Source organism: Magnolia sinica, chromosome 8, assembly GCF_029962835.1.
Source record: "Magnolia sinica isolate HGM2019 chromosome 8, MsV1, whole genome shotgun sequence".
NCBI lineage: Eukaryota > Viridiplantae > Streptophyta > Magnoliopsida > Magnoliales > Magnoliaceae > Magnolia > Magnolia sinica.
Window position 1 is genome coordinate 73,062,271 of NC_080580.1, and position 72,089 is coordinate 73,134,359.

Sequence of the window (72,089 nt, forward strand, 5' to 3'; positions counted from 1 at the left end):
AGTTGGAAACCCATCAATCTGCATCTGCCCCTTGGCAGGATTCTACCATATGTTAAGCATAGGCAAGGCCCACATCCACTCCTTAAGTAGGCTTCCACTAGTATAGTGGGGCTTTTAATAATAGTTCTACCAGATATAGTATCCAGGGAGGTTCCCAAAAAATTCAGCACGTATCATGCATGCAAATGATGGATACACAAGCATATCAATTAGTTGTGAATGACATTTCATATTTGAATCATTATAGTTTTCATGCTAACTGATAACATTATCACAACCATCAATTTATAATTATATCTATTCAGCAAATCAGATCATTAGTTGCAATTATACAAAATAAATAAATAAATAAATAATCAGATCATAAATTCACCAACACAGTAAATCATATCATTGGCTATACTAGCATATTTAATAATACAGCATTAAAATTATACGTTCAAACAAATCCAATAAGAGATCATAATAACAAGCTTATAGCATACGTACAACACATCATCAATGAATCTATTTTAACCTAATGAAGGGTAAACACATCGGGATCACTTACTTTGATGTGATAGAGATAATTCCGTAAATAAATTATTTGACTTTAACTGGAATTTCCTAAAATCATATAAATGAAATTATTTTTTAATCTCACTAATTTACATAGTGAGGACTACCTTTGATCAATCTAAATCCATTTAAATAACAAAACATCTCATTTAAATGAATTCATAACTTTTGAAACAATATTGTAAAAATTAAGGTTTGTTAAAATTTGGCATTTTGAATTTCTGCAAATTCAAGTTGTTTTCAGTAGCAGTACTATAATATTATAGAATGTCACACAAACCTTTAGAAAAAATTGATTTTTCTAAAGGTTTGTGTGACATTCTATAATATTCTGAAATTTTATGCCGGAACCCCCTTGACTTTGCGAAAAATTTTATTTTAACCCTAAAATTCTGAAGTTTTACACAGTTTATGATGATTTATACGAAATTTTAGGGATTCATCTAGTTTGATAATTTAAAGTTCAAATCACATTTAATAAATGGATCAATGACAATCATTTATCGTCACTTGATTGATTTCAAAGGACAGCTGATGATCATTTTAATCCGACTATCCATATATTAATTTATTACAATTCCTAATGATCATATTGATTGATCAATGCGGCTTACTAGATGGTCAAAATGATCAATCTGAATGTAGTCATCATCTGATGTTTGGATTTTGATAGTCGGTTTAGATCGAGTTAAATCTCAACCATCTAATAGTTCCACACAATAAATCAACACATGATTCATTGTTTATTATTACCTCGGATCGATGTAGCCCACATAATGGTCCGATCAGTTTGAAATTTTGGATTTTAATTAAATTGCTTCTTAGAAATCTGATGAAATGTGAGGTTTTAATCACATGTTTCATATTAGGTTATATAATTCTCTATGTTAAGTTGTAGCTTGTGTAGAGAATTACTCTTCTAGTATTAATTCAATTTCCTAAATTAAAGAAGAACCTCGGCAAATCTATGATCGATACAGTTCATTGAGATGTCAAATAGGTCTAATTCTTAAAATCATTATGTAATTGAGTCTTAGAAAACCCGTAAATTATACAGGTCATATCGATCGTTATCCATTATGGAAAAATCCCACCTTCTGAACATCACCCCTAAAGTCATGCGCATCAATGTACCTTTGCACATATATGAGTTAGACGTACATAATGGATGCTTGATTGATCCAATCCGTCCAATGTATATATCAATACCGAATTAAACTACTGCATAAAGAAAACAAAGAGAAGATCATTATACTAACCTAAAAAGGCAAATTCCAAAAGCTTCTCTCCCACCTTCTCTCACATTTTTTTCTACGATTTTCTTTTTTTGGTTGTTTGAGTTTTAATAGGATTTTCGCTCTCGCACCCTCTCTCGTTAAGAGAGGGTTTGTTGAGAGATTATAAGATACGAGGGAGAGTTGGGATAATGAGATATGAGATGAGATCGGCGGATCTCTCTCTCACTCAAATTTCATATATATATATATATATATATATAATGGGCATTATAACAGTTGTATTCATGTACAACATGATTTGGTCCACCCAATGCTTTGATAATCAGGAGTGGATTACGTGTGGCCTAGCCAACCCAAGACAGTGTAAGCCCTTACTGTGTTGCCCACCCTGATGTATGTATTCTATATTTACACTGTACATCCGTTTTTCCATATCATTTTAGGGTATAACCCCAAAAATGAAATTGGTCCAAATCTCATGTGGACCATACCATGGAAAACTGTGGTTACTAACCACTAAAAGCTAATTGTGGGCCTCAACAATTTTGGATCAAGTTGATGTTTTCGTTTGTTTTTCACTTTCATTCAGGTTTGTGTGACATTATGATCAGGTTGGATGGCAAATAAACATTACTTTGGATCAAGTTGATGTTTGTTTGTTTTTTGCCTTCATTCAGATTTGTGTGACGTTATGATCAGGTTGGATGGCAAATAAACGTTACCAAAAACACTACGATGGATCTTAGGAATTAGTGGTGGAGAGTTCAATCACCACTCTTTCCTAGAGTATGGTCCACCTGAGATTTTGATCTACTGTATTTCGGATTCTCCATTAAATGATCCGGCAAAGCTGAGAGACAGCATGGATATAGAATACTTACATCAAGGCAGGCCCAACGGAACTAAAACTTAGGGCGTATATAGAACAAATTAGATGGCTAAAACACACTTTAAGGCCAATCCGCTACAACAGTTGTAGATTACGCTTAAACTGTAAAACTTGTAGATATGCATGCATCGTACGCACAGCTAAAATTTAATCTGTCTACCCCTAAGCCATGGATTGAAACCTAAATAGCTTTAGATATTTTCGCCCTTATGACTGGTCTTCACAACATTAGTTTTTTTTTTTTTTTTTTTGGGTTCTTCATAACATTAGTTAAGAGAGGATAAATTCATCACAAAAATGTAACTGCTTTGCAGGGAATGGTTGAGATTTTCCCACACAAGGGATGGCTTAGGTTAAATCCGCTTTCCCTCACTTCTAATTTTAATAGGCAGACATTATAGAATTCTCTTATTTCTATGCATGTACATGTAAAACACCCAAGTCCACCATGTTGTATATGTAAATTTCACTCCATCCATTATCCATCAGGGGAGAACCATTGTTTGAACCATACGAGATATTAACTGATTAAAAACTCACGTGGGCCACACCAACAGGAACAATGTAAAATTATAGCTAGATCCGGCAAGTTCACATGGTGGTGCCCATCTGAGATTTTTATGAGTTAAATTTTGTATCTTCTCTTTGTCTAAGTGATTCGGAACTGATTAATAAGTTTGATGAAAGATACACCGTATGGTGGCCCCATACAACCTATGGTCGGCATCTCATTTCCACTAGTCCATGTGGTATGTAGCCCATTTGAATTGTGGATCTAGCTTAACTTTAGAACTGAAGGATGCAGTGGATCTCACTTTGACAACATGGTAGACCCCCGCACAGATCGGCATGGGTGTCTAAGGTGGTGCTATGACAAGTGTTGCAGAGGATTCCGCTCATTTGTCCCACTCTCATTTTTTCTCTCTCCTCATCTTCTTTTCCTCTTCTCTTTATTTCTCCTTCATGAGCATGCATAGGGAACGCCAAGGAGAGATTAGACTTGAGAAATTGGAAGTTAAAAAAGGAGTGCGGAGCCTGCAGAGAGATGCTGTCCATATATATATATATATATATATATATATATATATATATATATATATATATATATATATATATAGTCACAAGTTAGATCTATATATATATATATAGTCACAAGTTAGATCTATATATTAACATAGAGTGACATGGAACTAGTGAAATTTGGGATGTCTGAAGGCTTATTGCTTGAAAAATCTTAGTGAAGGATTATCAAGTAACCCCTTAAATTACCAAAATATCCCTATCATTAGTTCAAATGCCTTCCTATATTTTTTTTTAAATACTAAAATTTGGGAGCATTCAGAAAATTAGTTTAGCAGCTAAAAATTGTCGCCTGCAATGTTTGAGATATATATTTTAGGTGGTGGCTCATTGTCTTCTATACACCGACGATTTGATAAAGCCCATTGCGTCCTGGCCAGTGCCTGGAAGCATTAAATGCTTAACACGTCGCAGCAGAGGCTCCGTAGGGCCGAGCATGATGGATGGGTTTTACCCACTCCATCCATCCATTTTTTCAGAACATCTTAAGTTATTGAATCTAAAATTTAAGACAGGTCCAATGCTCGAGTGGACCGCACCACAGCTAGCAGAGGTGATAATAAAACTTTGAAACCTTAAGACCACCATGATGTTTATTTGCTATCTAACCTGTTCATAAAGTCATACAGATCAGGATGAATAGAAAACACAAATACCAGATCAATCCAAAAGTTCCGCCACTCACATTAAGTTTTTAATGGTGGGAGTTCAATCACCACTGTGTGGTCCACTTGAATTTTGGATCTGCTTCATTTTTTAGTTCATATCTTAAAATAATCTTGAAAAAAATGAATGGATGGTATAGATAAAACACATACATCACGGTAGGCCCCACAAAGCCCTGCCTAAACGGAATATCTTGGAGGTAGAGGCAGGACGCAATCCGCTACCGGATTTGATTGGCCTAATTATTGGGATGCGATCGGTATCCAGAGAAATGGAATAGGTGTATGTGGAACGATGACTGCCTACTGACACTGCCAGTAGCGAGGTGGCTAGCGTACGGTGCTATGCTCTGTGGGCCATCACGATATATATATATATATATATATAGGGAAAAGGTACCATGCGCTCGACCGCACGATAAGCTCCGGTGAGGTCGAGCTGTGTGGGCCCCACCATGATGCGTGTCGACCATCAACACCGTGCATTTGATGGGTCCCCTTTAAATTATAGGACATCCCAAAAATCAGCCGTATACAGAACTCAGATGGGCCATACCATCTAAAATCATGTGAAGACACCGTTAAAACATATAAAAGCACTTAGTGGGGCCCACCTGAAATTTACATGTGTCTGAAACTTGGTCTGAACCCTCATCCAAGTGGGACACACATAATGGATGGGTTGGATTTGCAAACCACATCTCGGTGGGCCCAAAAAATTATTATGAATGTTTTAATGGTGCATGGCCCCTCTCCACTTCTGTATGTAGTGTGGCCCACACAAGTCACAGATTGACTTGATTTTTGAGACCTAGGCCCACGATGGAATGGTGCATCTGACTGATGGGGTAAATGTTCGAAACACATCACGGTGGGGCCCACACTGCTCGACCTCACGGGACGGACTCATGTGGTGGAGCGCATAGTAACTCTTCCCATATATATATATAGGCATGCTTACCTCTGCACCTATGCACGTGTGCACCTTTGTACACGTGTCATGGGTGTCGAATCCGAACGGTCCATAAGATGCGGAATCTCATGAAACCCTAAGGTGAATTTTTACCCTGATCTAAGATTCTGGTCGGCCATAGCAAAGAGAAATTCAAATCAAGGAAAGAAATTGTTTGCATTTTTCATGGCCCACCAAAGTTTTGGTTCAAAGTAAAAATTGGTACTAGGGGTTTAATGAGGTTCTGCTTCATGTGGACAGTTCAAATTTTCAAGATTTATCAGATATGATGAGTTCTCAAAAAAGTTCGTATATAGTCTGGTTCGTAAGTGAGCGTTCCGATATATATATATATATATATATATATATATATATATATATATATATACACACACACACACACACACACACACACACACACACACACACACACACACACACACACGGAAACGCTCACCTACGAACCAATTCGTACGTACTAGGTACGAACTTTTTTGAGAACCCATCATACGTGATGTGGATCCAAAATCTGAACCGTTCATGTGAAGCAAGACCTCGTGAAACCCCCCGGGCCCAAGTTTTACTTTGATCTAAAACTTTGATGTGCCATGAATGATGAAAACAGTTTCCTCCCATGATTTGCATTTCTCTTTGCTATGGCTCAACAGAATTTTAGATCGGGGTGAAAATTATTCATATGGGGTTTCACGGGATTCCGCATCACATGGACCGTTCAGATTAGACAACTATGGCACGTGTGCAAAGGTGCGCACGTGCATAGATGTGCAGGGGAGCATGACTCTATATATATATATATATATATATATATATATATATATATATATATATACATATATATATATATATATATATATATATATATTATCCACACCAACCATCTAGTTTTTCATATTATTTTAAGCACGAGCCCAAAAATGAAACAGATCCAAATCTCAAATGAACCACCCTACAAGAAAACAGTGATGATTGAACAATCGCCATTAAAAACTAAGGTCTACCGCAATGTTTATTTGACATTGATCCAAAGTCTACCGTAATGTTTATTTGCCATTCATCCTGTTGATTAGGTCACACGGACTTGAACAAAAGAGAAAACACAAATATCACTTCATCCAAAACTTTGGTGAGTGGTGTGGTCCGTATGAAATTTTGATCCGCCTCATTTTTGGGCTCACACCATCAAATGATCTGGAAAAAAAAATGGATGGACGGCATGGATAAAACACATGCATGACCGTCCAGTAGATAATGACAGCGTGGGTAGGCAGTCAGTAGGCAATCCGCATTCGTGTGTGAAAGCGTTTTTAACTAAAGGATATCTCAGTTTTTCTCGTACCTTCTCTTCGATGGTCCCATTTTCAACGTTAGGGCAACTTTGGGAGATTGGATGGACACAATACATGGACCAAGGTGGGCCATACGCAACTAATTAGTAAAAATTCTCATCTACTACCACCGCTCTAGAGGATCTGACCCCAACTATTCTTCCGGACCACTTATTATTGCGTGACCCACCTAATGAAAAGCCAGATCTTGCACACATGTCATATTTGGCACTTTCTCTTACGTGTGGATGTGCAGGAATATGCAAGATTGTAGGCATAGCAAAAAAAATCTAAGTAGCAGACAAGTAACAGAGGGTGGGAGACAGCGCAGCCCATGAGAAGTACTACAGGTGAGGCTTCCTACCCCACACGTCGCATGCATCTGAAGTCCAGAGTCCAAAAACCTCAAACCACAAATCGTGGGACCCTTTTGAGAAGGATTACTGGTAAACGTTCCAAAAGTGACAAAAGAAATGTCTACCAATCAGATTTCAGCAATTTCTAATCAATCTAGAGTGGGTCCCACCATTTGGACGGTTTGGAGTTCAGCTGCATGCCAACTGTACAGTATGGCCTCATGTCTATCGAGGCACTCACAGCTGCGCTGTAGTGTCAACGCATGAACCCGAGGTCTCTTCGTCGGGCTATGTTGTATACGTAGCAGAGTTTGACAACAGATAACTGACCACGTGATACATTCATACATCTCAATCTAAACTCTGTATCCTTCATGATAGAAATTTCACACTAAATGAACTATCCTAACTCCTGGTTTAGTGACGATGAATGGACGGTTCAAATGAAGCAAAGATTAGTGTTCAAATTCAACAAGAGAAGTCTATAAACCGTAGTTTATAATTGTTCAACCACTCTGATTTTGGGTGTTCCACGTGGGCTGGAGAACGATTTTGACGGTTAGGATTTAGGAATGATCACAGAGTGGGAAATGTAAAGTGGCTATGTGCATGCGTATGTACCGAATTCCAGCCAAAGGAATGCCAATTCTACTTTAGCTAACACGAGATGTACCATCGTGGCACGTGTGTGAATCTGAAACATTGAATGTGGACAGTTGGTCAGTTTAACCATCGATTTCTCATATGAGTGTCCCCCACGTAATGAGCAAATCAGCCTGATCGATTTTGGCCAGGATATCAACGGTGGGATAGACTTAAGGGCCAGCCCACTAGATAAGCATCTAAGCTTGCAACAGCCAGGGTGGGATGTCATGCGCTTGTTGGGCTCCCAGCACAGTCGAGCCCATTTTCATTAGTTCTTGGGCCACAAAGAGAATAAGCCCAATCCCAAAAAGCAAGCCACTGGTATGTGGCTTATCAACGGTCCATCCGTTACACCAACTGATTTTAGGGCATGAGCCTAAAAATGAGCCAGATCCAAGTTCAAGTCGACCACACCATGAGAAACGGTGGGAATTGAATGCCTGCCGTTAAAAACTTATTAGGGCCCCAGAAGTTTTGGATCAAGCTGATATTTTTGTGTTCTCCTTATCTATGTCTATGTGACCTTATGAACACGTTAGATGACAAATAAACATCAATGTGGGCCTTCGGAAGGAAACAGCTCTCCAAGATGAACCTTTTAAGACCACTGTTTCCTGTGATGTGGGCCACTTGAGTTTTGGATCTGCCTCATTTTTACTCATGCCCTAAAATGTCCCAATAAAAAGGATGGACGGCATGTATATATCGTGATGGGGCCCACATTTAATCAGCTCTTTTCGGACCAGTTTGGGAGACAGAAATATCCCCTTGCTTTCGAACAAGGGAAAAGAGTAATAATTAGTTATTTCCTGTATTTACAGATGGAATGAAAAATCAAACAGCCCCTAAATGTTGTTCAGTCGATGAAAACAGGCATAAAGATTACATCTTATTTTGATTTAGTTGATGGCTTTAATCAAATTCGTTTGAACAAAGTGGTAAATGTCGTTCAGTCGATGAAAACAGGGCGTTTGATTGACGACTCCATCCAATTAGTTCAACCAAAGGAGTTGGAATCCATCACATGGTCCGGTCCATACAAGAGAGTCCATACTTGTTGAAAATGACTTTGGTTTGGATACCATCATTTCACACTAATAAACTTAAATTCATAAGTTTTAGTTTTAATTCTCATTTATTAGTTTTAACCCATATTCCCAAACATGAGTTGGGTATTGTATGGGATAATGTCATATAATGGAGAGGCGTGTGATGGGTCCACCTTCAATGCATCATCTTATCGACCATTTTGCAGAAGTTCTCATCGAACTGATTGGGTTAATTTTTAGTTATATTTTTAGGCATTGTAGCTTGTTAGGCCATGCATTACGACATTCAATTACCACATGGTGTTTATCCTCGAGTGTTAGTGAAATTCCTCTCTAAAGCTATTGAGAAGTGTGTGTGGATCAATAAAAATAATAAAGCATGGAAAGGAAATCAGGTACGATCATAGAACACTGCAATTTATACTCCTCTGAACAAGCTGCAAACTTATAACATACCTAAAACAGCCACTGACCAAGGTTTAAAGCATCATCTGAAAGCGATACCAATCACTCAATGTGTATCTGTTTCAGTGCCCCACAATACAGATGGTCGCACTAATGACCTCCCGATTCACATATTATATTCCAATATTTGAGGGAGAGGTGTTTTAAAATGTCTATTTACACATTTTAAAACATCTTATGGACTTTGAGACTGCTTTTTTATTAAAAATAAAACCAAAAAAAAAAAAAAAAAAGGATGTCATCCGATACATTTTAGGTATCGGGCATGGGTAAAATATGATTTTAACCCTTGCTGGTAACATAAATAATAATAATAATAATAATAAGCACATTGAAGGATACCAAAAAGAATAAGGACAACTTAACCAACCATAATTTATCCAAATAGAATCCCAACCTAAAAAGGAGTGTAAAATCCAAAACGCTATTAAAAAAAAAAAATACCATCTCTCATGCTCGTCACACTCTCTTCCAAATGTCATTGTCGTTCTCTTTTACTTTGGTCGGATCATTGTCCTTCACATTTCCTTTCAGTAGTGTTATCAAGTGTGTCACATGCACGATGACAAATCAGTAGACATCAATCATCAAACGTAGGTGTTTTTTATCTTCTTTCAATGGCCCACCAAAATGGCTAATGATAGTTTAGAGAAAGCAACCTACCACCAAAACAACTAATTTTCAAGAAAGGCGTAGTGATAACTACCATAGCAAATTGCCACTATAGAGCTAGTTATTTGTAAAACAGAATACCACAAAATTATAGTCCATTCCTTTTCCAACAAATATAATGGAGAAAGATAGTTCCAAAACTACTAATCAAGAAGTTAAAATGATTTCGAATTTAAAAAAGAAGGTTCTTTTTTCAAGATTTTTCAGATTTCCAGATTTCCTCTAACCTTATAGATTGCCGACTTCTCCCTGATTTGGGGTCCAATATCCCATCTTAGTTGCAGGTGATTTGATACACTGGGCCACATATATAATCATGGTAAAAACATTGTAATGGGCAGGAAACAGAATCAAACACGAATACCCATCACATGTGCGGGCTGACAATGTACCAACAATGCATGATGTCCTTTTGCTACCCCACATGACCAATCAAGCATGCGCAGGGTCCAAAAGGATCTTGATCATGCATGTGAGGTAACCTATGTTCAGAGGACAACGTAGCACCATGTGTTTTGGTCCTGCATGGAACTCTTCCAAAACAGTCAGCCTGAATTTACTTGCCATAATAGTATACAATGATGAGATGGAGAGTTTTGGGTTCTTGGCTTGTGCAATTGGCACACCGGGTTCACTAATCCAGGACATTGATATGATGGCCCCAACATGGATAGGTCATGAAACAAAACCATCCAGATTGAGAGATGCCATCAAATCATTGGCCATTTCTACTTTGAATGTGGACTGTGGCTCTATTCTATATCTTTACTGTCCGTTTTCCAGCCACCAATTGAAGGATTAGGATGTTCCCACCTGTGCTTCGACACGTGGTCCATCCACAGTGGGTTAAATGGTTCAGATCATTGAACCATTGACCCATCAATTGTACAAAATGAAAAGTCAAGCATGACGTAGAAACCCTCAGCCTGAGCATTGTACAGTAATACCTCTTACTTGTGACAGCTACCAATACTGTAAAAATAAGACCAAGAGATTAAAAAAATAAAATAAAGGATATGGAGTTTACTGCACATGTATGGCAGTTAGCTTCGGACTATTTCAAAAGTCATATCAGATCCTAAGAATTGTATGCGAGCTGAGATCATAGATCATACATGGTAAACACCAAGATCATGAGCTTTTATGATTGTTTTATAAAAATGTAGAAAAATATGAAATAATAATATAAGGAAATGGGATACAATTGGATCTTCTATCTTCCATCATAACCACATCAAGGCATATCTGAAACATCAACACATAGAACAATGAATTATATGTTGTTGTTTGGGGTGTGTTTGGTTGCACATGTATGGCAGTTAGCTGCACATGTATGGCAGTTAGCTTCGGACTATTTCAAAAGTCATATCAGATCCTAAGAATTGTATGCGAGCTGAGATCATAGATCATACATGGTAAACACCAAGATCATGAGCTTTTATGATTGTTTTATAAAAATGTAGAAAAAAATGAAATAATAATATAAGGAAATGGGATACAATTGGATCTTCTATCTTCCATCATAACCACATCAAGGCATATCTGAAACATCAACACATAGAACAATAAATTATATGTTGTTGTTTGGGGTGTGTTTGGTTGCACATGTATGGCAGTTAGCTTCGGACTATTTCAAAAGTCATATCAGATCCTAAGAATTGTATGCGAGCTGAGATCATAGATCATACATGGTAAACACCAAGATCATGAGCTTTTATGATTGTTTTATAAAAATGTAGAAAAATATGAAATAATAATATAAGGAAATGGGATACAATTGGATCTTCTATCTTCCATCATAACCACATCAAGGCATATCTGAAACATCAACACATAGAACAATAAATTATATGTTGTTGTTTGGGGTGTGTTTGGTTGCACATGTATGGCAGTTAGCTTCGGACTATTTCAAAAGTCATATCAGATCCTAAGAATTGTATGCGAGCTGAGATCATAGATCATACATGGTAAACACCAAGATCATGAGCTTTTATGATTGTTTTATAAAAATGTAGAAAAATATGAAATAATAATATAAGGAAATGGGATACAATTGGATCTTCTATCTTCCATCATAACCACATCAAGGCATATCTGAAACATCAACACATAGAACAATGAATTATATGTTGTTGTTTGGGGTGTGTTTGGTTGCACATGTATGGCAGTTAGCTTCGGACTATTTTGAAAGTCATATCAGATCCTAAGAATTGTATGCGAGCTGAGATCATAGATCATACACTGTAAACACCAAGATCATGAGCTTTTATGATTGGTTTATAAAAATGTAGAAAAAAATGAAATAATAATATAAGGAAATGGGATACGATTGGATCTTCTATCTTCCATCATAACCACATCAAGGCATATCTGAAACATCAACACATAGAACAATAAATTACATGTTGTTGTTTAGGGTGTGTTTGGTTGCACCAAATTTCATGAAATATCATGAAACTTTGCACCAAATTTAGAATTACTGATCTTGAAATATCACGATATTTGGTGCAACCAAATGCACCCTTAAATAATATACATGTTTTGGAACTTCCAACTTCCAAAACTAAAAGCCTCAAATGAATGAAAGGTAAACATTTAAATATAAATCTATGCCAGACAATCAACTTCAGTTGTGTCAACATCTTCATCCCCAATATAAGCACCATCCTTGGAATTATCCATGTAGGGTGTATTTCGGAGTTATCCATGTATGGTGTATTTCGAAAAGATACAAAGCTCAACTGCCTCACAAATTCTTAATGGAAGCCCGAGAGAGGTTATTTTAGACTCATCTGATTACAATCAAAGTTCTGTCCAATAGGCTATTGTAGACACATCAGTCGAGGCTTGTCTGGATAGGCTATTCTGTTGTAAGGGATGGACGGATAAGCACGAGTGGCTGTCATACACAGTGTTCGAAGTATCGGTATCGCTACAAGTTTCGTTGGCCAGGGATATGGAAACAATATTGATATTGCTGATAACCGGAGAAGCGGGGAAACATAGGAAAATGGTAGAATTTTTAGCGAAACTTCAGGAGATGTTAAAATGTACATATTTGCATATTTAGGAATAAAAATATTGTAAAAAGAATGCATACATAATATGTTTCCATTTAATGGGGCCTTAAAAGCATATGCGTTGTTCTAGGAAATCAGTCCAACCATCCCATCCTGCATATTTAACCATCCAACCGTCCATCCAAACATCCATCGATGTTGCAAAATATCAACAACACATGATATTTCACCAAGAAATCATCAACAATTGCAAAGGAAATGGAAGATTGTGGTCTCAATATTGCACGTGTTACGATATCGATAATATCGAGATATTATCAATATTATCAATGAGAAATTGAACACTACATACAACCATGTGCCCATGAAAAAAAAAAATTGAAATAAAAAGTTTTCTAATAAACAAAATTTAAATGATATCAATTCGTTGGCGATATTATTGAAATATCGTCGATACACTTGTGATACAAGCATTACCTAGAATTTACATAGTCGAAAATATTAGTGATACATTGGCGATATTGATGCACTGGTAATACAAGTGACGCCTAGAATTTACGTAATTGAAAATATTGGTGATTACAATAGCGATATTGATACGTTGGCGATACTTAGCGATACATTGCTGATACCTAGAATTTTTTATATTGCCAGCGTTATCGATATCACTACTAGTGTTATCGGTATCGCCAAGCTGGAGATAAAGATAATATCGGAGATATTTCGATAATATCGGAGATAATTCGAACACTGCATACGCATTTGACCTATTGGCATATATATGGACATGTAGGGCATATGTAGATTGATATTAGCACATGTGGAACATGTGGGTTGTTTGAAGAGCAGGGTGGTACATGAGGGGTGCTTGAGGTGGTACAGTGGTGCATGTAACACATGACATGCATGCATACAGAGTAACTGCCCCTTCGTGTACTTTATGGATAGCAGGCTAACAAGTTATCCAGACTGGCTTATACAAGCTAACGGACACTTTTTTGGATAGCCCTAACTCCAATTTTATTGGAAACAGTGCCCAATGGCGGATGACAAACTATGGTAAAGCATTAATAAAGTTCCTGAATTGAACGTTTTGTGTAACCAAACTTTTTGTGTAACCAAACAGGCCCTTAGGCTTTAGAAGGCCCCAAATAACTTGTTGAACTAAAAATAAGGAAACCAAACAGCTATTTTATAGGCCATAGTTTTGCACACAACCATCATGATCCTTGTTTTTTTTATTGAATCAAAAGATTGAACTCAAGTTACGAGTCATAAGGTGTACCAATAGATCGTAGGTTTCAATTAGGTTTTTCAGAGAACGGCATTGAACATAAAAGTTCAAATCTTTTTCCATAAGATTTGAATTGAAATGTAAGATTCAAGAGGTAAGTCATAAGTTCTAACAACAAGGCTTTGGATTTGTGGTTTAAAATGCATCTGGTCATCAAATATCATCTTGAAATCAGAGTGGTTTTCTTTTTCTTTCTTCTTTATTTTTTCTTTTTTTCTATAACAATCAACTGCAAGTAGCAGACCAAGCATTATACTATAGAGGGGGCAAACTGTTATGACAAACCGACTCATTAAAGACAGATTTGCAGTATTAACCCAAGAATGCAAAGAGAATCAAATGTTACTAAAACAATCAAACATGGACTTGTCGCCATGCAAAAGAACCCTAGAGTAATGGTAGGCTAGAAAAAGAATTTCTTTTACAAGCATGATGATGATGAAAGAATCGACTTTACGTGGGATAACACAGTTGGAGAGAGGCACCTTCAAGTTTGAGATCCTCCACCAGCAGGACGCCAGAAACCTTTTCTAGAGACAAGAAACTGCTGCTGATGAATAGTGGCATCCCAGTGCAGTGAGTGCATGATGGGATGTAGCCTTTCAATCGTTGCCATGGTGTCTTGGACCAAAACCCAACCACCAGGTCTCAAAATCCGATCCATTTCAACGACTACATCTATAATGTCGCACCTGCAAGAAGCAAAATCTCTTCATACCATATAGCTTTCAAGCACTAGGATTAAGGCCATGTTTCGATGAACCACTAAGCTGAACTGCAATGATAGTTCAACTTAGTAAACGTGATCGAATTGCAATACCTTGGTATTAATATCGAGGGATTGGACTACAAACTGCAATCACCTTGAAATTAATTCAGCCGCATTTTGAGGGTAAGTCCTCATCTTGAATGCTAACAAAAGGTGAATACAATTTGATCATTTCCACTCTATTGGACTAATTATTGCAATCCAATTCAATAATGCATCCACATGGAGCCTAAAATGTGGCAGCTGCATTTTTTATTTTTTACCTCTGTGTAAGATTCCCAAAGAGATAACTGGAGTGGAGGAGATCGTAAGTTCGAGGGTACGTGTTAAAAGACTCGCACCAATCATGATAAACACCAATCAATCCTCTATCAAAAATAATGGGTAGAGTATCTGGCCCGTCAGCGGGTACAGTGTTCATGACCCAAAGAGGTTGGCTAACAAGTGCTGCAGCAAATCTGATGAGAGCAGAAAATAAACCATCAATATGTGCGAGGGCATGTAATCATGGCTTTTACTTCTAAACAATGAGGATTCATGTTAGAGGCATTTCAGTCGAAGGAATTCTAGTTCACAACAAAATATAACTATTAAAAGTTATCAGTATGTGTTAGCAACTGTGGGCACATCACTAGAGCTTTTACTTTTAAACAATGGGCAAGGTATTCCGTATCGATAACGGTGGCCATAACGGTCACTACCATTACTAATACAGGGGCGTAGTGACCATTACCGGTTGAAATTTCTTTTTTGCCCAAAAAATTCTAGAAAAATATTTAGAAAATCCAGAATAATAGAAATATTCCAAACATGTGTTCTTTTTTTTTAACATGTTTATGAGAGCAAACGGTCCACTCTTTGGTGAGAGTGTTGTATCTGGTTGTTTAGTGAATTTATGAACATAGTTATGTCTCTAATATTTATACATCACAATCAAGCATTAGAACTAAAAATCGGAAAAATGCATAAATACCATTTTTTTCGATTTTTTGACAAAGGTCTTCAAAGCTTTTATTCGCTCAAATCGCTTCAATCTATGGTTTTAATCCTAAAAACAATAGTAAGAGTGGTCGAAATCTGCTACACAATAATTTAGAAAGGTTTTTCGAATGAGAAAAGTGAAAATTGAAGAAAAAAATGGATTAAAATTTTTTTAAAACTAGTTGTTTTTCAACCATTATGTGGGTAACGGTCGTTACACCCCGTAACCACCGTTGCGGCCCTCGTAATGGCCTATACGGTCTCAAAAAACCAGCTGCCCTATTTCGCCCCCGTATAGCGTTAGTCATAGCTATTACCTATACACAGTGTCTTAAATATTGACGATATCAGCCAATACATCCCACGATATATCCTGTATCCCACCTGTGCGATATGAAATGCACAGATAGTGCCGATATATCCCACCTATTCAATCTAGTGAGCATTTTCGATTTTCAATCCATGTTTTTGTTGTAAATCACGTTAAACCAGTGTCAATTGGTTACAAATCTATTATTCTTCATGTTTTCCATGAAAAATTATAGATTTGGAACTTCGATTTTGAGATTTGGGGAAGATGGGTCAAGTTGCGGAAAATTGAGAAAAATCGAAATTTCTCAATTTCTCACAAATCAGTTGCAATCTTTGTATCCAACCACAAAATTAAACATGTATGTAACCTGATCTAGTGATTCTTCTTTTGCTTTTGAATATATTGCTTGTGTTTCCATACATGTCTTCTTACGTTTATAAATTATATGAATAGACTTTGAATATACTTGCATCAAGTTAATTGAAAAGCGCATATATTAGGACCTCATACAAAGGAAACCCCTCTTATGTGCACTTTTTTGTAATGTTTGATTTTTAAGTGTATTGATGTCTTTTTCAACAATATTTGATGTTTCATTGAAAAAATCGACCAATTTCCCAATGTTCCCATGTTTCCCAACAACAGCGATACATTACGCAATACAACCGATATATCCCATGTGATAACCGATATGTTTCCATATCCCAAGGGTGTGATACATTACGCGATAACGATATTTAAAACATTGTCTATACATATTAGTCTTTGCAACTGTATCGCAATGGATACGGAACACCTTGACAATGGGCATTCATTTTAAAGGTGTGTGGCTCAAAGGAATTCCAACACATCATAACTCTTTAAGCATGAGGGTTTTTTTTTATTCGACGGGAGGTTTTTTTATATAATTATCATTATTATTAGTAGTAGTAGTAGTAGTAGTATTAGCATTAGTAGTAGTAATTATTAGTATTATTATTAAATTTGGCCCTAACCCAACCCAACCCGCTACCCATTACCTAGTGACTCAACCCGACCTGCTTAAAATTTCTAGAGCCTGAACCCGATCTGACCCTACCCATTTAATTGCAGTTGGGTCAGGCTCAATTGACCCATATACTAATTGCAATCCCTCATTTAGGTTTTTTAGCTCTTCTTGGAGTTTTAGTGTATGGAAGTCACTATTACACGCGCATAGCCCATCCACGGTGGATCTAACAAACCAATGGTCTGGATTCCAAAATCATGGGCCCACTTGAATTCCGAAGAATTCATTAGTTCTCTAAATTTTTAATAAAAGAAACAAAATAAACACAAAAACAACAACAATTGTTGTGGTACAAATGGTAAACAAATTGCTAAAAAGTCTACGAGGTCTAGGGATCAAAATTATACCAAAGATATTTTTGTTTCGGGTTGAGTTGGATCAGGTCATTTGGCCCAGCCCATTGATTCAATATATGGGTGGGTCAGTTCGGGTTGGCCTAAACCCGAGCCTAACCCATTAATCTAAATAGGCTACCATTTTGGCCCAAGCTTAACCCACAAGTGGGCCCAAACCCAACTTAGAAGCAGGTCAGGCCATTGACCTGTGGGCCGACACGACCCATTGCCGCCCTAAGCCAAACACTCAAAGAACCACCATACAACATGTGTCCCATGCTATCTCTTTTGCAAACAGTCCATTGTTGTATGATACTTCTAGTCAAGTGCCACTCCTGCTCCCACTTCCTAGATATTTATACTTGCTAACATTTTGAAACAGATGCTTTTAAGATCCCTGTACCAATCTATTGCTGCTTCACTTCATGCTTTGAGCAACTATCTGACGGTCAACCTCTAAATTTGCTTTGCAGTGCACATGGGAAAAGGAGACCCAAATTGAGGCACACAAATCCACCAGATGTTCTATCAAATTGGCAATCTTCCACAGGCTGTCCCTTGGTGGCCCACCTGATCGCCTTCATCAAATCGTCCTCAGTAATAATTGGAGAGAGATCAGCAGTATAGTTAATTTCACCTTGGTCAGCAGCTTCAGCATAATTTGAATCTAGCACCCTACCGGCCCAGGGAATTCATCGAGCGAAGCACCCTGATCCTTATGAATAATGGTGCCAATTCCAGCAGGTCAAAGATTCCCCATGGAGCACCTGTCAAAGTTCAGTTTAAAGAAACCAACAGGGGGACTTCAGCTCTCCACCACCTTCAAATCCTTCCATCCGCACAATAAAATTGCATTGCAATTAGCTAAGCCAGATTCTTGGAAGAGTTTTCATTCTTTTGTCTGCCTATCCCTATCCACAATCATCCCAAAAAACTTCCTTACAACTTTTGAGTTGTGAGCTTGATTGCAACTTAAAAGTTCTGCAGTTTCTTTCCAGCCACAATGCCCAAAGAGAAGCATGAATGGCTAGGTTCCAGAGAATGCGGACCAACAGGTCCCAAGGCGATGATCCACTAGCCCTCAAAAAGTGTTCCAACAGATCTCAGAACAACCCAAACCACTCCAAACTACGCAAATATGGTCATCCATCCAAGCCATGCAAAAGGGCTGCACATTAAAAAACGTTGCACCAATTTGTCCTAACAACAGCACATGATGCACCCATTCAACGAGATTTCCCTATTCTTTAGATGGTCCAGGATAAAAAATTTATGAAGGCGGGCATCCTGTCTAGAAGGCGCTAATTTTCAATCGTAGCTGTAAACCAAAAGCTTTCAGTAAAAAGATAACAATTGACAATGCTCAGAGACAAGCACCAAAAAGAAAGAACAAACTGAAAAACATCCATCAACTTCAAGATCCCAAATTCGTCTATCAACACCCCTCCTCAAGCAATAACTAACCAAGTGAAGGAATCACCTTGTGTCTGAGATCACATCCAAAGATTGACCCTAAATTAATTTTCCCCTAGATGGCTGATAGAAATTATTAACCATTGCTCCCCTGCTAAAAATCACAGCACACAACCTGTCAAATATCCAACAAAGCAGCTCCTCGCAGCACCACTGGTCTATCCATAACCAAATCATGTTGCCCATGACAACCCTGAATCTGATATGGTTCAAAAATTTGGGGTTATTGATGAGGACATCTGCACACCATCCATCTGAGTGTGCATGAGGTGGAGAGCACCGGTATCTTTATGGCTAGACGACCCATACAAGAGCCCACTAGAATTAATCATCATGAGCTACATCCCGAGGAGTATTGGGCTATTGTTCTTCATCGATACATCATTTTGACTGTTGGATGGCGATCGGGGACCATCATCACCGTCGGATCAATATCGCGACCACCCATGGGGCCCGATGGATGATACATACGCCATTTGAGAGCGTAAATTTGTTTTAGAGTTTATTTCATAGTTTATTTTACATTATGGACCATTTATGTTACATTTTTTCAGTTTAGGGAGTGATTTGCTCTCTAATGCTAGTAGGTTTGGTGTGAAGCCATTCCTCTTCAACGGAGGTGTGAAGCTTCCTTTTATCGTCCCATCTTCTCTTTTCCCATTGCTCAAAAGGTATTCTTCTCAAACTTTCATCTCTTTCTTCTTTCCTTTGATCTATACCCATTCGAAACCCTTTCTATCTTCTTCCTTTCATCATCCATGTTAACCCAAACCTTTAAAATCATCAAATCCTAGCTAAAACCCTCCACGTGTGACCGTACAACCACACGTGTGAGACAACGTAGCAGGTTATACAGTCAGCCCTACACCCCTCCTTGTTCGCCTTTGTTTCCCCATCAAAACCCGCTCAAATCCCTAACCCTAACCCTAATCCAAAACCTAGATCCCCAAATTTCCCAAATCCCCTAAACCCTGGGTCCCTAATTACCCTAATTGGCCTAAAATCCCCAAATACCTAACCCTCCAATCCTACAATCCCCATGAATTAGGACTCGAAAAAAAAAAAAAAACCCCAAATCCTTAACCAATCAATCAAATTAAACCTTAATTTCAGTTTTCCCTAAATCCCATGAACCCTAGATAAACCTAAACCCTAGGTAGTATTAGCTTCCGTTTTGAATTTAAAATTAGTTCCTATGCTAATTGGATGTTTCTACATCCATAAGATCCTATTGATTAGTGTTTAATTGTCATGCATTGCGTAGTTATTACATGTGGCTTGAACTGCTCATAGTTAAATGCTCGACTCTTGATATGTACTATGATTTAGTGTAGTTTGTGAATTTTAATTATATACATTAAATCACTGATTAATCTCACTCATTTATTTAGCCACATGCATGCGTCTTGCATCAGTTATACACTTACACTGCAGAAATGGCACTCCCAACTGTTGATCTGTTACTCCCTGCACAATTCAGATCCCACCCATTAATCGATAAACCATGCTTTGAAATGAGGATACTCCTGAGGAGGTCAGAATCCTCCCCAGCACCGATTCTCTAACAATACTTGAGCATCATTCGACTGATTGATGCCTCTTATCCCAAGACCCCCATCACTCATAGGCTTACATACTTCTAAGCAAACGAACAGAATTTGTGATCATTGCTCTTGTTCCACAGGAAATTCTTCATAGTAGATTCAATATTCACAACTATCTTTGAAGGGCGCTTCAGAAGAGACAGCAGATGCGGTGGCACACTAGCAAAAAGCATTTGATCAGAATTATTCTACTCCCCGATTATAGAAATTTATGTTTCTTGCCAAATTTCAGTTGCACTTTTCTATATCCGAATCCCAAACTTCAATATATGGTCTGACCACACAGAAAGGAACCTCTAAATGCTTTATACCAAAGGCCACAATACCACAGACAGCTTTTTGAGCCATAAGATCAACTTCCGAGCTGTGAATATTGAAACCAGATATGCTGCTTTTGAAGAAATTAACCCTTAACCTAGAAACAATTTCACAGCATTGAAGAATTTTTCCTAAATGTTTTAAGCTTCTACCAAAAAACCAGCACCAAAAAAAAGGGGGCACCGCCAGCGAAGTGGGAGTTAGAAACTCTAGTACTATCATTTGAAATATGCACCCCCAGAATCAGACCAATATCCAAGGCTTTCTTCAGCATGCTACTTAGACATTCAGCAACAAAGGAGAACAGGAGGGGAGATAAGCAGGCCCCCTAATGGATCTCATGGTTTCTTTTGAAGAACCTTTTAGGGCTTCCATTGACTAAAAAGAAAGCCATACAGAAGAGAAGCATGCTTTGATCCTTATCTCCATCTATTAACAAACCCCATATGCCCCATGAGATGGTATAGAAAATTCTAATTTACACAGTCACATGAACCTTTTCCATGTCAATTTTGAACCAGTGTAATCAAAGACATTTTGGGCGTGCACCTGTGTGCATGCCTAAGCGTACTGCGCTACCTGTGCTTGCCTGGTGCTAGGCATGCACCTAGCGTCCAACACATAGGTGTTCCCAGGCTACCACCTGCATAATACTGTTACATACTATTTTGGATACCTCAAAGAATGTTACTTTTGATATGTCAACATCCATTTGAGAGTTTAATGACGTCTTATAAACCCCTTGGAGCATATTTACCCCCTCTCTGAAATTTCTTAGATTTTTTATAAATTCATGAGATCTTCTTGCTTTATTTCTTCTATCATTGGGCTTCTTAAAAGCAATTTGAGTTTCCATCTGTGCCATACAAGAGATAGATGACAAATTGGGGATTTTAGGGGAGAACGATTAGATTACAAGACTTGCGTATTGAAATTTTGAATTTTTAGGTTTGGAAATTTTAGGAATTTTAGTAAAACTATGATTTGTAGTTAGGGAATTCGGGGGAGTCACGGATATTAGAAAGTTTAGGGTTAAGATTCAGGGAAATTGGAACATTGTGGTTTAAAATTGGGAGAAATGTGCTAATTGAAGCAGTGTTGAGTAGCATTCCAATATGTATTCTATAGTTGATGCGTGCCCCATCAAGGTGGTGTAGAGAATGTTGTCTATGTAAAAAATTCTTCTATAGAATGATGATGCCTATCTGCAAGCCTCACCGATCAGGAGACCTAGGCATTAAGAAGATTGGATCTGGCAACATAGCTTTCCTATGTAAATGGTGGTGGAGAATTTGGTTTGGCTGAGGAGGTTCGATATCTCCTAGCAGCGAGGTATGGCTATGACAGCAATGATTGGAAAATAAATTCTGTATCCTGGAGAAGGATCTCATTAGTGGCCATCTCCTGGGACCATGCAATCTGTGCAAGTATTTTCCATTTCAAAGTAGTAGATTTCTACAAGGTTCATTTCTAGAAGGATGTGTGGCTTCTTGAGAATCTGCTGTATGAAGATTATTAAAGATGATTAATATGAATGGTATGAACACGTGGCCGACCTAATCCTCCTTTTCTATTCTTTAGTTCCTCCCCTTACGTATGTTTTACATTCTCAGGGGTTTATGTGGTAAACTGCATCAAGTAGGGAGTATTTTTAGTATTTTGGTTTTATGACTTATGTGAATAAAAGAAAGGGGATGAGAAGGTCCAACTCAAACCTCTATTTTCCCTTTTCCATTCTTTTTCTTTCTTCTCTCTCTTTTCTTGCCTTCTCTCTTTTACCAGAAATTACAAAGACTTCAGGGATCAGTTTGAAATTGCGGTCTACAAGGATAGCACCGTGGCTCAGGTGTTTCAAAAGTTTGGTGATTTGATTGTCTAGTGCCCAAGTTCAAGCATAATCTCGGAGACTTACAGATTGATAGCACCGTGGCTCAGGGGCACACTCGGGATAGGCAGCCTGTGTGAGGCGAGTGGCTCGTGTTAGGTGAGACCCATGTAAAGTGGACCCATGTGAAGTGGGGCCCACAAAGGGGTTCGGCCAAGGGCCTAACCCACGTGAAGTGAGGCTTGGGCTATGAGATAAGGGGATTGATTCGCCACACTCTATCGGTTCGAGCTTTTAGAGCAAGAGGTTAGTCACCCTGCATCACATAGACTTACCTAGCAATGGCCGAGATAAGCCTATATGGGTTCCTCGAGCAAATGGTGCTTTCACAGTAAGTTCCTTAGCGGAGATCTTGTCCGACTCCCCTCCCCTCTCCCCCACTCAATTCTCGGGATTGCAAATAGCTTGAGCTCTGTTGAAAGCGAATGTGCAATCACATATGCAATTTTGTCAAGCTGGATCCCATATGCCATAATGGCATATGCAACCCTGATGTGTAGCAATGGCATACATTTGTATGACATGTGTATGTGATCCACTATGCAAGTATGCGATAGCATACTCCATATGCAAATGGCATATTTTCCCAACTTTTTCAAGTTTGAAGCTTCAACCAAGTTTTCCAAATTTCGAGTTAGAAATATCAGCATAAACAATGGGTTAGCAGTCCTTGGCGGGCACAGAAATGGCATGCTAGCACAACAAATATGGATCCAATCATTGGCACATGATAGGTGATGACATTAGTGTTGCCATTCAGAGGCCCGGTGATCCATAGGATACAAGGGAACATCTCGGTCAGATGGGATAGACAGTGGTAGAACCTAGACACTGTGCATGTAGTTGGTGCACCCTCGGAGCACCAGTACCACACAAAATACAAATAGAGGTATTGCAAATGACACACCAAACAGACCATACAAATGATGCACTAAATTCGGACACTCATGGAGCATTGGAACACTAAAATAGATAAGGGGGTACTCAAGCTCCTTGTTGCTAAAAGCAGGGTTGCATGAACCGTTGCATAAGATGGTGGTGGAGCAAATGCGGGTGGATTTGGGATTAGTGGAGATTTCTGATGCTGACAGGAACGATGATGGTGGTTTGGAGGCAAGGCTGGTAGGTGGTGCGGTGGTCGTTTAGGTACGGCGTAAATGAAGCTGGTCAGATATGGTGCCAGTCAGAGATGAAAGCTGATGGTCAGTTATTGGGTCTGTTTGGAACACCCATCGAGTGGAAAGGGTGGATGGGCAGCGACATATCTGACCGAGATGGGTGCTAGAGATCGTGAAACATGGAGATGATCGAATGGTCAAACAGAGTGGATACTTGATAGAGCCGGCAGTGGACAAGATGATCGGATGGCAGTGCATTCTGTCTAAATCAGACCATCAATGGGGAAGAAGGATGCGTCGAATGCATCAGCTGATGTCCGGCGGGCCGCAACTATTGCTGGAAGGCAGTGATTACGCAAAACACGGTAGGTAGTGGTGTGATGCAGGACGTGTGATCTAACTATTTGGATGCGGGAGATTTTTAACAGATTAATCAAAGTAAATTAAATATAATAACATGCTATCCTACCATGATTAAAAGAGTACCAAAGAGGCAATAAAATTCAGATTTACGTTAAATTCACAATCTCACACAAGCATGAAAAACCTAAGGCCCAATGAGAGATTGGAACTCTCACATTAGCATAGGCATGGTTCTCATTCAATTGGCAGATTTGACACAATTCTAGGGTTAGAAAATTTGGGGATTTGGAAATTAGGGTTTGTGGAGAAATAGAGTTTTGAGAGCTAGGGTATTGGGTTGGGGTTATAGGCTTAGGACTAGGGATCTTAAAGGGGAAAAATGAGCAAGGATTAAGAGGTAGGGAGGGAGGGGGAGAGAGAGAGAGAGAGAGAGAGAGAGAGAGAGAGAGAGAGAGAGAGGAAGGGTTGGCCGTATTGTCACACTCGTACGGACGTACGGTCTAGGGGATTGGTCCATACAGTTGTATGGCTTGAATGGGCTAGGTTTAGGTGGTTTTGGATGCGATGGAGATGAGTTTTGATTGAGAACAAAAGGAAAAGGGAAGAGATAGAAGGAGAAGGAGAAAGTAGAAGAAAATACCTCGATTGTCGAGAATGTAGAGGAATAAGATAATAGGCTTCACACCAAAATAGCCTCATTTCACAAGAGATTCTCACTTCACATGAGAAAGGATGCTTTTTCTAAACAAAAGAGAGCTTTTCATTCCAAAATCTAAGGGCTAGGGCTAGACGTCCCCCACTATTTATCATCTCAATAATGCATTTTTACAATAATGCCCCTCAAATAAAAACGTCCCACATGTCCTATGATGCCATAAAACATAAATATGTTAATCCTAAGCTATGAATAATCAACAAAAACATAAGATATGCTAATCCAAACACTCATGATCAAAATAATCAAGTATCACAATGATTTAACCATCCAATCGAACGATCCACACGATCCAACGGTCTAATCATCGTGTCCTCACGATCCAATAGTCAAGACTCTTCAACTAAGCAGCAAACATGCATCTTCCTAGTGCAGGGTCTTCAAAGATGCAAGATCATGCATGTGGGGTCTTTAACGCCTCAGTGCAGCCCACCCGAGCCTATGTACAAGTCATCGAGCCAAAGTGAAGGCTGGGTGGATCCTTACTCTTGCTCCGGTGGTAGACTCTTAGGAGTTTCAACACCTGGTCAAAGGTTCGAGTATCCATAGGTGGTGAAATCCCACCACAGCGTGAGTGTGTGTGAGCGTGTGTAAAAAAATAAATAAATAAATAAAAATAAAAAAGTGAAGGTTGGGTCGATCTCCTCCTCCTCCTCTAGTATACTCTAAATGGCCGGATGTTCTCATCAACTCTCCCCGACTGAGAAGATTTCGCCTCTAGCAAAATAAAGTTGTGATGCTGCTCTAGAAGATTTGGGTCAAGTCGTTGAATATCTGCATCTATGATCCACGTCCAATTTGAGACTGGTCGATGTTTCCACTTGACTAAATATTTCAAAAAGCCCCCATGTTGATTGGAAACCACCTGCTCGTCCAAAATATCATCTATCTCCTCTTTGCTCGTAGGTATGGATGGTAAAGGTGGTGGAGGCTAGAAAGAGGGGTTAGGTATGGTCCATGGATGATGGGACAAGTCGGGTGTGTCATCATCTGGGTCCAAAGAGGGGTTCTGGAAAGGCACAAGATCTTCCACATTGTATGTAGCACTAATACCCATATTAGGTGGAAGATCTACCAAGTACGCATTGAAACCGAATTGTTTCAAAATCTTGTATGGTCCAGCACTGCGGGCTTGTAATTTTTTATAGGTCCACTGTGGAAACTGTTAAGGCCTTACTCTTATCATCACTTTATCACCTATCTGATATTCTTTGAACCTATGGTGAGAGTCGGCAAGTTTCTTATATTTTTCATTACTTACATTAATCTGTTGTCTGATCTTCGTATGCAAGTCATAAAAGTGGCGTGCAAATGCTTCTACAAACTCTGATGGCCTATGGGAGACTAACATGGAAATAAGGTCTATGGGTTTTTTACACTTATAACCAAACAACTTCAAAGGGACTCATGTATATTGACCTATTGACTAAATTGTTATATGCAAACTCGGCTATGAGTAAGCCTACATCCCAAGTCCTGGTATGGTCACCCATAAGACACCATAACAGGTTCCCCTAAACTCATATTAACCACTTCTATCTAACCTTCAGTCTGAGGATGGCATGCCGATGAAAATTGTAATCTTGTGCCCATCATGTGCCAAAGTGTCTTCCAAAACTAACTCATAAACCTAATATCCCTGTCGGACATGATAGTTTTCAACAAACCATGTAAACGAACCACCCCTGCAAAGAATTGCTTCGCGATGTTAGAGGCAACGGACGACTTAGAGCATGGTAGGAAATTGGCCATTTTATAAAAACGGTCCACTACCACGAAAATGGAATCGTGCTTCTTGATTGTCTTCAGAAGCATAAGTACAAAGTCCATATTAAGATCTTGCCACGAAGTGTGTAGCACTAGCAAAGGTGTATATAAACCTGTGTTTTGCTTCTTCTGCTTTGCCAGCTGACATGTTCGATATTGCCCTATAATTTTAGCTACATCTCGCTTGAGACTTGGCTAATAAAACATATCATCTACAAGGGCAATAGTCTTATTAGAACCAAAATGATCGGCTACTCCATCGATGTAAAGCTCCCAAACAAGGAAATCCCGTAGGGATGTACGGGAAACGCAGAGTCAGACTCCTTTGAATAGAAAGCTATTAATCAGGACAACCCACTATCATTCCTCTAACCATCCAAAAATGACATATATACTTTCTCAAAGTCTGGACACATGGGATATTCGTTACTTCAAACTCTTAAAGTACTGTCACTCTATAGCTAAGGACATCAATAGGTTTGTTCTTGACCCCAGCCTCATGTTTCAGTACAAACGAATGCTCTTGAAGAAACTCAACTCACTTGGCATGCCTTGGGTTTAATTTCTTTTAGGAGTTAAGATGACGTACGACCTCGTGGTCTAAGAACAAGAAAAACTCTTGTTGTAGTAAATAATGTCGCCAATGACGTAAGGACTGAACTACCGCGTAGAATTCCTTATCATAAGTAGAATATCGTTGCTTTGCTTCATTCAACTTCTCACTAAAAAAAGCAATAGCGTGTCACTCCTGGCTAAGTACTCCACCTATACCTACCCCAGAGTCGTCATAAGTAACCTCGAAGACTTTAGAAAAGTCAGGAAGGCGCATGATTCTATCATCTTGCCCTTGATCTCCTTAAACGCTTTTGACGCGACTTTAGTCCATTTTAACTCTCCTTTCTCTATGCAATCTATGATGCGGGTCATAATGGAATTAAAGCATCTGATGAACTGCCAACAAAAGGTAGTTAAACCGTGAAAGCTACATACCTCATGAATGTTCCGCGGTTCACGCCAACTCACAATGGCCTTGATTTTCTTGGGATCCACAAACATGCCTTCTAATGAAACTATGAAACCTAAGAAAACTCTATCTGACATGTACGAACACTTCTTGAGGTTTGCATATAACTTCTCTTCCCTCAAGATCCCACAAACTTGCCTCAAATGGTGGAGGTGTAGTTCTCTAAAGGTACTATAAATGTGAATATCATCAAAGTATACCACCAAGAACTTTCATATAAAGGGCCTCAACACCTGTGTCATCACATGCATGAACGTACTTGAAGCATTAGTCAAACCAAAAGGCATGACCAACCATTCGTAGAGCCCATCCTTCATTTTGAAAGCCATTTTCCATTCATCCCCTAGGCAAACACGTATATGGTGATACCCACTCTTGAGGTCTATTTTTGAGAAAATCGTAACACCCGCTATTATGTCTAGCATAGCATCAAGTCACGGTATGGGAAACCGATACTTGACCATGATTTTTGTTGATGGCCCGACTATCTACGCACATGCGCCAAGGAACAAACATTCAAATGACCGAATATTGTTACATCACCATCAAAGAGCCAAGGCATGTCCAAGATGTAGCCTACATCTATAGGCAAAACATCACGCCACAGCGAGTCTTTATAAGATACGAACTAGACGATAGTAAGACAACACTGGGAGATTTGCATTAAAGATGCATCAACCCATGAAACTCTATAGGGCTGAGGGTGAGGACTAGGCTTCATGCCAAACAAGAAATGGTGCTTCCAGTGACCACATTTGTACAATTGTCACTATTGACGATCACTGTGCAGTTTTTCTCTCTACATTTAAAGTATAGAAAATGGTATTCCTGCGCCAATCATAAATTTCCTTAGCCTGAGCTAAGTCGCACCTAACAAGTGCAAATGGTACGGTCTCCTCGTCTTCTTCATCACTAGCACCAATGACAGGGTGATATTCTTCTTCTTCACAATCACCATAGTCATCTTCATCTACACCATGCTCTCCAATCATGAGGGCCTCAGTTCGATCTTTTATGGGACACTCGTAAGCAAGGTGTTCCATAACAGTAACAGTGGCCATAACGGCCACCACCGTTACCTTTACCATACGGGGCATAACGGCTGTTATGGTCTCTCTTTTTTATTTTTTTTATTTATTGAAAAAACCCCCCGAAAAACCTATATCTACCCCGTAATGTTGATTAAAAAGAATGAAAAACATGTATATGTCTCGTAATAGACCATTACGGGGCTATTATGGCCTTTATGGGGGATGTAACGTGTCGTTAACAGCAATTACGGGTTTTTTTTTTCCATAACGGCAGTTACGGCCGTTACGACCCTATAACGTGTAATGGTTGCCATCGTTACCTTTACATAACGGCCTTTAATAGTCCCGTAATGGCCTTTACGGCACACTATGCTCTTAAGTGAAATGGTCATATCCTTCACGGTTATAACATTGTGTGGGTTTGCCTCCTCGCGAACTAGTATTGGCGACTCCTTTACCTGTAAGGCCATTTTGGTTACTTTGAGTGCTAGCAAAGGGTTTGGGTTGGCTCCCAAAGTTAGACTTAGTTCCCTGGGGAGTAGTCTTAACATTGGAATCACAGGAGTCAAACAATTTCCCAAATTGCGATTTTAAGTACTGCTCAAGTTCTTGCACCAACTGATAGGCATGCTCAAGGATGCAACATCATGAGAGAGCAGCTCGCGTTGAATATCGGATCGAAGACCCATCCTAAAACGAGAAAGAGTCACTAGTGGGTCCTCAATGTTACATCACATCATGTATTCTTCAAATTTAGGGATGTAATCCATCATGGGCATTCCCTGGCAAAGGGATTGCCATTGATCCAATAATTTCTAGCACTATGAGAGTGGAAGATATTTTTCCTTTAGTGCTTCTTTCATCTCGACGTAATTTGAGATCGGGTCTTGTCCAAACCTTTCTAGCTTGCGCTCAAGATTGGTACAAAACAATTTAGCATGGCTCACCAACTTCATCATGGCGAACCTCACACGATGGTGATCAAACATCTCATATGACTCAAAATAGTGGTCCATGTCCACGAGCCAGCCGAGAAAAGTCTTTGGGTCTAAACAACCATCAAAGCTAGGGGCTTTGATCTTGATGCTTTTCAAAATGCGTCCATCTAGATTATAACAATCGTGACACACTCCAAGGGGTGACTGGGTACGCACCACATTATGGCCAACACCTTGCTCATGGCCTCTTCCACATCCTCCCATGTGAACTTCCTCTACACCTTCCACTTGAGACTGACCATCTTCCCCATTATCGGGGTTTGCGTAAAGGAAAGTCTCCAATTAAGATATACGATTATTAGTCGTTGTGACGCAGGACACATGATTTAATGCTAGCATACAACGTGGAGATTATGAAAGAGTCCATAAAGTAATTCAATTAACAAAAGATGCTAACCTACCAAGTAATTAAGAGTAAACAATAGGAAATAAAATCTTATTTAACCCAAATCACATGCCCGTATACTAAGAAATCACATAAATCAATTAAAACTAGACCGATGGAAGGATAGAACTTCCAATTTAGCATAAACACATTCCACACTCAAGGGACAGATTCGTAGGTTTTATGATTAGGGTTAGGATGGGGAAAATCTAAAATTTGAAGAATTATGGTTCATGGGAATTGAGAATTTTGAAATTAGGGTTCTTTTTTTTAGAAAATGGGAAAAATCTAGAAAAGCTAGGGATTTTAGTTTTAGGGTTAGGATTTCGGGGATGGAAGAAAAGAGTTTTGATATAATGATGGTGAGAAACCAAAAGGGGTAGGTGGGATTCACATGCGTGGCCGTACGGTCACACGTGTGGCGTGAGAGGATGGGTTTAGGTCAGTTAGGGTTTGGATTGTGGATGGGAATGGGAAAGTAGAGTTTAAGAGAAGATGAATATCTGAGATTGAGAGAATGAATAACCTGAAGATAATACTTGAATGGGGGAGAAAAGAGAAGATGGTGTGGGGATAGATGGAGACCTTACACCTCCGTTGATGAAGATTAGTCTCGTACCAATCTTCCTTCCAAATCGCATAAAGATGGGAGAAAACAAGAGTTTTTCTTTTTTTTATCACAATATCCAATGGGGTTGGATCTCCAACCCCTTGTGCTTTTATTATTAAAAATTCAGCATAATTACAACTATGCTACTCACTAAAGTGAAGTGACCCATCGTCCAAAATAAGAAAACTAAAACATTTATTATTAATCTCAACTATCAAATAAATCCTAAAAATGACAAAAAAAAAAAAAAAAAAAAACATAAAGTAAGCAAGATCAGAGTCCAAGGGACCCAGATATAAAAGATTTGGTGGCCCGATGGCCTGATCGACAAGATCCAACAATCGGATTGACATGAAATAGCAATCCTATGACTAAAATGATCTCCTAAGCAGCCCACATACCTTATTCCAAGGTGGGGTCTTCCTGATGCACATCCAATGCATGTGGGATCTTTAAGATGGCCCAACGGGCCCCATCTGGAACTCATCTCCCATCCACTAAGAAAGTTGCATTAATGTGGGTGGCCATCTCTGTCTCTGGTACACCTAAGTAGGTCCTCTGATGTCCCTATCACGCTGTCAGTTAGTTGTTGGTGGTTCTGCTTTGAGCCTTAAGGACCTCCAATCGTCTTGCTATGGCATTAAGAGTTTCGAGAAACTGATCTTGGCTCATGGTGGTAGGGTGAAGATCAACACCTCGCCGAAAACGCGTGGGCATAAACAAGGGATAAACAAAGAGGCCTAAGACTCAAGACTCCGAGTACAATGTTATGACAAAGAAAAAGTTGCAAACCTACATGCCACGTTATGTAAACCTAGAATTTATATGCAATGAATGCACTAACAAGGCCCTAGATGTGATGAATTGCTAACCCTATGTAAACCTATGCTAAAATCCTAAGATCTGATACCAAAATTTGATGCAATTGAATGCGGGAGATTATTAACAAATTAATCAAAGTAAATCAAATATGATAACATACCATCCTATCATGATTAAAAGAGTACAAAAGACACAATAAAATTCAGATTTATGTCAAATTCACAATCCCACACAAGCATGAATCATGTAAGCATGAAAACCTAAAGCCCAATGAGAGATTGGAACTCTCGCATTAGCATAGGCATGGTTCTCATTAAATGGGCAGATTTGGCGCAATTTTAGGAGTAGGAAATTTGAGGATTTGGGAATTAGAGTTTGGAATTAGGGTTAGGGAGAATTAGGATTTGTGGAGAAATAGGGTATTAGGTTAGGGTTTTAGGCTTAGGGCTCTTAAAAGGGAAAAAGGAGCAATGATAAATAGGAAAAGAGAGAGAGAGAGGGAGAGGGAGAGAGAGAGAGAGAGAGAGAGAGAGAGAGAGGGTTGGCCGTATGGTCACACCTGTACAGATGGACGGTCTAGGGGTTTGGTCTATATGGTCGTACGGCTTGAATGTAGCCGGTTTAGGTGGTTTTGAATGTGATTGGGATGGATTTTGATTGAGAACAAAAGGAAAAGGGAAGAGAGAGAGAAATAAAGAGGGATTGAGAAGGATGAGAAAGAGGAGAAAGTAGAAAAAAATACATCAATTGTAGAGAATGAGAGAGAAGAATATGATAATGAGCTTCACACCCTTGGATTCACACCAAAATAGTCTCTTTTTACAAGAGATTCTTACTTATGCTTTTTCTAAGCATAAAGAGAGTTTTTCATTCCAAAATCTAAGGGCTAGGGCTGGACGTCCCGCCCTCTATAGTCTCAATAATACATTTTTACAATAATGCCCCTCAAATAAAAATGTCCCACATGTCCTATGACACCATAAAACATAAATCTGCTAATCCAAAGCTATGAATAATCAACAAAAACATAAGATATGCTAATCCAAACACTTATGATCAAAATGATCAAGGATAATAATGATCCAACCGTCCAATCAAAGGATCCACATGATCCACCGGTACGAATGTCTTGTCCTCACGATCCAACAGTCAAGACTCCTCAACTAAGCAGCCCATGTGCATCTTCCTAGCGTAGGATCTTCGAAGATGCACAATCATGCATATGGGGTCTTCAAGGCCTCAATGTGGCCCACCCAGACCCTTGTACAAGTCATCGAGCCAAAGTGAAGGCTGAGCCGATCTTAACGTGGGACACCTAACCACTTGCTATAAAAGCTCGAACTGATAGAGCGTGGCAAATCAATCCATTTATCTCATAGCCCAGGCCCCGCTTCACATGGGTCAGACCCTTGACCAAACCCCACTTCACATGGGCCCACTTCTACATGGTTCTCACCTTACATGGGCTGCCCACCTCGAGTGTGCCTCCGCTTTACATTCGAGTCCAGTGTGAAAATGCCCCTGCATTAATCATCATTGGTGAGGAGTCTAGAACACGAGATCTCCCGCTCTGAGACCACTTTTGATGCATGACAACTAACTACTTGCTCTAAAAGCTCGAAGTGATAAAGCGTGGCGAATCAATCCATTTATCTCATAACCCAGGCCCCACTTCACATGGGTCAGGCCTTCAGCCGAACCCCCCTCATGGGCTCCACTTCACATGTGTCTCGCCTCATATAGGCCGCCCACCCCAAGTGTGCCCTCGCTTCACATGGGCCACCCCACTTGAGCCCAGTGTGAAAATGCCCTTGCATTAGATCTACTCCTCTAATACACTCCAAATAGTCAAATGTACTCATCATGGTGCCATACAACTCTAGCATTAGTTCAAAGATCTCGATGGTGCCGATTGCCAAAATTTGATCAAGCAAAGGGCCGTTCTAGACTCCTGCAGCAGCGAGCAGTTGAAAACAGGTAAGATCTATGGCAATGACAACGATGTTGATGAAGGTTGAATTGAGATGATGACGACGGGTCAGGATTATGTTGCAGCAAATCAGTGCAACAACAAATCTGGGCTACAATCATATCTGACTAATGCAACAAATCTAGTGGTCAGGGATGTGAACAGACAAAGGTTGGTCAATAGCTGAGATTGGTGGAGACAATAATCAGCAATGACTGGAGGATCAACAGCCCAGATCAGGGTTTTGATACCATGTTAGAATTAGAGACTACATTGTGGAAAATGTTGTGTGTATTATATATTGAGATGTGGAACTGTATTTAACTATTTATACACAAAGGAGGATACCGATGCGTAGTTGCATCACAGTTGTATGCATATCTACACATATTCTTATCTATCTAGCAGATAGACAAGATTACACTACAATACTACAGATTATAATGATTACTCCAAAAATCTTTAACAAGCCTTTTCCCTTTCTCCCCAGGTATGTTCTTTCAAGTCAAATATGAACTTGTCCATAAAGACTTCTCGAGAAACTTTGGCCCGTATTTAGCAACCTTTTTTTGCCTTAAATCTTATTCCCCCTACGATGTACCTATCCAGGCCATTAGGGCCTGTTTGGCCAACTGCATTAGGTGGGATTAAGGTGGATGGAATTGTAAAAGTTACAATAAATGCATGTGTAAGGTATTGTCCCTGGATTGGGTGTATCCCATGTTTTCTAATACCATGTTTGGAATGTATGCATTAAAAAATAAATCCCGGGATTTACTTTCAAATTACACTTGGATTGAACTTGGATAAAGCAAAAATTCATCATCCATGGGATTTGTAATCCCATCTCACACTTTCCAACACAAGGCTCATTTTCCAAAGCCTATAAAGTTAATTTTAATCCCATCTCACACTCCTTCCAAACATGCGATTCCCAATTTCAAAGTGGGATTAGCAATGCAATCCCATTTAATACAACTTAATACCACTGGCCAAACAGGCCCTTAATGACAACCTCGGCATATTTCTTATGATGGCTAAGCCTTAATGGTGACCCCACCTGCTATCTAGCAAAGAGACAACTTCCACCACTTCTTTGAACTTCCCAAATTGAGAGTGAAACTCGGACTTCAGATCTTCAAGATAAAACCCAACAAACAATGTCGCCGCCAGCAGAGCCTAGTTAGAAGATGCAAAAACTTCTGGAGTCCTAAAACGCTTAGAAGCAACAAACAAGGCCATGCTGATTTTACCAATTTGGGAAGAAAGTTCAAATATAAAGTACATCGTTTCTTATATGCATCACAAAAAGACAAAATTTCTTGCATAACATAAATTGTCTTAAGCAAGATAGGTGATGGGGACATCACGTGCACACGCACGCCCCCCTACGCATGTACGCAAGGAGGGCCCCACCGTCGATCTGCATCGATGACGATGTCCAAGGGGGACCCCCTAGCTAGGGGACTGTGTTTTGGTTCCTTGGAGTGGACCCGATCGTCATGTGAATCCCACCATGGGATCTCATGATTGTGGCGCACTATTCGAGATGATCTAGTACTTTGGGTTTTGTTTATTATTGTTATTAGGAATATCATGGACGGTTTAGATTGTTTTGATTAGTTGTTATTTTTTATTACTTCGTCTCTAAGTAATAGGGTGCGCACATAGCGCGAGTTTTGGGGTATACGATTTTATTATAAATAGGCACCTCTTGTAGTCTTTTTTCTCATTGATGATTGAATAAAATTTCTGCATTTTCCTGCTCCTCTCCGAGTTGTGAGAATCTAATTGAGTGTGAAACCATCCCTTCTTCGAAGGGCTAACTACCGTGGTGCGAAGCCACACCCATCCCGATTCGCCCCCACCTTCTACCATCCATATTCCTCTTCTCCTACAGTCATTTCACCTGCAAATCCATCGTTATTTTGTAGTCGTTCCTTCTCTACAGGAGATTTCTGGAATCTGGCCCTGCAGGAGGGCTTAAACTTCGGCGGAGCACCATGCACAAACCGTACATCGGATCGGACCGAAACTTGGGGGGTTTGTAGTCCAACCCTAACTGACCAGCCCCAAGGAGGGGGTTCTTGAGTTCATAAGCCCCATGCACGTGCGGACTACCCTCAGCGCACATGCGTCAAGCATGGCCTGCTACCGCACGTGCAATTGGTCTTCAGGTTTACTCTCTCCTCTCTTTCACTCCTCTCTTACCTGATTTCCCTAACCCTAACCCTAGATTGTCTTAAACTCCCAATTTCTTTGCCCTTTTTCCAACCCTAGGATTTCCTGAATTGAAACTTGTGAATCCGTTGGATTGGGGAAATTATTCTTGTGCATGTGTGGCTGAATCTACTCTCCTTTGAGTATTGTTTAGTCTATAATTTTAATTGATAAAGCCATAGCATGTGTAGGCCTGGACCCGTATATATTCCCCTTGATTGAGTGCTTGACTTTATGTGGGATGTGGAATTTTGTGTGATTGTTTTGAACTGGTATGATCTAAAGCCTGGAATCTCGCATATCATGTTTAAAATTTCATGTCCTGCATCAAATTTGGTATCAGAGCTTAGGGTTGTTATAGGGGGATGCATTGCATATTTAGGGTTTGGTCTATTCATGTTTAGTTTGCATTAACTCTTATCATAGAGTCTTGTAGGATCATTTAGTCTCATTTAGACGTATATAGTTGTGTTAGAGGGTCTTCAAGTTGAGGAGTAGTTGTATGCCCACACATACTGATCACAGTTTTCGTTTGCACCCTATGCTAAATATGGAGCAATTGTAAGAATCAATGGACAACCTAACTCGGCAGTTTGAGTTTTTGGGTAAGCGCTTAGAACAAAGTATTGACCATCGCCTTGAACAAATTAATGTGCGCGTTACCCAATTAGAGACCTCCGCACAGGCAAACCCCACCATTGGAGAAGATGCCCAATCTCAAGCAGATGGTCAGGAGGATAGACCAAGGAATGAAGGTGGCCAAGGAATCGGTTATGTGCGCGCACCCATGCACCCACCCCGTGAGGGACATCAAGACCACTATAACCCCGATGCGCAACTCCTCAAAGGAGTTAGAATAGATGCCCCCACGTTTGATGGCCACTTGGACCCTAAAGCATTTCTAGATTGGTTGGCGGATATGGACTACTATTTTAAGTGGTATGACATGTCGGATGCTCGTCGAGTCCGTTCGCCAAGATAAAGCTTATGGGCCAAGCAAAGAGGTTTTGGGCTACTATAGAGCGAAAGAAAGAAAGGGTGAGGGAGCTCCCAATAGTCTATTAGGGAGATTAAAAAAAAAACTTTTTAAGGAAAAATACCTCCCTTTTTCTTAACACTTGAGGTTGGTTGAGGAATGGGAGTCTATTCAACAGGTTTCCATGAGTGTTGTTGAATACATTGAGAAGTTCGAAGAGTACTTGACCCGTTGTGAAGTTGATGAGGACCTCGTACTCACCCTTGCTCGATTTAAGACGGGTCTCCGTTCTAACATTAGGAGAGAATTGCTCGCCAAGGACATGGACACTCTTGAATAGATGTATCAAATAGTGTTGGAGGTCGAGCAATACCTCAAATCATTTGTGAGAAGGCGGTTGGAGTCTCGTGATTCTAGCGCTAAGGCAACCCTTCTGGGGATAAAACTGGCACTGGATATCAGTATAAGCCTTCCAGTAGCTCTCAGTCTAGGACCAACGATGACAAGGGTAGAGAAGTCGGATCTGGCTCGCGCAGAAGCAAGGCGACTAGGTGTTTTATGTATCAAGAGTTTGGTCACTTTGCCCACCAGTGTGACATGAAAGAGGGCACGAAGGTGTTCCTTATTGAGGGGCAAGTAGAAGTAGTGCCCCCAGAAAGTAACGGTGAGGAGGAAGAATATGAGCCAGCAAAAGCCCTAAGGGAGCGCAAGAGTCTGTGTCCCTTGCAATTATGCGTTGCGCCTTTGCGCGCCTTTGCACAAGCAAATAATACCAACGATTGGCGCTGCAACACGATCTCCTATACTAACACAAAATATGGTGATAAGAGCTGCGAGATAATCATGGATAGCGACAGTTGTGCCAACGTGACATCAACTGGCACTGTGAGCCGTCTGGGCTTGAAACTTGAAGCCCATCCTCGACCCTATAGAGTGTCTTGGGTTGATGAAACTTTCATTCTAATCTTGCACCATTGTCTTGTTCCTATTCAATTTAGATCATATAAAGACACGTTTGGTGTGATGTTCTTCCTATTCAATTTGGGACGTATAAACCTAGGAAGCCTATTGACCTTGCCCCTATGTCACTGTCCCATATGCCATTAGAGTTTGCAGAGTCATTTGCGCATCACATTCATTCATTGCATCAAGAAATCAGGCGAAAGATCACTACTAGTAATGAACATTACAAATTTTCTGTAGACCGGCATCAACGTTTCAAGGAATTCAATGTAGAGGACTCTGTGATGGTCCGCATTAGGCCCGAGGGGTAGCCTCAAGGAGCCATTCGTAAATTATACACGTGTAACACTGGACCATTCAAAATTATAAAACGAAACGGTCTCAATGCGTATATGGTAGATCTTCCACCTTCCATGGGAATTAGTTTCATATTCAATGTGGAGGATCTACTTGCTTTTCAGGGGACCACTGATACATTGTCCAGCCTTTTGCCCAACCATCCTAATTTTCCAGACCTGTCCCTTGATCCACGGCCTCTTACCGACCCTTCTTCCTAGCCTATACCTCCCATCCTACCCTTCCCACACCCAGAGAAGAGATAGAGGATATTCTGGACCATCAGATAATATCAACGTCGGACGGCAGGTTTCAGAAGTACATGGTTAAGTGAAAGTCACGCTCAGCTTCAGAACGTACGTAGCTCAATGAGGAGCTTCAAAGACTTGATCCTGACATCTTGGAGCGATTCAGGAGTTTTGTTTCGCCAGTGGCGAAATCTTTGCAGCCAGGAAGAGTTGATGGGAACATCACACGCACGCCCCCTACACACATGCGCAAGGAAGAGGGCCCCGCCATCAATCTGGATCGATGACGATATCCAAGAGGGACCCCCTAGCTAGAGGACTGTGTTTTGGTTCCTTGGAGTGGACCCGATCGTCATGTGAATCCCAACATGAGATCTCATAATCATGGCCCACTATTCGAGATGATCTAGTACTTTTAAGTTTTGTTTATTATTGTTATTAGGAATATCATGGACGGTTTAGATTGCTTTGATTAGTTGTTATTTTTTATTACTTCGTCTCAGAGTAATAGGCACAAGTTTTGGGGTATAAGATTTTATTATAAATAGGCACCCCTTGTAGTCTTTTTTCTCATTGATGATTGAATAAAATTTCTGCGTTTTCTTGCTCCTCTCCGAGTTGTGAAAATCCAATTGGGTGTGAAACCCTCTCTTCTTCGAAGGGCTAACTACCGTGGTGCGAAGCCACACATATCTCGATTCCCCCCCACCTTCTACCATCCATATTCTTCTTCTCCTACAGTCATTCCACCTGCAAATCCATCGTTATTTTGCAGTCGTTCCTTCTCTACAACATATTTCTGGAATCTAGCCTTGCAGGAGGGCTGAAACTCTGGTAGAGCACCACGCACGAACCGTACGTCGAATCGGACCGAAATTTGGGGGGTTTGTAATCCAACCCTAGCTGACCAGCCCTAAGGAGGGGGTTTTTGGGTTCGTGGGCCCCATGCACATGCGGACTACCTTTAGCGCACGTGCGTCAGGTGTGGCCTGCTGTCCACACACACGGGCGGTCTTCAGGTTCACTCTCTCCTCTCTTACCTGATTTCCCTAACCCTAACCCTAGATTGTCTTAAACTCCCAATTTCTTTGCCCTTTTTCCAACCCTAGGGTTTCCTAAATTGAAACTTGTGAATCCCTTGGATTGAGGAAATTATTCATGTGTATGTATGGTTGAATCTACTCTCCTTTGAGTATTGTTTGGTCTATAATTTTAATTGATCCAACCCCAGCATATGTAGGCCTGGACCCGCATAGATTCCCCTTGATTGAGTGCTTGACTTTATGTGGGATGTGGAATTTTGTGTGATTGTTCTGAACTGATATGAGTAAAGCCTGGAATCTCACATATCATGTTTAAAATTTCATGTCCTGCATCAATAGGATTTCTTACATGTATCACGTAAAGATGGTAGCTTTTGCAAATACATAATGACCAAGGTATTCCGTAACAGTAACAGTGGCTGCAACGGCCACCATCGCTACCTTTACAATATGGCCTATAATGGCCGATAAGGCCTCTCTTTTTTTTATTGAGAAAAAATCCAAAAATGTATCAGCCCCATAATGGACCGTTACGGGGCCATTACGGGGAGCATAACAGGATGTTGCCGGGGCTGTAAAGGCTGTTACGGGTAATTTTTTCCGTTACGGCCATTATGGCCATTACCAACCCATAACGTGTACTGTTACCTTTACGTAATGGCCTTTACAGCCCCATTACGGCACACCATGATAATGACTTACAAATCATCCATCATGAAAGAGCTTGAAGAACTTAGACTTAAATTGAAGTTAATTTCAGATCTAAAGCAGAAAAAGTTCATCAGAATTTACAAATAGAAAGAGGATATACACAAAACCAAATAACACAAGATAGCAACGTTCCCTTTTATTTAATCAGCTAAGAAAACAAAGTCAATGTGGGCCCACTGCATTCAGTTCAAGTACCTTACCCTCCATAAACAGCATTCATATCCATTACATTCCGAACGCTAGACCAGTTGATAGCAAGGTCATGAAAGTAAGTGTTCGATACAAGTGTTGCCCAGTTCTTCGTGTCTTCATAAAAGTTTTCTTCAGCATGCTCACTGCTTGGATCCGCTGATAGGCTTGAAGGTTTACTACTAAGCCTTTTGGGCCAGGGCTTGGGCCAGTTGTTTCCAGTTCCGGAATAAGCAACTGGAATTTTGGGAAGACATCCATCAAGGGGTACATACCTGCATTTTGCAACCAAACAAAAGAAATTGATTTAAACAATTATTCAAGTGGTAATGTAATGTCAAGTGATATGACAGAAAGTACCATGACGTTTTGCGTGAATCCTTTTGATCACATAAAGGAGGCGCATTTACTTTTCGCCCTTCATAGCAAGCATTTGAGACAGGCTTCTGATACATTACAATTCCAATTCCAACTGAATCTACAGTCTTCACCACCATCTTCCAACAAATAGATTCTGTCAAGGCTACCATAGCTGCAGAAGGCATCAAAGTTTGGATTTCCAGTTTAGTCGGTAATGACTAGAAAGAAATTATTCTTTATCAAATGATTAGTTTTCCTTTATGTCAATTGCGTTGATAACGTTATAACAACTCAGAGACACATAAACAACAAAGTGATGCCATATGGTTGCATAAGCCCATACAGTTGGTGTATAAGGAACATTTGGATTTTTGTTTAAATTTCCTTTGGTCAGATAAGATATTTTATGAGGGTTTGTGTGTGGACCAATGAGCTTTTAGCCTCGGCTTCTGTGTTTAATTAGGACCTGTATCATGACCATATTAGAGGAATGCTATGGAACAATTTGAAGGAAAGGAATATGGGAGTCTAAACGGGCAACAATTTTTCTAGGGCCTGTTGGGGAGTGTAGACACCAATATGGGGAAATCGTACATTTCCATGAACATTAATTTTCATGGAAAGCTGTGGAAATGGAAACTCTTTCTTCAGTTGGGAGATTGTAGAATGCAACCAGAGAAATGTACAGTAATAATGCGACTGTGAGCTGCTAGACAATGAATCCATAGGCCTCAATTATCCAGGAGACCATTTACGAGGCATGCTGCATACTCCTAGTTTTACGACTTGAAAATTCACACAGACTTTAAAAAAAAAAAAAAAAGAGTGTCATCCTACTCAGTGCTGTGCAACTTCCTTCTTTAGAATTTTATCATTCTTGTACCCACATTCTCATTTCAGAAACAAGGGATTCCCTTGGTTCAAGCATTCGAAGGGAAACTTCCAGCTTCTCTACTCAACAGACAAATGGTCTTATCACTAATCCCAAAAGGCAACTATGGTACTGAAAAAAAAAAAAAAAATCAAGAAGAGGAGATCAGAGAATATGTACAGATTGGTAATAAAATCAACAAGAAGAGATCAGAAAATATGTATAAATTGATTGTTCTTATAACATAAGCAAGCAATCTTACAAACCATTCCAAACACTCTGGTCTCTCTCATCATCACGATAAACTGGTGTTGCAGACCATACGAAAAATCCTCCAGGCCTAAGAATCCTGTTAAGCTCCAACAATGGCTTTCCACCTGCAGTTTGACCATAAGAATTTGGCACCCTTGAAAATGCACAGAGATTGGAACATTATGAGACAGATAAACAAAATTGCATGAAATGACAGAGTAAGAGATATTTCATATCCTAGTTCCTAAAAGTAATGGATTCACAAAATACACGTGATCAAAAGGTTGAAACTACCATCTGCATCCCAATGAACCCGACATCGTGCACAGTGCACTACATCATACACATTATCAGGGAAAGTGAGCCTCTGTGTTCCAATAACGGAGAGAATAGCAGGAATCCCTCGCTCAAGAGCAAACTGTATCTGAGCTTCATGTTCATCCTTTGGAGCAAGTGACATTGTAAGTACGCCTTTATCCAGCAAGTTGCCACCAAAGCTAGCTACACCACAACCAACATCAAGAATAACTCTAGTCCGCTTCCCCCATTGAATACTCGGCAAAATCTGGTGAGAATCAAAGAAGTGAGAGCAAACGTTACTGTGTAGCTCATTGCAATCAACATAACAAACATACAAGCTTCATAAAACCCAATGTCCTGACGACAAAATCCATGTGCTTGATATTCACAAATATCATTTCAAGGCCAAAGAGTTTGAGTGTAGACAACCAATTAAAAAAGATATCATGTGATTAAGGAGAGAGGGAGAGAGGGAGAGAGAGAGAGAGAGAGAGAGAGAGAGAGAGTAATGCACCTTACTGGTGTAACTAAATGACAAAGGTGTTTAATCAAATGACAAATATAATGTAACCTTACTGATGTAACCAACTCCTCGAACTCTCCACCTGTAGGCGTCGGACGCCATTACACAAACCAACCAAAGATCTAGTTTTAGATAAAGATGTTATAGATTTAGTAGTATGGCATGTGCAATGCACGTGTATGGGCCCTTAGGACACATGGTAGAGCGATTTGAAAATCAACTCAACCTTATGCAAGGTCCTATCATGAATGGTTCATGTCACAAAAATCACACCTATTAGACAATCCTATGCATTTGATCTGTGGCTATTAAAGTGATGGTGGAGATTGAAAACAATTTAATGGTCCAATATGCAGTGGGACAAACCATAGAAAAAGTAATGCAGAGAGTCATCTGATGGGTTGAATTTTTAAAATGCAAGTCATCAATTAGGTTTCCAGTGGGCAAATCCAATCAATATATCACCATACCACCTGTCATATGGTGAGATGAGATGACTCTATTGTATTCCAGTTTGGGTATTCCGTAAAAGTAACGATGGCCGTAACGGCCACCACTGTTACCTTAATGATACGGGGCGTAACGGTCGTTACAGTCCCCATTTTTTATTGAAAAAAAATAAATTCATAAAAACCTATAATGGACCATTAAGAGGCGATACAGCCTTTACAGGGGGCGTAACGGGCTGTTGCGGAGGCTGAAACGGCCTTTACGAGTCATTTTTTTCCGTTACGGCCTTTACGAACCGGTAACGTGTAACCGTTGCTGCCGTTACCTCTACGTAACGGCGGCCTTTACGGCACATTCTAGTTCTTCCAGTTTCACCGCATCATCTCCTGTACGGAAACATGCCAACGAGGAAAGGGAGAAGACGGATATCAAAACATGGAAATCCTCCATGCCATACGTAGTGGGAACAACACCCGAGCTATGGGGCCTACTTGTCGTACATGTATGCAGTGTTCCAAATACAAACGATATGAACGATAATATCACCGATATGATCAGTATCACTCGGTCAACGATACCAAATTTGCTGGAAATGTAAAAATTTCCAAATATCGCCAATATTTTCGATAACATTGGCGATAATCGGCAATATTATTATCGATATCAATGACACTTTGAGAAGAATCCCCTATGAAAGTTTCCTAGTATCAGTGATACCATCAATGATATCCCCGATACCAAAGATAATATCCCCAATACCAGGGAAACATTGGTAAATAGGAGAAATTTGACAAAATATTGAGAAATTTTCCAAAACCCAAAAAAAAAAAGTCCCTTTTTTTGGAGATTTTTTTCGAAATTGTTCCTTAGGTGATTCGGATCACTCTCGGTTTTTATTGAAACAAAGTTCAGATTTGGAGAGAAATCTCAACTTGAAATGAAGACAGGCAATAACTCAAAGGTGACAAAAAATTCATAGAAGCTTCTTTTTCTTTTTTCAAATGTTAGCATGGATTGCGATGGAAATTCATGTCTATGCATGATTCTCACGCATTGACATGGCTTTCTGGTGAAAAAATTAACATTCAAGTGAAAAGGGGAAATTTTGGAAAAAATCTCAATTTTTCATTATTATATTGAAATATTCTTCACTCTAAATTAATGTGGAAATTTTATATGTTAACGAGCATTGGCCAATCTATTGTTGGCTACAAACTTTATATTTTTATTTTATAGTGGGTTTTTTTTTTACAACACATGGTTAGGCCCCTATAAAATGGAAACTTCTTATATATAATTGTTTTTTGCAATATTTTGATTCCTACCTGTATTAGCATGTGTCTTTTAACATCTCTTGAAGTTTCACTAAGTGTTTTAAATAGCATCATTACATAGCATGTATGCTACATAGCATAACGTAGCCTTTTTCCTTGTAGCATATGCTACAAGAGCCACAGAATACACCACAAGCTACGTAGCGTATAACGCATGTAGTGTATCCTATACAGTACTCAAGCTTTTATAAGGGATCATTTGGTAGCATGGATTTGGTGGTAATCAATGGTAATCAGTGTGAATCACAAAATGATTTTGCATTTGGCAACCTGTACAATGGTGGTAAATGAATTCCATTTACCACCAATACAGCTGTTTTGAAATAAATGCGCTGAGGCATAAATTCAATACCGATTACCATGGATTCCACCAACGATCGAAAATCTGACCGTTGGAGGTTTTTCTTTAAATCAGCTTCAACACGGCTCCTCTCTCTCTCTCTCTCTCTCTCTCTCTCTCTCTCTCTCTCTAAGCTCCTTCCCCCTTCTTTCTCACAACCATCACGCAGTCGAGGTTTTGAAACTGCTGCCTCGCACCTCTCTCTGCCACTATCGTCCCACCTTTATCTATCTCTACTATTGGAGGTAGGCTCCTCAAAGTGGTGGTGAACCAACAGTGTTGGTCGCTCCATTTTTTAAAAGTTTTTTTAAACCAAGTGCGAACAAAAGTGGGTCAGGCTCGAGTGAGTCACACCTTAATGCGTATGTGAAATCCACCCCGACCACCAGGCACGTCATCCCTAATTAAGCCCATGGCACAAAAATAACCTCATCCTTTATTAAGGTGGACCATACAAAGGGAAATAATTGGGAGAGAGACGCCCACCCTTGATTTTTACACTGCCCACTGTTATATTTAAGTGAAATCCACTCCAACCATAAGATGGGTCATCCCAAGTTACGTCTAGGACCAAAAATTCAGGCTTGACTAGGTGACACCCCAAATGAAATAGTTGGGAGAGTGACATCCACCCTTTATTCTTACATTGCCCATTGTGATGATTATAGGAAATCTAATCCAACCATTACATTGCCCACTAAAATTTATTCCAAGTGACAAAATTAGGCCCAACTGTGATTCAGGTGGGTCACGCGAATGGAAACAGTTTTGAGGGTGAGCATTGACCTCTACACTATTTTCAATCGTGTGGTCCACTTGAATCACGGATGGGATAAAAATTTGAGCCCTCGGCCTAACATGCGGTGACACACATGGTGGCTGAGGTGGATTTCACATACACATGACGATGAGCTACCTAATTTTAGGGCATGACCCATACGCTAATGACCTCTGTCGTCAAGCAACACTTTTGCCCACGTACTGAATGAACTAGATTTCAAAACCCACCGTGATGATTATACAAAATCCAATCCAACCATTACATGGCCCACTAAAAATTATGCTTGGAAACTAAAAATCAAGCCCAACCATGCTTCAAGTGGGCCACACGAATGGAATCAATTTCAAGGGTGAGCATGGCCATGTACACTATTTTAAATCATGTAATCCACTTGAATCACGGATGGGACAGAAATTTGTGCCCTAGGCCTAATATGGGATGACACATGTGGTGGTCGGGGTGGATTTCACATACACATGATGGTGGACAATTGGTTAGTTAGCCTTTGTCGTGGATTGAGCATGCCCAAAAGATATCCTCAAACGGCAATCCTAAATTATTTGTTCATCACCTACAAACTGACAGTTAAAGAGATGAAACAATGGTCCACATTCAATTGAAAACAGGAAAGGCCAAAGTTGCTGGCTAGAACCTTCCACTATTGAAATTCTTAAGGCATGGTCCACCCAGCTTGGGCCCACTGGAGTAATAATCTAGGGCTATGGACCATGGCACAACTTGTACAAATAGAAACTTGAGTATGGTGCGTACCCAATGGGTGGATACTTGGCTTTTAAAAAAAAAAAGCAACGGCAACTTTCATTAAAAGAGGGAAGGGAAAACAAGGGGAAAAGAGAAAAAGAACAAACAGAGAGAGGGGAACCACTGCCGAGGTAGCAGACCGCCCCTAACAGCCTAAGAACGACAGATCGAAATCCCTTAAGTCTTTAACATTACAAGCCCATTCGATCACCAACTTTTTCGCCCTCGTTCCAACCACCGAAACGGAGGAAGAGACATCGTTGAAACAGCGATTATTTCTTTCCTCCCAAACAGCCCACCAAATAGCGATAATTGACAAATGCCAAATGATGGATTTAACCTTCCCAACTTCTGACCATTCCAAGCTGAAAGCAAGCCTCCCACCGAATCAGGAATACACCAGGAAACAGAAAAATGCTGACAGAAATCGGTCAGAATAGTAGAGATGAAGGGGCAATGGAGAAGCAGGTGATCGACCGATTCTGCGTGACGCATACAGCAGAGGCAGATGTTAACTATCTGCATTCCTCTCTTGAGGAGATCATCAACAGTGAGAATTCTGTTACGACCAGCTAGCCAAGCAAAACGGATAAACTTGGAAGGGGCCGGATACTTCCAGATGAAAGGGGACGATTCTTGAATGTGATGGTTCATCGGGCTGGAGGCAGCGTACAACGATTTGACTGAAAATTGACCCGACTTGTCCAGCTGCCAGAGAAGGCTATCGTTCTGATTACTGAGGGGAACCAAACGAATTAGGCAGTCCATGAGAGCTGCAAACTCCGAAGCCTCGCTATCCGTTAGATTTCGGTAGGTCCTGATGTCCCACACAATGTTTCCAAACGAGATAGAGTAACAGTTAATGGATACTTGGCTTTTTCGAATTCATATTTTTGAGCTGGGCTACGAATAAGACGCGTAGCTCATGGGCTGAACCCGCATGCTACAGCCTAGCTGAGTAAGGCCTATTAGCAGCTCTAATGTGCAGCACATGTTCGTTGATCTAAATCATTGGCTATCCTTCTCTTGTATGTAAGTGGTTCACCTTAGCTAGATTTTGTTTGGCTAAAAAGCATTCAGTTTGTGGTTTCCAAATAAAGGGCGCGAATCTTGCACACATTTGCAACATGGCTATGTAAGGCACTTGTGTTTGGCTAGGGTACATGCACAAACTCGTAATTCATTTTGTTGTTGTTAATACGTGTGGAAAATGTCGTTCAATGATCCAGACCATTTACCTGATGAGTCCCACTAAGGATGAGCGGTACTACAAAAATCTCCCACATTGGAAGATCCCAACCGTTCAATATTTGGACTATCTTCTAGTGAAGGTGGACAATTAGTGCATTCTCCCAACAATTAGTGCATTCTCCCATAACGGCCTATTTCTAGGCAAGGCGCGTGCATGATGGTGCATGGTGTACCATGACTCGATCCAAGTCATTGTAGTATTCTTCTTCCATATTTTCATTTGGGCCATGGCCGATCTGTCACTATTGCAGAATTTGAAGAGATACAGCATGAGTATTCGAAAGATAAGGATTTTGGACGTATTTACAAAGATAAAGTGCAAAGCATGCGAGACAACTTCAGCATTCATGATGGCTACTTATTCCAGGGGACGCAACTTTGCTTACCCGCCACGCCCATCTGTGAGTATATTGCTAGTGAATTACATGCCAGTGGATGGAGTGGTGACTTAGGCCGTGATAAGACCCTAGTCCTCGTTGGAGATGGATACTTTTGGCCTCATTTTAAATTGGACGTCGCGAGGATCTGCCCAATTATGCAAGGTTTGCCAACTCACTAAGGGTCAAAAGAAAAACAATAAATTGTATCAACCACTACCGATCCCTCATGCTCCACGAGAAGATCTCGGCATGGACTTCGTTATTCGTTTGCCAAAGACCATCCGGAAAGTTATTCAGTAGTTGATGGTTGACCGATGTCCAAAGATGACTTATTTCATACCATGTTTGAAAACAGTAGACGCTCTAAAGATTTCAATTATTTTTTCGAGAGGTTGTTCATCTTCATGGGCTTCTAAATACAGTTGTGTCAGATGATAAGACCAAGTTCATGAGCAACTTTTGAAAAAAAAATCTTTGGGCAGCAACAAAGACCAAGCTTCAATTCTCCAGCACCCACCACCTTTAGAATGATGGTCAAATGTAAGTCGTCAACCGTAATTTGGGCAAGTTATTATGGTTTTTTTCCACGATCATATAGCTACGTCAGACCTAGTAATACCTTACCTATGGCAAAATGTCTATATTAACTCGGTCAACAGGTCCACAGGAACGTCACCTTTCGAAGCAATTAACTTATATACGTTCACATCTTCCAATTGATTTGGTTTCTCTGCCCACATAGTCAAGACCAAGCGCATAAGTTGATGACTTCATCCAACATATGCAATAGGTGCATGACGAAGTAAGACCACAAGTAATGAAAATTAAAGCAACATGTAGATGCAAGACATCATTTTGTCAAAATTGAGCAAGGTGACATGGTTATGGCATGTATTCATCCTAAACGGTTAACCCTTGAATTCTCAAAGAAGTTTCATCCTCACAATGCGAGACCGTTCAAAAGCATAAAGAAGATTGATGCCAATGCTTATGTTTTAGATCTCTCACCAGATTTACCTATCAATCCTACTTTCAATGTGAAAGATCTTTTCATCTATTATAGGCACCACACTGATAATGGTATCGAGGAACAAGCTATTACACTTCTGACCATTTTGCCACCTACGAACACAATTATTAATGTTCTCGATGACCAAATCGTATCCACATGCCAAGGTAGTTATTAGAAGTTTCTCGTCCGTTGGCAAGGACGACCTCTCTCCAACGCCACGTGGATCACAAATACTAACTTCTAACTAGAGTTGGGCAAGATCCAACCTGAACCGACAGATCTGACTCATTCAAACCGGTCGGATCCGATCCGACCTGAACCGAAAGTCAAGAACGGGTCGAATCGAGTAGACCCACTCAAATCTGACCGCACATCGAGTCGAGTTCGGGTCAGTAGCCGATCCGATCCAGAATCCGATCCAATCCGGTTGGCTAGTATAAATAAATAAATAAATAAAAATTAACTTTTACTTTTACCCCTCTTTTACCCAAACGGCGAACCCTAACCCATCCCTACCCGAGCGGCGCCGCACGAGGTCCTTCTTTCTCTCCTCCTTTCTCTCCTTCTTTCTCTCCCGATTTCCCTCCTCTCCTTCTTTCTCTCCTCCTTTCTCTCCCTCTCTCTCCCAATTTCCCCCCTGTTTCCTTCCTAGAACGAGTCTCCGGCTCGGCTTAACTCAGCCCAGTCTAAATCGACCAGACAAACTCGACTCAATCCGACTTGGTTTCCCTAACCGAGTCGGACTTGGTTCGGATCAGGCCAGCAAGGATTCGGATCAGATCGGATCGAGTCAGCCCTGCTAGACTCGATCCCGGATCAGATCGAGTTTGGGTCAAGTTCTTGGAAAAATCAGATCGAGTCGAGTTGGACCCAATCCAGTCCGACTCGACTCGATGCCCACCTCTACTTCCAACACCTAAATCCTGACCCCTATAAGCAATATCAAGCCATTAACTCACCGAAATCGAGCTCTTTCAAGCCGAGGAGGACTAATGCAAGCTAAACCGGGCCCAACATCCATGGGTTAGGCCCAGGTCCATCAGGCCCAAGCCCCACAATTGGCATGTCAATAAGGAGGCCCCCAAGCCTCCTAATTAAGCAACTAGCTATGCAAAACCAAGCAGCTAGCCATGCAATAAAATCTCATTAAATATCTTTTATTCATTAAGCATTTTATTTAGTTACTTATCCATTTTACAACAAGTCATTGGTTGTCAATGACATTAAGAACCTTCCTGAAAGCTTATTTAAGGACCAGCATGAGTAGTATCAAGGCAATTTGAAAATGAATTAAAATTCTAAATATTGTTTCTACTTTTTTATGCTTCGTGTGCTTAGTTTGGAGGTGCCTACGTTAGGGTGGATCTTTCCCATCAGCCTGAGGTCTGGGTATATAGTGAAAATTAGGGGGGCTGCATCTAATGGATGGAGTAGATGTCAAGCTCACAACATGGCACACTAAGGTGTCCCGTATCCATTACAGAATTCCGTGACCGTAACGGCCATTACGGGCCATAACAGCCGTTACGGACCCGTAACGGCTATTACGGGCCTTGAAAAAAAAAAAGAAGAAGAAAAAAACTAACCTTTTTTGTTTCTTTTCTTCTTCTTCTTCTCTTTCTTCTTCTTTTTTGTCTTCTTCTTCTTCTTCCTCTTCTCGGACAGCTACGGCTCTTTTCCTTCTTCTTCTTCTTCTTCTTCTTCTTCTTCTTCTTCTTCTCTCTCTCTCTCTCTCTCTCTCTCTCTCTCTCTATTCTTTCCCTCTTTCCCTCTTTTTTCTTCTCTCTTCTTTCCCTCTTTTTCTTCTCTCTTCGTTCCCTCTTTTTTCTTTTCGATTTCCCTCTCCTCTTTTCTTTTTTCACAGGTGTACCACATAGCTTAGCTGCTGTAATAGGTACGTGTCACGCTAAGACGAGCACTGACAGTCCTCGAGCTCCGAGTAGTACGAACGGTTCAAAGGAGATCAAAGTTACATGGGCTCCACAACGATGTATTTATTATATCTACACCGTTCATCTACTTTTAAATATCATTTTAGAGCATTAGCCAAAAAATGAATCGTATCCAAAGATCGTCTGGACCACACCAAAAATAGCAGCGAGATGATGATTTTCACCATTGAAAAATTCGTAGGCCCACCGTAACGTTTATTTTCCATCCAATCTGTTCAAAAGGTCAAAAGGACCTGAATGAAGAGGAAAAACAAATTTCATATTGATCCAAAAGTTCTGTGATCCCAAAAAGGGTTTCAATGGTAGATGTTCAATGCCCCACTGCTTTTTGCAGTGTGGTCCACTTGATAATTAGATATGTATTATTTTTCGTGTCAAACCTTAAGACGAGCTCGTCAAATGAATGGACGGTTTAGATATAACATATACCTCATGATCAAACCCACGGGACTTGCATCAAATGAATGGACTGGTACACGTTACGCAGCACGTTGCACAATTTAATAAAATTGTATACGTGCCACATGGGCCCCACCATGCTATACGTATTTTATCCATGCTGTCCATCCATTTTGCCACATCATTTTAGATTATGATTCAAAAAATTAGTAAGATCCAAATCTCAGGTGGACCACAGCATAGGAAATAGTGGTTATAGAATGCTCACCATTAAAATTTTCGTAGGGTCCACTGTAATGTTTATTTTCCACCTAACCTGTTAATAGGGTCACACTAACGTGGATGAAGGGAAAACACACATGTCAGCTTGATCTAAAACTTTTGTAGCCCCGATAAATTTTTAATGATAGTCGTTTAATTATTATTGTTTCTTATGGTGCGGTCCACCTGAGCTTTGGATCTGCCTCATTTTTGGGCTCATGCCCTAAAATTGTTTGGCAAAATGGATGGACGATGTGGATATAACACATTCATCACGAGTGGGGTCCAAAAAACTTTGACACTCGTGTGCTACACTTCACAATCTGAGTCCTCCCTAATTCGGGCCCTTAAAAAATTGTACACGAGACATGTATTAACTTAAAATTTACTAATTAAATTATGGACTGTAATTGCTAACTCAAAATGCCAAAATCAAATTGTTTGAATAGTTTTAATTGTTAATTTGTGGACGCTTATTTTTTAAAATAGGGCCTTTTGGTTTTTTTTTTCATGATTCACTATCCAATAAATGTCCACCAATTCACAAGTGGGATAATGCCAATAAATTGCATGAATTTGAGGCTAATTTGGGGCATGGATTGGTCCTCCAAGTCAGCCCCAAATTGGCAACACGATCTACCTGAATTTAATTTCATTTTTTAAAAGAACTATTGGGAGAAATGATATCAAATTGTTAAGTATATAAATTAGATATTTAGAAATTAAATATATGAATTTTGTAGTAAATTCAGGTTATCTGGTTCATAAATTCATCAAACAGTCTGATACAACTTCTCACCAAAGAGTGGACCGTTACACCACCATAAACATGTTCCAATTTATAAATGAATGCATATTTGGAATGCTTAGAATATTCCGGATTTAATCCATATTTTTTCATATTTTTTTGGCAAAAAAAAAATTTGCACCGTTACGGGCCGTTACGCCCCGGTATCGCCGTTACGCCCCCGTATCCGTATCGGTTTCGGAGGGCACCGTTACGCCAACCGATATCAATACGGGACACCTTGTGGCACACCCCACAAAATCTAAATGTTGTACCCACTATCTACAAACCCTTGTTATGTAATAGAGTATTCTACTTTGGTTTTTTAAGGCATGTGGGCAAAATCTAGATCATATCTCATTTCTTAAGGAGCACGCAAAATTTCAACAATAAGCTATTGAAGCACATGATCGGACTCATCAGAAATGACTGAAATAACATGTTCTTCATACAAACCCAACCCATGACCTTCAATAAAATCAAGATAGGCAAGCCAAAAAAGTAATTGTGGTAATAAAAAAATAAAAAATTGCCCCTACTGCTCATATTACATATAGGAGAGATGTAGCACATTATCATGTACTTGTTAAAGGGACCTACTACTAGCTTTTGGTTTCTCGTTTGATCCTTTTAAACCCTCTTAGTAAGGAGGGTGCACTTTTTTCCCATTGTTGCTATCTAATGAATGTGTCATCTACCACGACCAGCTCCAAAGCCATGGGTAAAATGTGGGAGGTTGATGTGTAGTGGGGCAGCCGATCATAAAATTTCTGCTAATTACCATATAGAAGCCTATGCCAAATTGATGGGATAAAGGCTATGACGATGATGATGATGATGTTATTTCATGAATCAGGTAATCTAAAGCAGCCTATGAGTAGTCACAGACTCACAATGACAGATGAAATATGAGAGCAATTGAGATGGTTTGGTCATCAGCAACAAAGACCAGAGAAGGATGCAATTAGGAGGGAAACAATAATTAGGATTGACATTAAAAGAGGACTAAAGGAAGAAGTAAAATGACTAGGATCCAAGGCATTCAAAACTAGGTACATGACAGCCGTAATGTAACAATAACGGTGGGGACCGTTGAGCGTTAAGGGGCATAACGGTCATTACAGAAAAAATATTCTGTAAGTCCACTACATGGCTGAAACACTCAAACAAGGCTTTGTTTTTTTACACAAAAAAAAAAAAAAAAAGGAGGCTGTAATGGCCATTACAGCCCATATTGTAACAGTAATGGCAGTGGCGGCCACTGTTACCATTATTGAATACCTTGCTTAGATCAAAGTGTTGAGGAAGGCTAACTTAGGATGGGGCCATAGAAAGGAATCATTGGCGAGACACGATTCGCAAAGCCAACCCTATGTAGCTAGGCTCTCTCTCTTCTTCGTATATCTTCAATGAGATGGATTAATATTCCCCAAATAGCTAGAGACACTTTCTCTTCTTCATATATCTTCAGTGATCTCACATTCATATGCAGCATTTTTGGCTGGGTACTCCTCATGTTCATAGATCACAAAGAGACTTGTATTCCCCCAATTGTCTCTTCCTTTTCAATTTTTTAAGCTCATTCACATATAAAAGCATAATGGAATTCAAACCTCTTCTTGAAGCGTTTTTACAATTGGCATGATACACAGAAAATAGCCAAATCAATACATGTTTAAGGATCCAATTGTACATATAAAATGATTCTTCTAGCTGAGGAATCACAACAGGTCCTCAAGTAGATAATGTTATGGTACCTTCTCTATAAACTGGATGTAGCTTGTTACTCCTTGCTTAAATTGAGTTCCACCTCCAGGAAAAACAAGAAAGTCACCAGAACTCCGCACCCAGTTTTGATCCTTCTTGTATTCAACAAGCTTAGAGTGAGGGACATTGTCAAACCAAATCTGGAAAACAGAAGTTGACACTGTGTCATCCATATTTGCTTCATGTGCTAAAGGACTAAGAAAAGGAATAACTGCAGACTTTTAACTTCTGCGGAGATGAATCTTTTGCAAACTGCAATCGATTAATTCTGTTAGCAGGGTTCAAATAATTTAGCTCTAGAGAAGCATATATCTCAAAATAGTTAGGCCCTCTTTGGTAGACTCCTCAAAACGAGTTCAACTCGTTTTAATTAACAGTGATTATGTACTAAAAATCTGTAAAGTAAAACGAGATGAACTCATTATGTATTAGAAATTAAGATCTCCAATACCCAAACACCGTTAACTAAAATGAGACGAACTCATTTTTAGGTGTCTACCAAGCAGGGCCTTAGATTATATTTCTAGATATTTATTCACACCTGTTAGCAGCGTTAAAAACTAACAACATGAACATTCGTAGCATGTAGGTAAACAAAACAACATATGGCATGGTTAATGAAAATAAAAGGCTTTCAGGTAATGTGTTAACAGATACTGTAAGATAATTATTAAAAAATTAAAAAACTGCTAAAACAGGCATGGTGATAGGATACCCAACCGAAGCTTTCCATGGTATATGCAAGTTTTTTATTCTGAATGTAGGACCATGCTTCAGTAATCTAGACAGTTGTTTAGTTGCTTTCCCTCCATGGATGGATCATCCGAACATCCTAAATACCAATCTTTGAACTTTCTCCAATTGAATGAGGGCTGTTGCTTTTCATCTGAACCATCTATTTGAAGGCCACAGATCAAAAGGTTATGATCGTGCCAATTGAGGAGATCTTTTGGGTATGGTCCATCAACAGTGGAAAGCAACATACCAATGTTCTGGATTCCCGAAGCATAGGCCCCACTTATCAGAATTGAAAACAAAAACACCAAAAATTCCGAATTCAATCAAATGGCTACGAAAACATGAGATGGCTCCAACTTCTCGAATTTCAACAACCACAAAATTTCCGAATTCAGTCATTTATCGAAACAAGAACAGGAGAACTCATGTCTCAACGATTCAGCAACCAGAAGAAGAAACGAAAATGAGCGAAAAACCGACACTATAGACGCTTACCAAAGTATCAATCTCACCATGTCCCTGCTCCTCGGCCACGCAACTGGAAACTTATACCCCTTCGGGAGCGGAACCAGGCACCTCCGGGTCGGGGTCGGGCAATGCCGTTCACGGTGCTCCATGTGACGCCGCGACTGTAGCTCCTTGATCGCCCTCCAATTGTCCAGGCAAGGTATGTAATCAATGGCCGCCGTGAAGTTACAGATCTTCCAGTCAAGCAGTTCCGTCTGATCAGGGACCTTGGAATCGACATCTCCAACACCACTGACGGTGACGGCCGAGATCGGAGGTTCCTGATCTTGATTGGTGGTGCTGCTAGGGGTTGCAATGGGAGATGATAATGGTGAGGATTCTAGGATTTGGGAGAATTTCTGGGAATCTTCGAGATCGGAGGGAGAGAGGAAGGAGAAACGGCTGCTGGTGAGGAGAAAGAAGCTGACGCAGAGGAGGAGGACGAAGAGAGCGAAGATGAATGGGTATTTTTTCTCTGTTAGTATGGTTTTGAGAGATGGTGGCGATGCCATGAGGATGGCTATTTATAGGGATGGGGCGGCGCGCAATGCGCAACGAGTCGGTGGAGGAAGATGGAGGGGGTGCGAAATGCGCACCCTGAGGCTGAGAGAGAGAGAGAGAGAGAGAGAGAGAGAGAGGGAAGGAAGGAGAGTTGCAGTGTACATTGGAGGAAGACGAAGAGTGGGGGAGTTCGCTTTTCCTCTGTCGCGACGCATGATCCAGCGTTATCGACACCCACTGGAGCCCACATGATAGGATGTTGCGATGATTTGGACCGTCCATATTGTCTTTACTACTGTAGATAATCTATTATCTCATAATGACTATAATCTTTACCTTTGATTTTTAGAATTGAATGCGGAGCCGTTAGAAAAAAATTTTCATTATATATTTATCGATGTTCAGGTTAATTTTCTAAATATAGCCTTTATAGAATAGATTCCACAGCATTGACGGTTCGGATCATAGAAACACTAAGCATGTGGGCTGTTTAGTAGGCAGCGATACACGCTGTTGTCTGTGTCGCGACAGAGGCAAAGCAAACGGAAACCAGAAACATTAGTAAATTTATTATAAACGTGTGAAGAATAATATGGACAGAAAAATCTGGATCGTTAAAAAGGAAAAGTTCCAATGCCTCACATTGAATTTCACAAATCAATGGCCATAACCATCCTTTCTGCGTGATTATTGCATCATCTCCGTTCTGTCTTCCACTGAATGGATGGTTCTGATTATTCAACCATCGCTGCACATGGGCCACACAGCAGCAACACAAGCTCACGTAACGAATTCGCTCACATCCAGAGTGGCGACGAAGTCAAAAACGAATTCGCTCACATCCAGAGTGGCGACGATGTCAAAAACGAAGCATTTTGCATCGGGGAATTGACCGCACGCGCCTCAAGTTTGGGCAAATTACCCAGGAAAGCTTGGTCATTCCATGTATTATAAGAACCATATATTATAAAAAGGGTCTTTGACATGCTTTTAAAAATTACTTGGACTAAAATACCCTTGCCTTTGTTTCAGTAGTTATACGTTTCCCAAGGAAGAAGAAGTTACATCCTATTTAATGCCAAAAAGGTGATACATACATAGTCCTTTTTTCTGCGCATGAGCAAGGACCAAGTTCGTGGGGCCCACACTGATGTATATGTATAATTCATGTCACCCATCATTTTTGCCGTGTCATTTTAACGACTCGGACTCAAATATCAGCCTTATCCAGAGCTCGTGTGGGCCACATAATAGAAAACAATGGGGACAATGGAACTCGTTGTTGAAACTTTTCAGGCTCACTGTAATGTTTGTTAGAAGTGGACACTACCCAACTCGGGACTTTTTTAGGTCCATGTGGAGCAGGCCGACAAGGTGGACGAAATGGATCACCCCATTGTAAGTCATAAGCTATGATACCAATGGTTTGATAGAAAAGGACGTGAACACGTTTAAAACCATGATCCATACAACATGACAACCACAACCTATATAACATAGCAACTACAACCTATGCAAACCACAACCCAAATGGGCTCACACTGATGTATGTGTATAATCCATTCCACCCATCCTTTTTGTCATGTTATTTTAGGCTAGGGCCCAAATATCAGCCCGATTCAGTGCTTTTATGGCCCGTAAAATAGAAAATAATGGTAATTATTGAAAGTTTCCAGGCTCACTGGGAAATTTGTTAGAAGTAGACATTGCCCAAGTTAGGACTTTTTGGACCCACGCCGAGCTGCCCGACAAGGTGGATGGATTGGATCACCCCATTATGGACTTTAAGCTATGGTACCAATGGTTTGGTAGAAAATGAATTGAACACGTTAAAAACTATGATCCATACAACATAACAACCACGACCCATATAACATGGCAACTACAACCAATGCAAACCACGACCAAAATGGGCCGTAATTGTATGGATCGTAGTTGTCATATTATATAGGTCTTAGTTGTCCTGTTATATGGGTCTCAATCATATGGATCACAGTTGTCCTTTTATGTGGGTCGTAGTTATCTTGTTATATGGGACGCGGTCGCAACTATTTTGTTATAGGGGTCTTAATTGTCCTGTTATATGGGTCTCAGTTGTATGGATCGCAGTTGTCCTGTTATATGGGTCGCAATTATCCTGTTATATGGGTCGCGGTCACAGTTGTCCTGCTATATGGGTCTCAATTGTCTTGTTATATGGGTCACAGTTATCCTGTTATATGGGTTACAGTCGCAGTTGTCATGTTATATGGGTCTTAGTTGTCCTATTATATGGGTCTCAGTTGTATGGATTGCAGTTGTCCTGTTATATGGGTCGCAATTATAGGGTTATATAGGTCGTAGTCGCAGTTGTCCTGTTATTTGAGTCTTAATTGTCCTGTTATATGGGACTTAGTTGTATAGATCGCAACTGTCCTATTATATGGGTCGCAGTTATCCTATTATATGGGTCACGATCGCAGTTGTCCTGTTATTTGGGTCGCAGTTGTCATGTTATATGGGTCTCAGTTGTATGGATCGCAGTTGTCCTATTCTATGGGTCGCAGTTATCCTGTTATATGGGTCGCGGTCGCAGTTGTCCTGTTATATGGGTCGTGGTTGTCATTGGTTGTGGTTATCATGTTATATATGGCCCACAATGGGGTGATCTGATCCATCCACATTGTCGGCCAGCTTGCCGTGGGCCCAAAAAGTCCTGACTTGGCCCCACATTGATGTATGGGTATAATCCATGCCGCGCGCGCCCATCCTTCTTACCATGTCATTTTAGGGCTATGGGTTAAATATCAGCTTGATCTAGTGCTCATGTGGCCCACATAATAGAAAATAATGGTAACTGTTAAAACATCAATGGATCAAATGTAGGCCCAAGTCAAGACTTTTTGAAAACAATGGTAACTATTGAAACATCAATAATGGTGACTTAGGCATTGTCCACTTCTAACAAACATTAATGTGGGCCCAAGTCAGGACTTTTTGGGCCCACAACAAGCTGGCCAACAAGGTGGATGGATCAGATCACCCCATTGTGGGCCATATATAACATGATAACCACGACCTATGACAACCACGACCCATATAACATTATAACTGCGACCCAAATAACAAGACAACTACGACCGCGACCCATATAACAAGATAACTGCGACCCATATAACAGGATAACTGTGATCCATACTGAAAAGGTCAAGCTAAGAGTCTTGGGGGGGGGGGGATAGGACTCTGCCAAATTAAAAATAAATTGTGGTATTTAAACAAATATAAATAAATATAGCAATTAAACAATCTACAATGCAGAAATATAAAACAACCTCAAGTGTACAAGTATTGAGAGGTTGATACAGATGTTGTTTTAAGGACAACCTTACACAAAAAACCAAAGGTTTATGGTAGGATAACCTGATACCTAGAACGGTCTGTGTATCAAAAACTCAAACTGATACAGAAGAATAAAGAAATAAATAGTAAAGGAAATAACTAAGCTATTATAACATTCTCACACTTGCATAAAAGAAATTACAACATTATCTACAAATGCATAAAGGGAAATTACAACATCCACAAAATGAAATATTTAATCAATCACCACAAGACCAAAAATTATAGTAGTTTGCTTCTGTATACACTAACTATTTAGAAAAATAGCTACATAACTACTCCACTCTTAATATCCTCACACAATGAATATTAGCGTTCATTATGAAATAGGTATTTCAAGGTTCACCTAAAACCCTCACAATTGTGTCTTTCAAGTGGGCTTACACAATTCAAAAACCCCACACTCTGAGTTTTCTGGATCACCTCAGACAAACCAAAATAAAGAGATTTTTCTAGCATAATCTCAATGAAACTAAAAGAATGAATTTACAAAACAGTAAAATATTTATCTGGATATTCTCCTTTTGATGTAGCCCAGAAGAACCAATTAAGAGTAGAAGTTCAACGTAGAAGTTCAATATTCACACTCACTTATGAAATGGTTCTAAGTTCTAAATTGATTTTATATTAAATCACCTTGGGTTAGCTTGATTTGATTTTGATTCTAAGAAATGGGAAAACTTCAATCCCTCTTTTAAATAAGATTAGAATGTAGAAACTCAAAATCAAATACAAAGAAAGCTAATTAAAGAGAATATGAAATAAGAACTAAATAGCTTAATAATATCACTAACTTATCTCTCAGAGCGACATATTGATTTTGCTTGAATTGGATATCAAACTCCGAATTTCGTGCTATATTTATAAGTGTAGAGATCACATATTCGACTGGTCCTGAGGTCGGTTTGACTGGTCAAAAGACCAACAAACTTTTGAAAATTTGGGCGCGATCAGATCAGACCATTCCACGACTAATCGAAGGACCTGCTCGACCGGTCAAGTAGCCTTCACGACCGGTCAAGTCCTGTTCACGACTGGTCGTGTGGAACTCAAATTAGTTGCTGGACTTTGAGTCGAGCCTATAGGACCGGTCGAGCACTGTTCACACGACCGGTTGAGCAGTCTTCAGGACTGGTCGAGGCTTTAACAAAAAATCCTGAAAATAAGTAACAACCTTAAGACTGGTCGAGGATTTCTTGGACTGGTCGATCCAGTGTTAGGACTAGTCGAACTTAGTCTAAGACTTATCGAAAAAGAGAATATGCACTTATAAAATGACCCAATTAAATTATGTATTCGAAATGACCTATCATATGATCAATCTAGGGTCATTCATACCTTGTAAGAAATGTATGAACATTGAATCTTCTTTTGCTTCAGTTGATAGTCATTCTTTGAAGTTCATGAAGCTTGAGATCTTGACATACAATGAAGCTTGATCTTGAGACCTTTTGAAGCTTGAAATTGAAGACTTGTCTTGTATTCCAACTTGCGTTTTGAGTACCAAAGTGAAGACTATTGTCTTGCTTTAGATAAAGCTTTAAAACCTTGAACTTTGAAGTTTGAAGGAGTTAACTATGAACTTGAACTTGTATATCTCTTGATCTTGCATTTGAAGTTCTTGAGGTAAAGACTTTTTGATCTTGTACATGAGATGCAATGTCTTGAACTTGTAGATGAGTTACACAAGACACAGATTCCAAGAGGTTTTGGCACTACAAAATTTGACAATAATAGCACTTACACATACAACTGAGACCCATATAACAAGACAACTAAGACTGAAATAATAGGACAACTGTGACCGCAACCCATATAATAGGATAACTACGACCTATATAACAGGACAACTGCGATCCATACAACTGAGACCCATATAACAGGACAAATAAGACCCATATAATATGACAACTGTGACCGTGACCCATATAATAGGATAACTACGACCCATATAACAGGACAACTAAGACCCAAATAACAGGACAACTACGACCGCAACTCATATAACAGGATAACTACGACCCATATAAAAAGACGACTGTGATCTATACAACTAAGACCCATATAATAAGATAACTAAGACCCATATAACATGACAACTACGATCCATACAACTTTGGCCCATTTGGTCGTAGTTGCCATGTTATATGGGTCGTGGTTGTCATGTTGTATGGATCATGGTTTTCAATGTGTTGAATTCCTTTTCTACCAAACCATTGGTACCATAGCTTAAGGCCCACAATGGGGTGATCCGATCCATCCACCTTGTCGGTCAGTTCGGTGTGGGCCCAAAAAGTCCTAACTTGGGCAATGTCCACTTCTAACAAATATCCTAGTGAGCCTGGAAACTTTCAATAGTCACCATTATTTTCTATTTTGTGGGCCATAAAAGCACTGGATCGGGCTGATATTTGGGCCCTATCCCTAAAATAACATGACAAAAAGGATGGGCAGAATGGATTATACACATACATCAGTGTGGGCCCATTTGGGTCGTGGTTTGCATAGGTCGTAGTTGCTATGTTATATGGGTCATGGTTGTCATGTTGTATGGATTGTGGTTTTGAACGTGTTCACATCCTTTTCTACCAAACCATTGGTACCATAGCTTAAGGCCCACAATGGGGTGATCCATTCCGTCCACCTTGTCGCCCTACTCCGCGTGGGCCCAAAAAAGTCCTGACTTGGGCAGTATCCACTTCTAACAAACATCACAGTGAGCCTGAAAAGTTTCAACAGTGGGTTCCATTGTCACCATCGTTTTCTATTATGTGGCCCACACTAGCTCTGGATCAGGCTGATATTTGGGCTTTAGCCCTAAAATGACACGGCAAAAAGGATGGGCGTCATGGATTATACACATACATCAATGTGGGCACCACGAGCTTGGTCCTTGCCCGCATGCAAAAAAAGGTTCCGTACACATTACTTTCCTAGCATTAAATATGACATAACTTCTCCTCGGGATGGCTATGTAGGCCACCTCGAATGCTCGACCTCAGCCTCCTACAACATGTTTCCTTTGATTCCAGCTATTCAAATCTTATTGAAGAGATTTGTCCAATATCTTAGCCGAAGATCTCGGAAGATAACTACGACACATTGGAGATACGATTCCATCTACAATACACACCTACTAAACAGGGAGATTGCCATCTACGTTATCGCATCTATCCCCTATAAATAGAAGGCCATCTACATTCAAAGGTACGTACAAATCACACCTAAAAACCCTAAGTTCTACTAGACCTAGCTTGCCTGATTCTGACTTAGGCATCGGAGGGTCCCCTTGTTATAGCTAAGGTCTCCTTTGTCTTCTTCGTGTGTAGGTACTCGAAAGTCCAGCAAGGGTTAACCAGATTTTTGCATCAACAGCTGGCGTCGTCTGTGGAAAACGATATTGAAAGCCATTCGCATCATCTACAGTGATCCAACAATGGTGAAAGGGAGAAAGAAAGCCTAGACCACTATTATTGTGCCCAATCCTGCGTTGGCAGAATAGTCTGTGGACCATCAGGACTCAACCTCCAAACTTCAGACTGATTCTACACCCGTAGGTCCAGTGTAGTGGTCCTAGAGCTAGGAGGTTGACTTGTCTCTCTGAAGCATCAAGTTCAAGCACTAACCAGTAACATTAATAAGATAAGGTAGATGTTGGAATGACAGAATCCTCCTCCCGACCAGGGGGCTGAGGAGGTGGGTGCTTGGACTAGGGGTGCACACAAGTCAGTTTGGTTCAGTTCTAGGGTGAAACCAAGACCAAAACTTTTCCTAATAGTTTCAGGAATATCAAAACTGGAATCGGACCATTAAAACCTAGAATCGAACCAGAATCGGACCGTTAAAAACGGATCAGTTTTGTGGTTATGAGCTTTTTATAACCCAGTCCAATTGCATGTTTTTTTATAATCCAACCCATGATGCAGGACACAGGCTCACAGTGACCGAGAGAGAGGAGCGTCGGGCGGTGGCCGCTTGGCCAGAGGAAGGAAGGTGGCTTTCTAATAGGTGTGAGAGAGAGAGAGAGGTAGCGTCACAGGACACAAGCTCACAATGACCGAGAGAGAGGAGCGTTGAGCAGTGGCTACCTGGCTAGAGGGAGGAAGGTGGTTGTTTGGTGGGTGAGAGAGAGAGAGAGAGAGAGAGAGAGAGAGAGAGAGAGAAAGAGAGAAGAATGGATGGGGCTAGCTGCATCATTGCAGCAGGGGGCAGCGTGTGAGGACTGAAGGGAGAATAAATAGTTTAGGGTTTTTTTATTTTTTGAAATGTATGGTCCGGTTCCAGGTAGCAGTTCTACTGTTCGGATCCACGGTTCAGTTCCATGGTTTGGATCTACAGTTCAGTTCACGATTCAGTTCGATTCAGTTCTACATACCCCAAACCGAGAACTGAACCAAACTAATTGGTTCTTTGATTTTCGGAACCGAAACCGGTGCACTTTAGAACCAGACCAAACCGTACCGTTTCGTCGGTTCCACTCCGATTTACCAGTTCCATGTGCACCCCTAGCTCAGACAACTCCTAAAGTCGCTACATTGTCTCAAGTACCCACCAGCTCCCAGATGGACAAACAGACTCATGATGTACCAAACTATGCACCCTCCCATGCCTCGAGAACTGCCACGATGGCTGCCTCCGACCTATGTCATACGTTGGAGAAGAAGAGGTGTGGTGAGGCTCTCAAAGCAGTGGCTGAGAACAAGGACCTCTAGGAAGCAGAACTCAATGAGTTATGAGGTTAGATCGGTGACATACGACAAACCTATCGCGCCCATGCTCCAACCTCAATAGAAGCTATGTTGGAGGAAACTGAGCCACCATTCACCGATGATATTATGTAAGCTACACTCCTGCCCAGATTCAGGATGCTGCAAATTACTTCTTACTCCGAATCCACCGACCCAGCCTAGCATCTAGAATCTTTCAGGCTGTGGATGGAGCTTCATGGTTCCTCGACCGCGGTGATGAGCCGAGCTTTCTCCTTAACTCTGTTAAGAGCAGCTTGGAAATGGTTCAGGCAATTAAAACTAAAGTCTGTTAGCTCATTTGCACAGCTTAGTAAGGCCTTCATTACTAACTTCATCGAAGGAAAAGAAATGTGAAAGCTAACAACTCACCTCTTCACCATCCTTTAGAAGGAAGATGAGTTATTGAAGGATTACATCAAACGCTTCAACTTGGAAGCAATGCAAGTGGAGGGCTACTCAGATCAGATCGCCCTAGTCGCTATGATGGCCATCATGAAGGAGGGGAGGTTCCTCTTCTCACTTGGCAAGAATCCCCCGACGACATTGGCCGATCTCCTTAAATGAGCTTAGAAGTATCCAATGGCAAAGAGTTTTTTAGCTCGCGAAAAGCCACTAGGAGTGGAGGAAGCTCGACCAAGGAGAAACGGCTTAAGGAATAGCAAGCATCGGCTCCAAGCAACAAGCATAGAAAGGATGATGACCCGACTAAGGGTCAACGTCCAAACAAATGACCTAAGAACAGATTTCACTCATATACTCCCCTCAACGCTACACCTGAGCAAGTTCTCATGGAAGTTCGGGACAAATGATTCCTTAAATGGCCGAACCGGATGAGAACTAATGACGACAAGCGAGATAAACGAAAGTACTACCACTTCCACCGCGATCACGGCCACTCCACCATCGATTGCTTCGACCTTAAAGAAGAGATCGAAGCCCTCATCCACAACAGAGACTCATAGGAGTGTGTCAGTAGTAAGGAAAAAAGGTCGGATCGGAAGAACAAGAAACCTAGTAATGGCAACAACAATGAGACTGCAAGAGAAATCCACACCATCTTCGGTGGATCTGCGAGAGGAGGAGACTCAAACCGAGCACGCAAAGTGTTGAGGGTCAAATATTGCATATCAGACCCAGTTATTGCATGAATTTACAAGCATGATACAGTTTAATGGCCTGATCTAATTGTATTTGTGATGCAGAGTGTATTTACAAGCATGAACTGAAAAAGGGTGCTTAAACCATGGATTTAACGCTCTGATGACACCCAAGGCAAGGGACGGACTCCAGGGGACCAAGATCGATGGAATTACACACCAGGGATCCGAGGAAATCAGGCCATTCACGTTAAAGAGGCCCGAAATTGGTGAAGAATTCAAGATCACATAGTTCCCGCCATCTGATTGGCTCAAAACTTCATACATGGCCTGAGGGCCATAAATTAACCGTACATATCAAATTTCAGCCCTCGGATCACTATGGAAGTGCCCCAACTGATAGATCAGCCCATAAACCGTTGATTCTGGGCCCACCTGATATCTGGAACTATCCAACTTTGGTCCCGACGGTTTAAATAAGATGGGAAAATGAATGGATGGATCAGATTGTTGAAACACATCACGGTGGGGCTCGTATGTGATGTGTGTGTGCACAGCACACGTAGACCCGAGCCGCACCGAGCCAACAAACGCGGGTCAGCAGCGCTGACCCGCGTCTCCTTCCCAAACACGGCAGTAGCCGTTTCACGCGGCGAGACGGACGGACGGTGTCCGTTTTTGTGGACGCTAGTGGGCCCCACACATTGTCCCAGTAGGAAATCCAAACCGTCCATCGTGTAGAGGGCCTCGACTACTACAAAACCTTGCTGAGATTTTACACCCATGCATGCACATGTGCGCGATACAAAGGCCACAAACAGGCGGTCCTGCGACGTTCAAAACGATTTTTGGGGTGATTTCTTCTCTGGGCCGCGTCAATGGACGTTCAAAATCACCCATTCTTGACCGAAATTTCGTTCTGAATCCAATGGACGGGGTGGATTTTCCAGAAAATACCTCTGTGGGGCCCACCGATCACGTCAGCGCCAGACGTGCGAAAGGCTACGCACGTCCACGAAATCGGACTTTCCAGGCAGTTGTGGCCGACTATCTTTGATCATATGGTAGATCTGAACCGTCCATCGTGTAGGCCAGCCAAAACACTTCCAAGAGACGCTGATTTTACAGAAATAATGCAAGGAACGCGAGAGTTATGAAGCCCTGAACTTGGCTGCGAAAAGGCTTTCGCTGCGCGTGCGATAGCTTCCCAAATCCGATTTCCACCACTCCAAAAGCTATAAAAAGAGTTCCAAATGTGGAGAAGAAGTCATGCTTGAATAGGGGACGTCAGATAGAGAGAGAGAGGCAACAGGAGGGCTCGTTTTGGAAGGCTTCAACGAGGGATGTTCGACAGGGAGCTAGGAAAGTAATTTTTGTTTTTTTTTCTTTTTTCTATTCTTTTCTTTCTATTGTATTTGTTTTGGATCCAGCCCATTCATGTTGGGCTGAACCTCTTAGCTAGGGCTAAGAGGTGAAGCTTGCAGCGTGATGGGGGACCTTTTTGCTTGTGCCTTTTGTTTAGACTGAACTGATGTTGATTTTAGTTGATTATTAAAGGAATATTTTTCTTAGTCTTTAATGGTCTGTTGTGACTGAAATTACAATGGGTCTGCAATGGCTTTGAATATTTCTTTTCCCCTTTTAATGTTTATGACGTTAGGAAGCCCTGTTGTTCACCATCGTCTCATGGGCATGGTCGGATGGCGATACCCTTCCTAATCTTCATACATTATTGATTGGTTGGTAATTAGTTTAATCTTGTTGTTTGCTTTGTCTCCTGGGCATGGTTAGATGATGGAATCTATTCTAATTCATATACCTTTCATCTTGTGAAGACTAGATCAAGTAGGTTCAGTTTGATTTCCATGATTCTTGATGCAGGCAAAAGATCTCCCTGATCCCTACAAGTGGATCCTCTGAATCCCTAGTTTCCTTCCTCTGAATTCCTTAAAGTTTTAGATAATTATTCCACAATTATTTCTGAAATTCTATTTGATTTAGATCACATCTTAGGCTAGTTCTATTTCTCTCTAGTTTCAGGAAACGTACAAGTTTCAGTCCCTGTGGATTCGACCTCGGTCTTACCGAGTTTATTACTACATCACAACCCTATACTTGGGGAGTGAACAAGTTTTTGGCGCCGTTGCCGGGGATTGACGGTTACGTTTTTCTGAGATTAATTAGTTTTAGAATTAGGTTAGGATTAAGATTTTACTAACTTTAGGATAAAAGTTTTTATTTTATTTTATTTTTAGAAACTATTATTTTATTTTTAGAAACTAACCTGTTTTCCTATTTTGTAGGATCCTGAAATAACTTCTAAACTGGTAATCCCTTTCTAATTCCTGTACTTTTCTATTTTTAGAATTAGGATTTGAGTTTTGAAAATTTTCTATTTTCTAGTATTTTTTTATTTTTAGGAACTAGTTTATTTTTAAACTTTCATCTTTTGTTTTTAGAAACTAGGTTAATTATTGCCCTTTTTAGAAATTCTTTCTAATTTTAGAAACTAACTCATATTTCATTTATTTTATTTTTAGGCTTCGATTTTCTATTTTAGAAACTTTCTAATTCTAGGTCTCCTTTTTAGAAACTAACTTTCTATTGTTTTCTTTTACAGGATCTTAACATAGGAACTTCTCATTTGGTACCTTCTTTCTAACTTCTCCTCTTACTTTATGTATTGCTGTAGGATTCTTCTTTTTTCTAGGATTAGACTCAGAGTTAGGGTTCTACCATGGAAGCGTGGGTACGTGCATATGCCGAGATGGATAAGAGATATTGAGGAATGCCTGAGGGTTGTGGAATTCAACGTATACCTCAAGATTTTTCTCCATCAAGAACAGACATTAAGAACCGACTAAAACGTTATGTTCCATCTGTTAATAGAGCCGTATATGATCGTAATTATGGAAACGAGGATTATTATCAACCATCATATTCTCCCATGTATGATCAGTATGACTATTACCAGGGGAAACATCAAAATTTGGAAGATGAACCAACTATATGTTATAATGATTACCCTCTTGGATACCCTACCATTGATATTCAACCAGAAACAATCCAAGAGGATTTAGCTCAACGTAGCCTGGCCTATCTCACGGAAATGAGAAAATCGTTGGAAGCGCTTAATTCGCGCCTTGATAAGATAGAGGAGGCTCGGTTATCTCAACCATAATTCATTCCAGAAATACAATGCGAGAAAAGTGATCCTAACTCGCTTTGGAAGAACTCTGGAATTACAAATGAGGAGTTGGATTCTATCAATGAGCATATGGTTCAATTTCCCGATGAGTTGATCTCGATGACTGTTCAAAAGAATGGTCAAGATGCGTGGGTATCTTTCAAATACAGTGATGGTGATCATGAATATACAGCCCAAAGTCCCCTAGAATCAATCTCAAGTTTGGTCTAGGTCAATGATCAAGATGTACATGAAGTGGTCGGTCATAATGAGCCACTCCCCTCACCTGACATGTCTGATTTTAAGGTAAAGGATGAGCCCCTTACAATCGACCCTTCTAACTCTTGTGAAACATGTTTAGACCACTCCTCTGAATTAAATGATGATGTGATTCGGGAGAAGGACGAGTTGCTCGCTACGACCTTGGAAATAGAAACCACTAAGTTGAGGCCACCATCTGAGCTGTACACATTTGACAATTCAACACCTCGATTGAGTAGTTTCAATGAACAAAGAGATCACATCGATGCTTCCCCTATTGATTTTCAATCTATCTGTGTAGGGCTGGAGCAAGAGAGCACACCTCCGTTTACCTTTAAAGACAATGGATTCCTTGGGCAGATCATCACAAGCTTTAATGTGGAAAATGAGTCACCCTCAGCTGAATGTCCCAACTCTTTTGATGATTGTTTAGCACACTTTGCAGATTCAAATGATCCCATGATAAGAGACATAGTGAATGCCTTGCAAGACGACATCTCGGTAGTCATCACTGACCGAGTGAACCCTTACTCTGAAGCCCCTTCTTCCACAGACCCTGAATGTTTACCATTAGGGGAGGAGGAGCTGAAAATTGAACTGAAGTTTGCTACTTCGGAATGTGTTGAGACTATACCACTTCCTGAAAATTTTTCTCAATTTGATCTACCTGTAGTCTCTGATTCACGATGGGATACTAACTTTGCAACTTTTTCTGACACAGGTGAATCATATATACTTTGGATATCTCAAGCGAATCAACAGCAAAATTTTAATGAGGTACATAAGTTTCTCTGGAAAGTCAAGCTCCAGGGCATCCAAGCCTATTGCAAAAAGGGCTTTTGGATGATCCTGTTGAGAAACTTACTGAGAAACTTATCACGATACTGGCCGGAAGAAGAACCTTGCGACATGATCGAGTAGTTTTTCCTGCTTTCATAGGACTAGGGTAGTTGCTTTATTTGTCTGGCTGAAGACGGTAAACTTAGCGCTCCTGGGAGGCAACCCAGCTCTTCATTTCATTTCGTTTTTATCATTAGTTAGTTCAATGTTTGTGGGTAACATTACTGCAAACCCTCACGAGACTACAACTCGTCCACTAGGGGTAACCTAGGGGTTTAAAGGCTTGTTGCATATGCTAAATGCAATCGAGAGCACCTGCGAAAGTGGTACAGGTAGGGTTTCATTTTTGTTATTTTTATTTTACTTCTGTTGGTTTCTCTCTTGTGCTGACCCGATCTTACGTAGATATCTTTGGAAAGCCTTTTGATTCTTTCGTTCAGGTACTACTTTCCATCACTCCTCTTATATTTTTGTTGTCTCATGTGCATTGCATGCTTATTTCTTTTACATTAAGGACAATGTAGATTTTAGGTTGGGGGTGGGAGATTAGGGTTCCTAATCAGTGTTTTCTTGGTCTTGAGCAAAAATTGTGAAATTTTTTTAATTTGTCTGGATTTTCTTGTGAATTCGAAGGGATTTTGACGGCCATCTAGGGCACTTAGAATTTTAAGATGCGTGATGTTAGTACTTTATGACTCTTGGATTCAGTTATCTATTGAATTTCATAGCTAAGTTTGAATTGTTAATCCATTATTAAAAGTTGTAAACATTGATTGAGTCATGGATTCACAGGTCACATCTCGCTTGCACATTAAGGTTTCAGTTCGATATTGAATTGTGACTTGGTGATCATTAAGCATGGAAGGAACCAACCTGGGGAATTGTTCATCTTGTTCAATACAAAAAAAAAAAGAAGAATGAATGAATGAAAGAAAGAAAAAGAATACCCAGCTAAAAAAAAAAAAGAGAAAAAAACAGTTGTCATCAGGAAAGGGTTAGGTGTACGATCTTCATCATAGGTTTGATCCTTATAGGTGTGGATGTGATTCCCTTTCCCCTTGATGGAAAAATCAAAAGCTGGACAAATGAAAAAAAAAAAAAAAAGAGAGAGAGAATTGTAAGGCAATTTCTGGTTTAGGTTTTGGTTGTCTTGAATGCTCATTCGAACATCAATGTATCATAGAAATTTGACAATTGAATCTCTTAATGATGATAAGCCGTGATTACACTATACACCCATGGAACTCGATGTGTAGAATTGTTCTAATTAATGGATTAATATTTAAACTTGACTATGAAGTTTACCGTGCACTTGAGTCTAGGAGGACGTAATATCCAACATTCATGAATCTGGGAATTCTCATATCTGGATTATTCTACAAAAATCACGCGAGTTTATAGAAATTGTTCTGTAATTCTCAACTTACTTTTCGCATATTTTGCTCGGGACTAGCAAAATGCTGGTTGGGGGTTGTGTTGAGGGTCAAATATTGCATATCAGACCCAGTTATTGCATGAATTTACAAGCATGATACCGTTTAATGGCCTGATCTAATTGTATTTGTGATGCAGAGTGTATTTACAAGCATGAACTGAAAAAGGGTGCTTAAACCATGGATTTAACGCTCTGATGACACCCAAGGCAAGAGACGGACTCCAAGGGACCAAGATCGATGGAATTACACACCAGAGATCCGAGGAAATCAGGCCATTCACGTTAAAGAGGCCCGAAATTGGTGAAGAATTCAAGATCACATAGTTCCCGCCATTTGATTGGCTCAAAACTTCATACATGGCCTGAGGGCCATAAATTAACCGTACATATCAAATTTCAGCCCTCGGATCACTATGGAAGTGCCCCAACTGATAGATCAGCCCATAAACCATTGATTCTGGGCCCACCTGATATCTGGAACTATCCAACTTTGGTCCCGACGGTTTAAATAAGATGGGAAAATGAATGGATGGATCAGATTGTTGAAACACATCACGGTGGGGCTCGTATGTGATGTGTGTGTGCATAGCACACGTAGACCCGAGCCGCACCGGGCCAACAAACGCGGGTCAGCAGCGCTGACCCGCGTCTCCTTCCCAAACACGGCAGTAGCCGTTTCACGCGGCGAGACGGACGGACGTTGTCCGTTTTTGCGGACGCTAGTGGGCCCCACACATTGTCCCAGTAGGAAATCCAAACCGTCCATCGTGTAGAGGGCCTCGACTACTACAAAACCTTGCTGAGATTTTACACCCATGCATGCACATGTGCGCGATACAAAGGCCACAAACAGGCGGTCCTGCGACGTTTAAGACGATGTTTGGGGAGATTTCTTTTCTAGCCGCGTCGATGGACGCTCAAAACCACCCATTCTTGGCCGAAATTTCGCTCGAATCCAATGGACGGGGTGATTTTCCAAAAATACCTCGGTGGGGCCCACCGATCACGTCGCGCCGGACGTGCGAAAGGCTACGCACGTCCACGAAATCGGACTTTCCAGGCGATTGTGGCCCACCATCTTTGATCATATGGTAGATCTGGAATCGTCCATCGTGTAGGCCACCAAAACACTTCCAAGAGATGTTGATTTTACGAAATAATGCAAGGAACGC

General features: G+C 40.4%; 1 protein-coding gene across 8 annotated transcripts; it reads right to left on the minus strand.

Moving 5' to 3' along the window:
* Positions 1-9,465: 9,465 nt before the first annotated feature.
* LOC131253420 (probable methyltransferase PMT23) lies at positions 9,466-56,138 on the minus strand. Of its 8 annotated transcripts, XR_009175159.1 has the most exons (10): positions 55,476-56,138; positions 54,216-54,365; positions 42,221-42,491; positions 41,941-42,051; positions 40,804-40,975; positions 40,455-40,718; positions 15,262-15,456; positions 14,715-14,921; positions 10,143-12,009; positions 9,466-9,902 (listed from the first exon to the last, which is right to left on the minus strand). XR_009175159.1 is itself a non-coding variant. In XM_058254404.1 (9 exons), exons 1-8 carry the CDS (start codon positions 55,980-55,982, stop codon positions 14,717-14,719), a joined length of 1,875 nt encoding a protein of 624 aa, XP_058110387.1. In that variant the 5' UTR covers positions 55,983-56,138; the 3' UTR covers positions 9,466-9,902; positions 14,715-14,716. The 8 variants fall into 8 exon arrangements, 6 of the variants coding, with proteins under 6 accessions (XP_058110387.1, XP_058110389.1, XP_058110390.1 ...); XM_058254404.1 differs by lacking the exon at positions 10,143-12,009; XM_058254406.1 differs by lacking the exon at positions 10,143-12,009 and having other exon boundaries at positions 14,687-14,921.
* Positions 56,139-72,089: the final 15,951 nt, after the last annotated feature.

Excerpts from the sequence above, each read along its gene's own strand:
- LOC131253420 (XM_058254404.1), bottom strand. The coding sequence starts at position 55,982 with ATGGCATCGCCACCATCTCTCAAAACCATACTAACAGAGAAAAAATAC. Across the intron at positions 40,719-40,803 it reads GATTCACGCAAAACGTCATG|GTATGTACCCCTTGATGGAT; the intron begins GTACTTTCTGTC and ends TGCAAAATGCAG. Across the intron at positions 14,922-15,261 it reads TTTGGGAATCTTACACAGAG|GTGCGACATTATAGATGTAG; the intron begins GTAAAAAATAAA and ends TGCTTCTTGCAG.